The sequence below is a fragment of the Amphiura filiformis genome, chromosome 14 (genome assembly GCF_039555335.1).
Source record: "Amphiura filiformis chromosome 14, Afil_fr2py, whole genome shotgun sequence".
Lineage (NCBI taxonomy): Eukaryota > Metazoa > Echinodermata > Ophiuroidea > Amphilepidida > Amphiuridae > Amphiura > Amphiura filiformis.
The window spans coordinates 45,704,705-45,776,793 of record NC_092641.1 but is presented as its reverse complement, the minus strand read 5'-3'; the positions used below and the strand labels follow the sequence as shown (position 1 = coordinate 45,776,793).

The window sequence follows — 72,089 nt, the reverse complement described above, 5'->3', positions numbered from 1 at the left end:
ATGCCCTGGCTCGCTCCACTGACCAAAGTTATGGACAGATATGGGAGTTGTTTTTGCTGTTATTTGTAACTTACATATCAGGGAGGTACGAACATTTGCAGATGCCCCACCTACTCAGTACTGCTACTCTTCTACTGCTAGAAGCACCGCACAGCAGTCCCTCATCCAGTTGCTGAACAGGCTTTTGATGAGAACATGCATAGAAGTAGAAGTTAGCCTACATGTAATATATACATTATTCTTGATTGACATCAAGTACAGAAAATATCCGTCAAGTGGTTTAGCTTTAATGCCCTTCGGAAGAGAGCGGTCCACAAGTGAGTGATAGTCACTAAAAGTTGCATTCGATTTACACAGGGAATTTTGCAGGCCATGCGTGCCCTTTCTTACTAAATCACCAAAGTTCAAATATTTCCAAACATCTAAATTGGTAAAAATTTAGGACATGTTACAAAACTATATTTTCTAGAATTTCAGAGAGTGCAAAACATATTGGCCTGTTATTTTTTACACAGTGACGTTAACTAGGCAATGCCCTATACCTATAACATACACTGTTTGTAGAGGTCACGCGTCAATGGTGAGAGTGTTGTGTATTGTGTATAGGAAAATGAACAGTAACTGCAGTATATCAGAGCCATCACACCATTGGGATGTCACAGTGTGGAAAAGAAGTACCAGTTACTTTCCCAGGAAACACAAAAATGTTCTTAAAACCTTTATTCAAAACGTTTTAATAACATATAAATATTGGGTTATATAAAGGTCATGATAACGTAGCAAGTTAAATACGAAACCAGTGTTTTATATAATGAAGAACACATCAAAAAATCATCAAAAAATCACTGATATATGGGGGTTTGCAACAAAATCAGTTTTTGGTGGGATGCTTGTGTAGGATGAGCATCCCGCTAAAAACTGCTTTTGTTGCAAAACACCTTATATCAGTGATTATTTTGATGATTTTTGATAATTCTCAAAATTAGGCAAGTGGATGTAAGGGGTTTTGAAACAAAGCTCTTCATATGTAAAAAGGTGGGGTTTTTAACGTTATTGTAAAATATTTTGTCAACACTTAAATACCATTCTTTTTAGAATATTTTGAACGTTTTATACACGTTATATAAACCGACAAAGGTTACAAAGGTATGTTTGCAAATGTCGACTAAATATCAAGAAATTGAAAAGATCTAATTGCTCTTTATTCTCCTATGTCATTTCGAGATATGATGAAAGCAACTGTAGTTATTATTGGAAAGGATAGGTTCAAGATTACATTTAGGTAAAGATTATGATATTTCCCACGCATTAGGTTTGAAATTTCTTCATTCATTTCTTTTCCTATTGAATTGGCAAGTATCACGGTTGTCATGTCCTTGGTGAGTTCTTACTTAGGCACATTATGCCAATTAACTTCATCCCGTGAGTAGCTTTGCACCATTGCACGTTATTTATTGGTTTTCAATTGCCCATAGTGTATTAAAGAGCAGAGGGACACAGGTAGTGTGTAATATAGCGACTTCATACTTATGGTTTGAACACTCACTTATACGTGCTTTAAACTTAAAGTTATTTATAGTCTGTTCAGTAAATTGTGGAGCATGACCTGCACCACATTGCACGGATTGCACATAAATAGGGCAAAGGTAATGGTGTCAACTTATGGTAGAATATACTTTAAATGGAACATGACTTTGGAAAGGGTGTATAGGACAACAAATGGTAATAAATAAATACATACACTTTGGTATCATATAGCGCATTTTCCAAAGGATTTAAAGCGCTGTAATTTCGTATCAGATCCATCAATTAGGCCGGTTGCAGCCGACCCAACCTATCCGCACTTATATTGTAACATCCACCAATTATCTATGCAGCTCCCCAAATTCGATTGGATGAATGAAATTTTCGAATACGGTAGACACATTGGTGCTAGACATTCGAAATTAGCTTTACATTGATATAAATATTACAATCTCTGTTTCTTGTATGCACGGTAATAAACAAACTCAGTAAGGGACTAGATCAAAAGTCGACCGGCGGTTGACCGCCGGTTCCGTTCGGTTTCTATTGTTCTAAACAATGGAAATCGGACGGAACCGGGCCGCACGGTCGAGTTTTGATTTCATTCTTAACAGAGTTGAGGAATCCTTTGTTTTCTATTGTTTCCTGAGAAGTTCAATGGACCGCATCTCAAAACAAGGTCTATCGACGTTACAGCCCATTCGTGGTGGATGGTCGCATATAAAAGACCAATGCTATTTAATTTTAGTAAAATTCCCCAAATTACTCTTTTCAAACATTTTTCGCCCCTTAATGGTATTTAGCATGTTCAGATAGGGCCATGTCTTTATAGTGGGTGGTAGACCATGATGTTTAATTATACGTCATGGTAAGTTCTGGACATTGTGCTGGACATTAATCAATTGCTGGACACATTAAGACACATTAAGACAACATGGTTTAAGGCTAGGAACATTAACCGTACTGTGGTTTATAAACATTTGCTTTTTTTCGATCACATCCGAAATCATAAATTTGACTATGATTTAAGACTTTTATATTGTTAAATCTCTCTAAATGCACAAGCAAGACTAACTACCAATCTTACATTACTTTTAAGAATATCCCAGAAACCAGTTCACATAATGGTGTTCTATTTTACATGGAATGATATAGTGCATCCATCGTGAAATCATATCTTACTAAGTGGCAATCAAAGAACAAATTTGGAGACTCGAACTAGAAATTCTACCCCGAGTGTATATCGTTATTTTGATAGTTCACACAGTTTACATTACCATAATGGTATTACCTTACCGAAACCATTGAGAACACACGCAACGTTGTGTATAATATTTGATATAAGTCGCTATATTTTAACAAGATGAAAATGAATGTGTATATCTTACGGAACTAGGTGTTAAACCTCTGACTGGTGTAGATAGCTATAGTGGTTTGAATACTTAATGGGAGAACGTCATCCATATCTTATACGTGACGGGAAGGGTCCCTATGGGGATCCTGCCGTTGGCATATACGCAGAGACAACTCGAGACTAAATTAAAGTGCGTTAGGCCTCTTTCATTAATATTTCATCGTTAATCGTTCGTTACTGTTCAGAGTTAATCGTCATCACAAAATTACTGTAGTTGATTTAACACTGGACGTAAAGCCTGGAGTCCTATATCGAGAAAAATCAATGAATTATGGGCTAAACGTGGTATTTTATGTCAAACATTCGTGGCTTAATTCAGATTAATTTGACGTTTATTAGTAGTTTATGACAAATTGTCAATTTTAGTGTAGTTTCATAATGAATAATTGATCTTACATCCAGGCAGACCCTCTAAGATGTTGCAATATTTATCAGTGAATGCTTAACATAGTGACATATTTGTGACGAAATAAACGCCATCAAAAGTTTGAGGAGACGTGGATGATATACATTTGACCTATTAATGATTTATTAGGAGGTGTATTTATAATGAAGGTAATGTAATGTTAACATCCATCCTCTTTTATGACATTTTTCAGCAGATATCCACGAAATAAGATTAGTCTCAAAATTTCAGTTGATGATATTTTAACGATATCTTTGCTAATTGAATTAATCAGCAAGAAAGGTTTCGTACATAAACATTTTTGCCAGAGGTTTCCAGTGATATAAAAAAATTACCTTTTAAACGTCTTGGATTGCTTTATTATGTTAAGGGGAGCATAGATAAGCAGTTCGAATTTAGGAGTAAGTCGTAAGTATCAAACGTTTCTGTCAAACAGATTTGAAATTGATATACAAGGTAAATAAAAGACCTTGCAAGTGAAACTAGTCTTGCTATACAATCGTTTACACTGTTGATAATTTTATGCTGGAGAGCGTTATTATAAAAATCTTTCAAATATCTTAGACAAAGGATTAGATCTTTCAACGAATAATAATTATGGGTCGCGACGCTATTAATGTCCTCTTCGGTGGGCTTGGAACCAAAAAAAAAGGAAGCAATACCGTAAAAACTTGATAGTTAGCATGTGTGCTTACTATCGAGCGCTATTAAAACATGCAAACATGAAGAGCCTCATCCACAAAAGTGTAAAGGGTTTTGAGCAAATTATCAATACATATAGGTATATACGAACTAGTAAACCTGCAAATGTGTGTCTCAACCCCATTAGCTCAGTTGGTATAGCGCCGGACTTTGATACAATTTCATGTTTTCAAAAGCGTTCGATAGTAAGCACATATGCTAAGTATCGAGTTTTTACGGTATAGGATCTTGAATAAGTTCTGGTATGGTGCAGCATCCTATTTGTTGTATATAGGATATTTCTAGGGTTGAGAGCCAGAAAGCCTCAACTCACAATCACCTGCTCCCACAAAATGAGCATAAAGTCGTCAGGGCACTATAGGAGATACAGTCCTTTAATCATCACAACATTCAATAGAAAACAACAAACATTGTGGAGGAAATATTGATTTTTGAAGACCAAAGCAAGGAGCCAACTTAATGCTCATTTTGTGAGAGCTGGTCATAGTGAGTTACGGCTTTCAAGTTCGGAACCTTTGATTTGTGCTTTTAATTATCAAAACTTAGGCTACAAGTAGATTGCAAGATAATATCGCTAGTTTGATGATAAGATCAATATTCAGCGTAGAAGTGACGTAGTTAATCGGATTAACTACCATAGCAATAGAGGAATACATTATTATAACTATATCGCCCTGCACTACAATGTTCACTCGACACCTATGCATTAAACCATAGATTTCAAAGAACAGGGATAAAGACCTGTATCGTAATTTTATAGAATATGCATATTATGCTGATCACTCGCATCTGTTAGAGTACAATCTGCTTGTAGTGCAGGGCGATCTATTCAAACATTGTATTGCTCTATTGCTATGGTAGTTAATTCGATTATGACGTCACTTCAACGGCAAATTGGTCACGAATCCGTTCATTATAGACATTGGTCTACTCAATGGCAACATGGACTTGTTAAGGAAACATACCAGATAGTGAATATCAATATCATGTTAACATTTTTGTGAAAATTATAAATTAGCAATCTTACATTAGTAAGTGTAATATCTTGCTTGCTGATATTACAATATCTATATTATAATAATTAGACATAATGACAGATAAATTAATTTTGTATCTTCTCAGGTATAAGCAAGGAATTTGTTGCCACGCAAGCAACAAAGAACCAAGTCGTCGTAGGCTCAACTACTTTTACTTTAACTGAAGAAGTACAACAATGTATGGACATCATGAATAGGCAAATACCACCTGTCTCGAATCCAGGATCGTTCGTGTCAAAATGTGTCAACGATCAACGTACCACTACATCAGGTTTGTTAGGTGTGTCAAGCTGAATTTATACTAAGTGCTGAGCGATTAGCGATTAATTTTTGACCAATGGAGTAGCGCGTTTTCTGTTACGTTGGGAAGTTCTCTACGTCATCGGTCAAAGGGCAAAAGTATAAATTCAGCTTTACGCTATATTACATAATATTTTATCTTTTTCTTATATACCATGCCTCTTTTCTGGGGTGACGGTGCACACTGTCATCTACGTGGACGGTACGAACTGGAATTCGGCGAGTTAAATCCGATATTCAACCTGGATATCCGAATAGCACTATTACAGAAATACTCTCTAGAATGGTTCATTAGGAATACAAGAAAACTGTTTTTGGAAAAGAGAAATTATTTGGGTACAAGTGTAATTAAGATCCAATCTCACAAATTTGAGTAAGAACTGTAGTTTTGTTTAGAATTATATGATGATGATGATGATGATGATGACGACGACACAATAATGATGATGGCGATATTGGTGTGATGATTATGATGGCACAACGATGATGATGCTAATGTTATGATGATGATGATGACGAAAAGCAACTTCGGCTTAAGAACAGAACAGAATAGAATATATATTATAGTTTAAATTAAACCTAGTAGAGGTAACACTAGCTGCAAAATCTTTGATTTAAAAGATACTAATCAACATAATTGTTCCGATATTTTTGCAGCTCCAGGTCAACCCAGGTTTGTTGACTCTGATATCAAGAAAATCAGGGCATCAGAGGGAGACAGCGTAGTACTACCATGTGCTGTGATCGATCGGCGTAATCATTCTATTGAATGGGCTAAAACGCGGAACTGTAAGTACATACATATGACTATTCCATTGTGAAATACATACACCTGCCCCACATACATAACCTCAATCACATGAGGTGAAGATTGTAAAAGGAATCACCCATTTAGGTAACCTCATTTGATATTAACATCAACTGTGTGGAAGATTAAGGCCATGTTAACGGATCTCAACTGGAATAGCCCATTATGTGACATACTTCTCTCCAGGGTTGGTCCTGACATTCCCATTTAAAATCTAGATGACACAGAACCCAAAATTCCTGTAAAATTTCGACATATACAAGCGCCCTCTATATCAACATTACATAATGCTATTATAGATACGAACCTAGATGGTGGCGGATGCGATATCGTCGTTTTTGACAAAACACTAAAGCATGAAATCTTCACAAACAATGCTAAATGTAGTATGAAAGCAAAATTATGTGATTTCAAAACGGTGAAGGTGCGACAACTTACCCCACAGTAAGTATGTTTTTTTCACTTTGTAACTGCTAACAGTCTATTTTGAATGATGCTGCCAGCCTTGTATTTCGCCAGCCTCCTACGTCACGTATTGCGTGTCCTGTACTGTTTGTACGAACCAAATTTGATAGATACTGTAATGATTTTTCCTCAAGGGGTATTTATAAGTTGGTACGGATTCCGGTTAATAAAATAACACGTAACAACGTAAAGTGGAGCAAAAGACAAATCAAATACGGTATCACAAAGAAAGACAATTTATTCACAATATATGAAACCTATGTGACAAAAACCGCTATTATGAATTGTCATGTCATTAAAATAATGGTAAGTCGTACAGTGATGCACAGAAATAAAAGTACGTGTTCAAATGACAAGCTCCGAAACAAAAGTGATGACCGACTGTTGCTGAGGCACGTAGGCAGGCGCCAAAACATGCGAAAAAAAGTAAAGCCTGCCCTCCTCCACAACTGCTCAACAACAGTACAGCCAATCAGGGACGTCGCCACAAGAGGGCGACGCAATTTTCCATCTACAATGCCTTGCATAAATGCGTCTACCTTTCGCCGCAATAAGCGTACCAAAAAGAGAGACACATTAGCAACCATGCAGAAGGGAAATATGGGGATAATTAACATCGCAATTAGCATTAATTAATCATAAAACAAGGAATAATTTGGTTATCATTAAGATAAAATAGCCAGAAAACGCCAATTCAGGATGTGCGCCCTGTGCATACTGAAGCAATACGTCATGATCATGCCCGAGTCGATCGGTCAACAAACTCTCCAGGTCAATGTCCGTTCGTCAGTCAAAGGCGACGCATTTTTACATCGCCCAAGTCATCATTTGAAGTAAGCTTAAATATACAAGTAAAAAGGTAAAGCCTGAAAAAGATAGGGAGACACCCGTAGGCTCAGGGCATTTCACTCTCCCCACCTATAAAAAAAAGATTTGTACTCAAATCTTGTACAATAAATGATTTTAAAATAATGCGTATAATTTTGGTGACAGTAAAAGATGCATTGAAAATTTTTCCACCGAAACAAGTATTTACATTATGAAGCAATAATTTTGGTAGCTCACACAGTGGCCAAGATATAAAATTTCATTAATCAAAAATAGCGGTGGCACAAAGCCCCGCGAATTTGCATCTACTCAAATTTGCTTACTGTCAATGCATTTCAATTTTTGTACATGTAAAAACAACAAAGTGCCGAAAACAGTTCGTGAAAAATGGGCCTAAATTTGGGTGCCTACAAATTTGGAAATTTTGCTTTCATTTCAATTAAATAGATCTTAAAATTACGCCTAAACTCAACCTAAAGGCCTAACGTTGAGTTCTGTCATGTCAGCGGTGCCTAAGTTTGGGTAAATATAACTCGCTAGCTGTTGTTTACAAATTTTGATAAAACCAATGAAAACCAGAAAACCACTAGGGCCTAGAATGCTAGGGCCTAGAATAATCGATCACAATTTTTGGATACAAGGGAACATTTTAACAACAGCCGGGCCTAAAGGGAAATAGCCAAAAAGTGTCAAAAACATTCAATATACAATTTGTAACATTATCAGAAAAGGGAGCGAGTTACACTTACCCTACAATAATACAATTGATAAAATATTCATGGTTTATAAAAATCCTGGCACTGTGGTAATCTTCATGACGATGCTGCGTTTATGCCCTAGTCTTTAAAAAGACTCAGAAGGCATAAACAAATAAGTAAAAGTCACGATGAAATGAGCTGAATGATGATAATCCTCCTGCAGCAAACAAAACAGAAAACATGCAAAAAACATTTATGACGCTGGATGGAATTGGTAGCATTAAAATTGAATAATTGAAAGTTCAATTTGGCCTAGTTGTTTAAAATCCCAAACTTTTATAGTAATCGCTGGCTGGGGGATGGTATGTACGTTCCTCGCCATATCTACAGTGTGTTCCGTCGGGTAAGGTACATTCTTCCATGGTCCGGATAACTACAACTCCACTTTTCAAGTGCTCAACGCCGATCTCGCGAGCGCGTTCCTCCCCAACAAACGAGACATTTTGAGTGTTTGGTGACAGAGCTGTCCAATTGGGTGTCTGGGCGTCTGGTCGGTGTCTTGTTGCGCCAACGTTGTCATGAAGTCCAGGTCATTTGCTGTGGGTTTGGTTTTGACGATGTAGCTGGTAGAATTTGTTGTCTCAGTCGGGTTGCTGTTGAAAGTCACTGTAAGAGGCGTCATTGGAGGCTGGTCTGTCTGGTCTTCGACGTCATGGTCTGGTGTCATGGGTACAGCACTTGTTGTAGATGTGATGCCTGGCCCTGGTTCACTGGTCGTGGACTCTCCAGTTGTTGGGAGGTCTGACGGCCCAGCATACAAAGTTTCTGTTGTCAAAGTACTTGGTGCTGGTTTGGCCTTCTTGGGTATTTTATACCCATTAGGCAATGACAAGGTTGACGTGGTCTTGCCATGCCTCCTATTGCAAGCTTGGATGTGCCAGGACTGGTGCAGTTATAAGTGCATCTTTCAGCTTTTGAAAAGCTTCGTCACACTTTTGTGTCCATTTGAAAGCTACATTTTTCTCTGTTAAGGTATACAGAGGTTTAGCTATGTCTGCATAGCCCTTAATGAATCTTCGGTAGTAGGACGTGAATCCTAACCATGACCGTGTCTCTGTTAAGTTTTCTGGTTTTGGCCAGTCCTTGACTGCCTCTACCTTCTTTGGGTCTGTGCTTATACCATTTTCAGATACTTTATGCCCAAGATAGATGACGCTCTTTTGAAAGAGTTCACACTTGTCTGGCCCCAGTTTCAAGTTAGCGCCTCGAAGGCGGCTGAAAACCTCCTCAAGTCTCTGGATGGCTTGATCAAAGGTGGTAGCGTGACTGATCACGTCATCCAGATATAAGAGGCAAGTTTTCCACTGCAGACCAGCAAGTGTTTTCTCCATGAGCCTTTCAAAGCAAGCAGGAGCATTTGAGAGGCCAAAGGGTAGGACTCGCCACTGCCAGTGTCCGTTGGTTTCAGACACGAAGGCTGTAATAGGTCGGCTAGATTCAGCCACTGGAACCTGCCAATAACCACTGGCTAGGTCCAGAGTGCTGAACCATTTTGCCCCTTCAAGACAGTCCAGTGCATCGCCAATAAGAGGCAACGGATATGAATCTTTGATGGTTTTTTCATTTACACGCCTATAGTCGACGCAAAAACGCGTCGACCCGTTCTTTTTCTTGACCAACACTGTTGGTGACGCCCATGGACTCTCTGAAGGTTCTATTAACCCTCGTTTTGCTAAGTCTTCAACATGGCGCTTTTCTTCACCTCGCATGTGAATTGGTTTTCGTCTTGCGGGTTGTTTAATTGGGGTTGTGTCACTCAGATTAATTTTGTGTTCAACCAGATTAGTTAACCCAATATCATCGGGTGAGCTTGCAAACACATCACTATATTTACAGAGTAGTTGAGTAACCTTTTCGGTTTGTGTTTCATCTAACTCTGCACAACTGCGTCGCCACAGATCAAGCAGATGGTCAGGGACGCAATTTTGCACCTCCTCAGGAGTGCACTTTTGCGTCGACACATGGACGCTATTTTCTCCCGCCTTTTTATCTGTTGCAACATCGGTCACGTTTCGACAGCATGTGCTATCGGCATGATCGGAGTTGTTTTTCACAATCTCTGACACTCCATGACACGTGGCAGCTATGGTGTGTTTGTGAATTTTAATAGGCGTTGAAGTTGGATTGAGTACCCGAATCGGTATGATTTCACTTTGTGGGTTTATGAGTGTGCTGGCAATCATTACAGCGTGTTTTTTTACAAAAACTTCACGCGGCTCAATCACACCCATTTCGTCATAATCTGGTTTTGTCAATAACTTTGCTGGCACCAGTTTTTCACTGTTTGGGGGGATGATGGTTGTCTCCCTCACAGCAATACGGTGACAGACTTCTTTGGCATCTTTTGTGCTCACTGTCTGTTCAGTTTGTCCAGGGTTAGGCCTATGTACAATCAACTTTTGTGAATTTAAATTGATATCACACTTATACTTGTGTAAAAAATCATACCCCAATAGGCCTTCCTCATCTATGTCAGCGACATAGATGTTATGTTCAACATCTATGACCCCCATGTCTAGTTGAAATTTGCCAATTCCCATATTAGGAAGAGGGTGGCCATCTGCTGCTTTCAAGCCTGAGCCATCTTGCAGACGAGGTTGGGTATTTTTACACATTTGATTGTATGTTTCACAACTTAAAATTGTCGGGCGGCTTCCCGAATCAACCATAAATTTCACATCAACATTATTTACACCGGCATGGACAAATATGCCTTCATTATTTATAATCAATGAGCCTTTTTCAAATTCAGGCTTGGGCCTTTCATCACATTTATTTACATACACATCTGTCTCCACCGACCTCTGACCCTCGAGATCGGTCTCTAACGGTTTTCCGAACTATTTGATGTCATACCAGTATTAGACTGAGCGGCATTCTGGGGTAGGCCTACACCCTGTGCCCTGCAATGTCTTTGTATATGACCTGGCTGGCCACATTTATAGCATGTATAGCTTTTGCGTGTGTTGAAATTGTTGCGATATCTTTGACCGCTATTTGTACTCTCACCAGCACGTTGAGTTTGCTGAGCAGCCTTATTCTCTGATTGATTAATAGCCAACTTTTGGACCATTGTAACCAGGGTGGTTAACAGCTCTTCAGTTTGTTGGGGGTGGATGTTTCTACCGTTCCGACCGCCCTAACACGACCAAATCCTGATGCTCTTTGGTTTTCGGCCTTTTAAAGCCTCACACTCGACTGCAATTTCAAGTGCATCATCGAGGGTTTTAGGCCTTGCTTGGAAAATTTTCCAGCGAAGGTCTGTGTCTTGTAGCGCATCTAGGAACTGATCTTTGGCTAAGCTATCTTGTAATGCAAATGGTGCATCTGGATATGCATATTTTGCTATACGGCGTAAGTTCTGAGCCAGTTCTGGGAGACTCTCGTCTTTTGTTCGCATCCTATTTTTAAGGAGCGTTCTGTTGAGCTCGGCTTTGTTTTCAGAACAGAACCGTCTTTCAAGTGCACCTACTATAGCTTTATAGCAGTGTCTTGATTTTTCATCAAGATCACTTAAAACTGCTCTTGCAACTCCTCTCAAACTACTGGCCAGGTATATGGCCTTGGCATCTTGTTGCCAGTTGTTTAGTTCGGTTATTAGCTCAAACTGTGTCAAATAGTCTGGCAACGGTGTAGTGCCATCATAAGTTGATGGTTTCATCAATGGTTTTGATGACCTACACTCATTATATGGCCGCATTACCGTACTGGATCTGTACGGGCCATGTGAGGGTAAAAACCCTTCCTCTGATTCACGGGGTGACTCAGGTTGTGTGTGTTTGGGTCTTGTAGACTCCAAATCAAAGTCAAGGTAACTCGTTCCTGTAGGTCTTGGCCTACTTTTATAAGCGTTTTCGCTCATCTGTGGAACATTTCGGCTTTTTATTTCATCAAGCCTTACCTTGCTTTGTTCTAAGAACTCACGAAAATCCGTACCATTATAACCTCCGGTAGCGCCGGTAGGTTCATCCATGATTTCGGAAAAATGCATCGAAATCTCACCGCTGCTCACCAGTGTAATGATTTTTCCTCAAGGGGTATTTATAAGTTGGTACGGATTCCGGTTAATAAAATAACACGTAACAACGTAAAGTGGAGCAAAAGACAAATCAAATACGGTATCACAAAGAAAGACAATTTATTCACAATATATGAAACCTATGTGACAAAAACCGCTATTATGAATTGTCATGTCATTAAAATAATGGTAAGTCGTACAGTGATGCACAGAAATAAAAGTACGTGTTCAAATGACAAGCTCCGAAACAAAAGTGATGACCGACTGTTGCTGAGGCACGTAGGCAGGCGCCAAAACATGCGCCAAAAAGTAAAGCCTGCCCTCCTCCACAACTGCTCAACAACAGTACAGCCAATCAGGGACGTCGCCACGAGAGGGCGACGCAATTTTCCATCTACAATGCCTTGCATAAATGCGTCTACCTTTCGCCGCAATAAGCGTACCAAAAAGAGAGACACATTAGCAACCATGCAGAAGGGAAATATGGGGATAATTAACATCGCAATTAGCATTAATTAATCATAAAACAAGGAATAATTTGGTTATCATTAAGATAAAATAGCCAGAAAACGCCAATTCAGGATGTGCGCCCTGTGCATACTGAAGCAATACGTCATGATCATGCGCGAGTCGATCGGTCAACAAACTCTCCAGGTCAATGTCCGTTCGTCAGTCAAAGGCGACGCATTTTTACATCGCCCAAGTCATCATTTGAAGTAAGCTTAAATATACAAGTAAAAAGGTAAAGCCTGAAAAAGATAGGGAGACACCCGTAGGCTCAGGGCATTTCAATACTAAACACTGAGAATTATATTTATTGCTCAAAAATGGAAAAAAAAATATTGAAATAAAGTTGTTCAAGCATTCCAAGTCGAATGCTTCAAGCCATGGTCACTTTCTACAGCTTAGTACACCCAAGCGACCTTTTTGCAAAGAGTATGTCAATTACCAGGTGTTACGCAATATTGTATTGCTTAGTTTCTCACTGGTCTGGTTTCAAATAACAGCCAGAATACATGGATAGTTTTGTTTGTTAAATCAGTTATTCTGATATAAACTTAAGAAACCTATCAAAATCACTTTGATAAATTGATTAAAAGAAAGTATTTAATAAATATATCCATAGAGTCTTTAAGTCAGAAATAAAGAACTGTGGTGCTTTTATGTGAATTAGATCTTTGTCTCCCTTTTTGCTGTTTCCCAAAAATGAACCACATTCCCACAGAAAACCATTCTCATATATGATAGGTTATATTTAAACACATCACTATGTAAAGCCCCATTCTTGCGGATGGGATCATAAAGTAAGTCGTAGCTACGGTCCTGAACCAGTCCTACAAGGCTACAGAGCCAAAGCACCCATGCGTTTGATTGCTTTTGTTCTTCGACATGTTTCCATGCTTAATTTGGGAAATCGGGTTTATTTTACCTGGAAAATGAACAACAAATAAAATAAAATGGAGGCCGCGGCATAAATGAGCGGTAAAAACAATGTGTATACATTCTATCTCTCTATGGTCTAATTAATATAGATCACCATGCCCATAGTTTGTACCATTATTTTGCACGGAAATGTTTCTTAATAATCGCATTTAAGTCTTACTTTCATGTAAGTATCGTACAATTTGTATAGCCCTAACCTTACATCCGCAGTTTAGAATCGCACACATTTTAAATTTAAAGGCTTGTTCCATCAATATTTTACTTAATATGCCCTTAGAAGACCTTTATTTAGACACCATGAAACCCACCTTCCAAGTCAGCTATAAATAATAAGTGGCCTTAGGAATATTGCTTACATTTATAAAAGTTTGATTTTCTGTCTTCCAAGCCACTGAGCCCATCATTTCTAAAGACAGTGTAATACACGCTGGCTTATTATACTTGAGCTGATGCAATTTCATATTAAAGATTTAAACTTGTCAAAACGATGTAAAATCTTAAAGCTAATCATGCAAGCAATGGTCATCTTTCACTTCCACACTAAACAGGCAATTTGACAAATAAAGGGGGTGAGGTGGTGTACAAATTATGGCTATTACAGTTGAAATTCAAACATCCCAATGAGGTTAGCTGAATGAGTGACTCCATTTGGAATCTAAGGCCTCTTTATGATCTTGATTTAAACTTTTGATCCAAACACAAGGAATTAATTCCTACCTCGGAATTTTCAGATGGTATTCCATCTTTCATCAGCGAGTGAGTGACTGTATCAGGTCGTGATTTTCTTGACCTTTGACCTGATAACAGACTCGTAGACTCCTGAAATCATGATTTATACCAACACAGATGAACTTTCATGAACTAATGCCTCTTTGTTGGAGGTTAAAGACCCATTCAGTGATTTACTCATTCGAACGATCGTAAAAATAATCAAAATTCAGATTTTGCTACCTTTGTCATTGTCATAGATGTTCTAACATAGTCTGCTAGTGGTTCAGCCGAAAGCCGTATATTTACATGACTCTGTAATATAATGTATTTGAATGGGGCTCCAACTTCGTCAATACTGCTGTTTTTTGCCAAATTTTCCATTTCAAAAATACCAAATGACAATTTGAATAACTTATCCTTCAGCTCTAAGCAATTTATAAACAAATTTTTTTTTAACACTTTCGCTGGGATCACTTGGGTGGGGAGAGGTAGTAGGGTCGAAAAGTCTTGCTTAAATGCTCAACACATTGGTCATGAGGGGATTCGGACCCACGTTGTCAAGTTACCTTGCAAAATAAAGTTTAGACCACTGTGCCCGGTCCCGTCTCGCCTTGGTGCTTACGCTAATAACGTCACAGGAGAATTATTTTGAATTGTTAAACAGGAGCAAGCACTTAGGTGTAAAGAATCGTAACCTAATTGTTTTGGGGTTTTTTCAGCAGGATATATATATTTTAAGGCACAACATCTTATTTGGACCTATAGCGCTATCAGTGGCCCGATATATACCGATGGCTCTTTCTATTGTGCCCTGAACAGTCATCGGTACCTAACCGGACACCGAAAGCGCTTGAGGACCAACAAAGACGTGATGCCTAAAGGACACAGCATTATCCTTTAATATCTGAAATAACTAGTTCACTTTGTTTAAACTACCTCAATTGATCTACAAATCAGCACTTAAATTGACTAACAAAAACTCATTATAAATAACTGCATAAGCAGAATGAAACGTGAGTCAATAATGTAATTTCCATATTTCAAATATAACTTGCATGGGTTAAACCTTTTTTTGTTTTAACCTTTTCTAAAGCCTTTACTTTTGGCCAAAATAACGTTATTAACCCCCTGAGCACTACCTGACGATCTAACATTACCACTGATTGGTCAATTACATGATATTGTTACATTAATCAAAAATCGCAATTGAGCTTTGCGCAAATAATTCAACCCAATTTCTTTGTGTGGTGAAATTATTGTAACAATGTTGCTGATTCGTCCAATTGATAATGAAAACTTCTTTTTGGCTAATCGGCAGGTAGTTCTCATAGACTAATGGGGTTAACCTTGGAACCTGCGTCTATTTACAGTCAGCAAAATGAAGCAGCACCTCGGCATTATCACTAAAAAGTACCCAATTATTCGTACAAGACTTTTTCCAAACAGAAAAAACAGTATTTTAAAAGGACTATAGTTCAAGAGAACTCTACATGCAATAGCTGCCCTTTTGACATTTAGCCTATTCACCTTTGTTCCATAAAAATTAAGGTATAGGACATTTTTTGTTTTTGATATAGCCCCCGAATGAAATGTATTTAATTATGTTTGTATTCACTCAGGTAGCATTGTGTGTGAATTTTACATCCGGACTAGAGGCTATTCTTTTTTTATGGGCATTTTAGTGTCTAAAATGGCCCAAAATGAGGGTTTTTCAATATTGCCGTCCATTTCTAATCGTCATCCCCATAGGCTTTACATGTAAAATATAAAGGCTCGTAAAAATTTAATAGCCTCTAGTTCGGATGTAAAATTCACACAAAATGCTTTTTGAGTGATTACACAGATAATTAAATACTTTTCATTCCGGGGCTATGTGGAATTTTTTTTTTATGTATTCCTTGTACAATGAGATTTCACAATAAAATGTCCATAGGAAACAAAGGTGTATTCTGCAGCCTATACTATACACATATAAAAAAATTACACCAGGCAGCAATGGTAGATGGGGCATTTGTGCTCTAACCACAGGGTATTTTCCTAGGGCTGTCCATTAGTTGCGAGTGAATTCAGGTGCGATGGAGAGAACTCATTAATTCTATCCTTATCTTTCACAAGTTTGCAATGTGTCATAATGCCTTAAAATAGTGAGAAATGGTTTGACAGTCGGAAGACTTATAAATATTGGTGGTCGATCTTTGGGGAGGTGACTAGAGTTAATTTGTCACAGTTGAGAGATAATGTCAACCATTTTTGTACCGCGAATGCTGGTAGAATAATGTATTGCATAATAGTTAGTTACTTCAAGTTTTGTTTCTTTTTGTTTTTGTTTTATTTCTGTAATGCCGTCTTGTTTGAAAGCAATTTAGCTTGTTTGATTACTTTCGAAACAATATTAAAATATTGTTTGAATTTTGAAGTAAAAAATATAATCTTCGAAAGTATTGTAAAAATAATGTATTAATATTTGATACATTTTCAGTACCCAACTATAACTCACTATAAACAATATATTCAATATCGCTTCTGTTGTAAGCATCTTTTTTGTGGCATGTTTTGAATAATAGAAATTAAAGGAAGTAGGAAATATTTGGTGTCAAATGTCTTAGAAAATAAATAAATAGAACAATGTTGAATGGTGATGACGATCTATCGCATTTTTCTGAGTAAAGTATGGCTACATTTATCTTTTTTTATTCACTAATATCGTGTCAATTTAAATGCATGTAATAAAAATACGTTGAAATAGCCCTTGATACGGGGGGGGGGGGGTCTGTAAACAACTTACACTTCCAGTGAATTGCCCCTTTTCGAACTGAAAAAAGGTGGGTCTAAAAAGACCCGTTGATAGTCTAATGTCTATGTTCTAAAGGTTGGCGCCACTAATGGTAATCGCAATTGAGGCCACACAATGTAAGAAAGGGTATTCATTCAGTAACTGGAAACTCCAGATAAATATCGGTATTTTCAGCGTACCTACGAATAGCACCACTCACTTAATTACCCGTAGAGAGTCTTTCTAATTCGCCGAGCGCGGATAGCGACTATGGTCAGCTTTGCATTGTTATCGTCGTTCTCTATAACAAATAGATGGTTTATTGTTATCAGTGATTCGTCAGTATGTTAAAATTACCGTGTTTCATTATCATACACCTGTTTACATTTGAGTTATCTAGTAAACACAAAACATAAAACTATGGCTTGTGATAATACTCCTTTCCTATATCCATTGTTTCACAGCGGTAGTAAATCTGTATGACTTCGATGGCAATACTGGTAAAATAGATGACAAGACAAAAAACCGTCCGGGAGTGAAAGGTCGATTTGTGACAGAGTTCAACATATCATCAGATATATTCGATATCCGCATATTCGATGTCAGACGGGGTGACAATGGTACATATCAGTGTACTATTTATACTAGCCGTTCACCGAATTTCAGACTTATTGACCTTGAGGTACAAAGTAAGTATCAATTTCTATAATCAAATTAAGTAATTCTTGGCCAAACTGGAACACTTTGAACGCTAGTGGCTCCGCGATAAACACACGCGAATATAGCGCGGTACAGAAGAAAGTATACACGCGCCTTACACTGCGTACACGCTTAGTACACTACATGGACGCAACGCGCATGTTCCAGTTTGGCCAAGAATTTCCTTATTTGATTATAATATACCGTAGAATTCAGTCTATAAACAATGGGCTATTTTAACGTGTCTCCTGGCACGTTCGTGCAGTGAGATTAAAAATCCGTGCAGTGATAATTGAAAATCCGTGCTTAAAATATTTCTATGTCATTAAAGTTTGAACCGGTCTAATAACCAAAAAATGAAGTACTTCCACAAAGTAAGATCGCAATCCCAAAAAATGTATTCAGTAGTTTTGCTCTCAGTAAAAAATGCTCTTTCTAAAATTCAACCACAAATTGCCTTACAACGCCTCTTGTGTACAAAATTTATAGGAAAGGAAGACATGGATGGATGTGTGTTTGGCAGGGGATGCAAGTTGCTCCCTGGCTCGAAATACCTGGGCGTCCTCTTTGAAAATCCTATTTTTTAAGCCAAAAAAAGAGTAAAATTGCAACAATTACGACGGTTTCGCGCGCACGGACCCACCTAAAAACAACAACTTCACCTTCATTTTTTGCTTAATATAGTGACTGAAATTTAAATATGTCCTAGCAAAACCAGCATGTTTATGCTTCAGCCGCGACTGATGTGCAACTTCCTATTTTCCAAAAGCACCAGTTTCTCAACATGCTCAAGGTAGCCCCTTTTAAGACCACAATTATTGAAGAAGCTACACTAGCAATTTGTTCAGCACGATTCTACGGAAGTAACTAAGGGTCATGTGGTTCACTTTGTAACTCAGGAAGTCAGGATCTCGTGATCACGTGTCCTGACTTCTTGTGTTCATGACTTAGCCAGTTTGAAATAACGAAATAGTAAAGAAATGAAAATAAAGAACAACTAAGACAACTAAGGATCCCAGGAACTCATGAAATCTGTTCAATTTTCATAATTGCCCATCCACTCCAACACGCCTTAATAATTCACTAATATGTTATACAACACTCACGTTTTTGTGATTTCAAAGGAACCATACTCCGTCATCAGCGGTGTATATATTAGTTTCCCAATTGGGTTTCCTTTAATCATCATGGTTTCAATCTCACTAATTTCCATCACTTCACTTTTAAAGCTGCCACCAATAGAGAGTGCAATCCTCACAAATTGGGCTATTTAAGTTGAAACCCATACGCCTCCTAGACATTATCTTAATCTCACACACACACAGGGCACAAGGGGTGCAATTTCAAATGGAATCACCCATTCAGGTAACCCCATTTGAAATCTGATAAGAGTAACAAAACCTTTTGTCTCAATCCTGAGCTCAACTTATACTCCGTCATCAGCGGTGTTTATATTAATTTCCCAATATTATTGGGTTTTCTTTATCATCATGGTTTCAATCTTACTAATTTCCATCACATCACTGTTCAAGCTGTCACCAATATAGAGTGCAATCCTCATAAATTGGACTAATCGGGTTCACACACATTTGGCGTTATTATTTCAAATGACATCACCCATTCAGGTAACATGATTTGAGATTGACAATTTAATTGAAATTTTAGATTAAATCGATAACTGACCTGACAGCATATGAACGCTTCACCAGGCAGCCTACTGTCAATAGGTGATCAAAAGAAAGTTAGGTGAAAGCGCCTACTTGAGCGAGAGGTACCTTTTGTTCTCATACAGCCAACGGGTGTGATGAGTAGCCGCAAGCACAAAGCGCACACTAATAGTCGGCGATGTACAGTATTTACCGCCCGCCTTATTTGAGGCGCATCATTTAAATATATTAAATAGAGTTACTGATCGATTACCCGCAACAAGGGTGGGGTGGCTGCCAGGTAATAGGCCTATGCCTTTTACCAGCTAGATCTTGAAGGATTTAAAGCGCTGTAATTTCGCTGCCATGGTGAATCATCACAGTCAGATCGCATCATCTAGGCCAATTGCAGCCGAACCTGGCGTAGACCTATTCGCACCTAGATTGTAACATCCACCATTTATCTGTGCAGCTCCCCAAATTCCATTGGGTGAAGGAAGTTTTTGATAACCAAACAACTAATCACCCATTTTTTTAATGCAGTAGGAAACCGGAGATCCCGGGGAAAACCTGCGAGAGCGAGCATGGAATCGGGATAAACCAAATTCAAATACAGTCCTTGGGCACGGCCGGGGCTTGAACCCGGGACCTCAGTGATGCAAGTCTGTTTCTAATATAATATGTCTCAATCTAAGATAAAAGAAAAAAGACATGTAATATCGGACCACGCCTCTTTACTACAAGATGAAAAAAGATGCGTCAATATCATTAATCCAAAATTCCAAATTTGTATTTTTTATTCCAGTTCCTGTCAAAATCACAAGAATAGCACCTGAAACATATCCATATTTCAATATAACACGGCCTAATACACGCTTCTTCAACGAATCAACGACAGCGCATATGACATGCATAACAGACGGCACTGGCGATATTACCATTCTATGGGTTCGTGAACCAAAAGGTTGCAAAACTTGTCAGAATTGTAACATACCAAAAGATTACAAAACGGATTACGACGAATACGAACCGGAGAGGTTGATATATAATAGGTCGTTGGTGATTCCTAATATATCCCGAGATAATAGCACGTGTTTTGGGGTGAAGGCGGAAAATCTGGGTTCTCGCAATGAGTGGCGACTTATCGATGTAGTCGTTCAATGTAAGTATGATCAGTATTGATCAAAACCGCTAAGAATAACCCAAACTCTAATCCACACCTAACCCAATCCTTGGCCTAACCGTCCGTTCTGTTCTGAAAGTACCCGTTTTTCACCTATTAGGAGAAACGCCCCTTCGGAATAACGAACCAACTACAGATATAGGTTGTCAAACAAGGAAAAGAATACAAAGGTCTTCCAAGATGTCCAAAAAATATTAAATCGAGGAGATTCGTTTCCAGTGATAAGGTCATGTGGCTACAACAATACAAGAAATAGGCTGACATTGTCCTCAACGTGGTAGAAATAGCAATCATTGAATACATTATGTTTTCACCACCACATTTTCCCCTCATTTTTCAGTCAAGCCAAGAGTGATAGCTGTAAATGGTGACATTCGTGGAGGACCGGGTGGTTATTTGACTCTGATGTGTAAAATTGAAGCACTACCAGCCGCCAAAGTTATATGGAGAACTCCAAATGGAAATAGAACATATGACGAGAGTATTACAAATGGCATATCAAAGTAAGCTCTGACTTATTGTTCTTTTCTACAGACACACCACTAAGAATTGCAGTCTATTAAAACAAAATAAACAAAGCATTGACAATCTGAAGTTCAACCTACTTGCTGCGATGCTTGAACTCCAGACCTCCGCACATCATATCAAGTAAAAAGCAAATCAAATGTATTTCCTATTTCACAGGATATCAATTGCCTTCATATAAGCCATGCTCAGAATTGACCATTTCGTTAAATCCGTGACGTCAAATGACGAGTTCTCAGGTGTTCTCGCAAAGGCTTGTGGGATCTACTGAAAAGGTCAATTAGCAAAGTACTCAAGACAATTATACAGCTTACCGATTAAAGCTGTTTCAATCCGAGCTTCAATAAAGTGTTGACAATAGGCTAGTTGTGTGTGATAACCATGCTTAAATGAAGGCAGACCCGTAATGTGACAAATTGCTACTTTTAATCAGCTTATCTACCGATTCCTGTTTAATTTTCAGGTACCCATTGTCTTATTTAGAACCTAGCACCGAATATGGTAATTATACATGCGAGGCTAGTAACTTGCTTGGTAGCGCAACGAGTCAAATAGAAGTTAATGGTAAGTAGTGAGTTTAGTGATGAGAATGAAATAATCAAAATGGCCGATGAACGTTTAAACCTTAACGTCCCAGACCAGTTAATGCTTCTTTTATTAATCATTATTCCTGTGCAAGGAACTTAAGCTAACCAATAATATTCAGCCAAGCCAAGATGAAAATATCATCGTACAGGGTGTCCCAAAGAAAAGAGGCCCCTCATTGCGCCCTCTTTTTCTCGTATTTCTGAAAAGTTGATCAAATATATTTTGGTATGTAAAAAAACCTTGAGTCATTAGCTTTAATAAACCAAAACAATTGTATCAATCGGCTCAAAACTTTTGAAGATATGCTCTTTTAAAGAAATGTACCCGTTTTTCACTCTGTCCACGGAGAAGGTTTCGTTACTTCAAAGATTAAAAAGGAGTACACATGCATGAATATCAAACATTCCTCAATGATAACTTTATAAAATAACTTTATTAATGGAATGGGCTTTACCGGTGGGTTTATGTGCAATGGATATTGTTAATAGTGTCATTAATGTGTGGGTAAAATGAATGCCGAATGGGACTTCTTTTGCTTTACTTGCAATTACTTATTTTTTCTTGGTTATTTATGCCTTTTTGTTTTATTATATTTTTTACTTTCTTACTTTGTTGTTTCTTGCTTCTATTTTTTACAACATAAGTCATTTCTCTTTTTAGGATAAAAGGTAGCCCTAAAAGGCTGTTTGGTTTGTCTTTAGTTCTTCTGAAGTGAGTTTACTGTGCTGCTCTGCCCTCTACCTGGTTGCCTCCTTGGCGAATACAGGTTTCAGCCCTGGTCCTCATTACATCAATTGCGTTGCGTACCATCCTTGTGCGCCGGATACTTGTGAATGGATTTAGTAATACGTTTGCAAAGATCTTGGATTTTGCCACAAAGGAAAAAAAATCAAGTGGTGTGAGGTCTGGTGATCGTGCAGGCCACTCCACAGCATGAGCCATCCCAACCACTCTGTTTGCTATCCGTGGACAGAGTGAAAAACGGGTACTTTTATTCAAAAGGGCATATCTTCAAAAGTTCTGAGCCGATTGAAATCATTGTTTTGGTTTATTAAAGCTAACGATTAAATGTTTCTTTACATACCAAAATATATTTAATCAAATTTTCAGAAATAGGAGAAAAAGAGGACGCAATGAGGGGCCTCTTTTTTTTGGGACACCCTGTACCTCCTTTTTGATTATTATTTGACATGAACGTATTTTTGTTGTTGACCAGACTTATATTTTTTACACTTTTTTTTCCATTTTTATTCACCTGTACTTGGGCTTGGTGGAAGAAAAAAAAGAACATACAGACACTTAAACTTAACGCTGTGAGACCCGACTGTACACTGCAATAGTTACAACTATATTTCTATATTGGTTATATTGGTAACGAAAGAGTGCCTTGTTAGAATCAGAGGCTTGTGATCCGATTGTTTCGATGTTTTAAATTAACTGAAATAAAGTCAAACGGTTTGGGTATTTCAAGCAGAAACTTTTATAGCAGTTACCCATATATTTGAATTTATTTCTGCATTAATTCCTTTCCTATGTTTTGACAAATACATGTATTTATCTAAAAGGAATAATAGTGGGCTACATAACACTATATTAAACATACTCTTTAAATATCTGTCAATATTGATCGATTTTTGCTTACAGGCAGACCTATTGCACCAAACATATTAAGTCCTAGAACATCGACAAGAAAACATGCGTATACATTATGTTGGGAGCGCGGAGAACCGAAACCAGACAGCAATATAAACGAAATACCTACCACAAGATATGTGGCAGATTACCGTGGCGAATGGATTGAGGTAAGCAGTGTATATAGTGTAGGGGAACCTGGGGCAAGGTGGAACACGGGACAAAACGAAACACCTCCTACAAAGTCAGGTATATGCTGCCCTCTATTCAAGCTGATTCTTATAATTAGTTTGCTCTTTTAGGACATCAGGTGTTGGCGCAGGTCATGTGCAAAACAAACGGCCAATGGCGTAGCTAGGGGTTGTGACAAGGAAACAAGGATACAGCATGGCGCCCCACACCGATACCTGAAATAATTGCGTGCGAGTGCGGACTGCGGAGCATGTGAAAAATTGCACAAATATCAGTAATTTGTTTATATTATAATATCAATTTAATTAATAATAATAATTATTATTTATGTTAAAATGCGCGTGGAATCGATCTAAGAGGCACTGAATTGCTCAATTTGGCGCCCCAAGATGTCGCCTAGGGCACGTGCACTCATTTGCCCTCTACACTGTGACACGCCACTGCAAATAAAACGCATAGCGTGCCCGTGTTTTGGATTAGCAGACATCTCAAAGGGAAGAAAACACTCTGCTTCATATTTTCAAAAAATGGCCACACCTGTATTTTTCATACATCAATAAGTCAAACACCAAACTCAATTGAATACATAATGTTGAGGGTCAGTTACAACACTGTTGCAGTCAGTTCAGATTGGGAACACAGGCACTTTCTATTAGGACCGTCAGATGTATCGACTCTCTTTGAAATTGATCGCTAGTGACATATGTGCTAGGATCAAGCAAAATCAGTTTAAAGTCGGGCATATTCAATTTGAATTTTTCTACTTTAATATAAATTATAAAGCATTTGTAAAGCTACATTTTGCAGTAAACCTCATTGAAATTGAACAAATTGTTCCAAATATATGAGCATTGGAAGGGTTTCCAAAACAATAGGAAAGAGAAGAAATGATTTCCTTTGTTTGATTATATCTCAAAATTATATCTCACATCACATATATAGGTGTGGCTTTTTGTACATTGGACCATCATCGTCACGTTTCCTCATAAATAAAGACGGAGAACTCCCATTGGTTATATTACCAAGAAATAAATTTATACGTGAATAACATCGTGTAGGAACCAAAATGGCCGCTAATGGCGCCTATTGTCTAGACATAGGATACCAGTTCTAAATCGTGGCGTAGTTCCAGTTAACCTTCCCATAATTCAAAGTTCCCTGTCTATATTCTTTGCATTCATCAGGTTAAAAGAGACGGCACCTCAGTGTATTCCCAGGTGGTGTATTCTCATGACATCCCATTGCGTGTCTTTATACCAACACCTTATGAACAGAAGGATTACTGTGAAACCCTCAGAGATCTTCGACCAAATACCACATATACTATATGGTTATATGGAGAAAACCAATATGGAAAGGGATTTAGAACCGAGTACAAAATTCGCACAGTAAATGGTAAGTTATTAGAATATTGTAGCAAAGCCATTTTACTGGCTCACAAATCTTAAGTTTCCTATAATAATCCTGCCGTAAAGTTGTTTTGTGGATTCGATTAAAAATGGGTGACAAATTAAGGAAATGCCATAAACCAGCCTTCTTTTCAGGAACCCAACAAACATAACACATAAATGTTCTTAAAACGTTTATTCAATACGTATTAATAACAAAAATGTTGGGTTATATAAAGATCATGAATACGCTTTTAAATCGTTATTGCAGAATATTTTAGGCAATTAACCATTTGTGCAAAATATTTTGTCAACAGTTCAATGACTTTTTTTAGAATGATTTATATCTCCTTTTTATACCCTTTATATAACCGATATTTAAACCTTTTCTGCAAAACGTTGTGTGTTTAATGGAAATATCGACACAATATGAAGAAAACGGAAACTTGAGATGGGGGAAGTTCAGTTGTCATCTATCAAAAGACCCGGATGTTGATGCGAGATTTGTTTATTCATTATTATTATTATTATTATTATTATTATTATTATTATTATTATTATTATTATTATTATTATTATTATTATTATTATTATTATTATCATTGTTGTTATTATATATTACAGAGGATATACCAACCACAACTCCAATAATGACAACACCCACAACAACTAATAAGCCTGGTTAGTACAACTTTTTGTTTTGAAATTAAAAAGAAAAGCCTAGTGATTCATGCGCTACGCACAAGCACAACGCCTAGACTTTGATCCACAAGCCTCAGCATATTTTACATTAACCGAAACCCAAAGGACTAACACGTGTACAAAGTTGTGTGAGGCAGCTATTCTGAAATTTGTACAAGAATAATTTTTTATGTTAAATGCATTGTGAGATGGTAGTAGTCATATTGGTCTAGTTTCAAACATTTAACTAAAAATCCTGCTGTTCTTAATATTAATACATTGATTAGTCAAATAACACCCCTTATATTAAATAAAGCACTTTACAGTGAGATGTGAAAATTTGACTTCTGAGCTCAAAATGAAACTTATAATTTTTCACAAGGTCATATCTTATAATCCTGTCCATCAAAATGAACCAAAACTACATACAGGATTACTTCAATACTCTCCTCTAAACACATGTCAGTAACCAAGCAGTTGCCCAACTGACACAACAGCAAAATGCATTGACATGGAACAGCTTCCTGGACCATATTCACAGCCCATTAATCGGCACCCAGCACAAGAAATCTGTGGATATGTGGACTAGTGTGGAAAAAGACCTGTTTCTCGAAGAAAGTGCGTGAAAAGCAGAAAGCAGCTCATTCCACACTATTCCACTTACTAAGCATTCTCAGCCATTTTAGGATTTTAAGATATGACCTTGTGACAAATTATAAGTTTCTTTTTGAGCTCAGTTTACATTGAAATGCGTATAAGATCTACCGTATAAAACGAGATTGTGATTGGCATCTTTGATATAAACGCACGGAGTAACAACGCACGGTGGACTTTGAAATTGGCAGTTTGGTATGACGTGCACTCGGTTCATGCAAAAAAGTATCGTTTTGAAAATAAAGTCCCGAAATATGGAACATCCATCTACCGAAATATGGAACATCGCTATATGTGAGACGCCATGGAATTTAATTACGGGCTCGAGTCCCCGACCCTCCGTTACTTTTTAGAGTCCGCTTATTAATTCCAATATTTTTTTCCATTTATTTCAGGTGGATCTGCCGCGGAGCAGAAGAGTATAGCATGTATAGCATGGAGAAGTTCCACAAGTTCTTTCTGTATCTTTTTAGCACTGTTGCCAATTTTGTACTTGCACTTTCATTAGACTTAAAAAGTCACCTGAGTTCCAAAAGTTAAAATAGCGTGATAGCCGGAAGTTATATACCATAGATGGACGAAAGGAAAATCCTCCTATTATACCACTCTGGGCGAGTCAGTGACAACAACAGTTTGTTTCATGCGCGTATCTAGGCGTGCGTGTGTACGCCAGTGCTTTAAGTGAACGCCAGCGATTTAAAAGCTGGGCCTAATGAAATGCACAATTACGTAACTGGATAGCCGAGAGGAAAATGTACCCACTATATTGTTCCTTGTTCCTTGACGAACAACATCAAATCATGAATATTGTGATTAATTAAATCATGTCAACCAGAAAACTCAAGCTAGATGTTATCACCGACGTTACGACCAAAACCTTTGGCCTTCTGGTCAAATGGTCAAATGCCAAGAAAGATCCTTGATGGCCCGATCCCAACCACTGCCCTTAGACATCTGAATCGTGACCACTTGAACTGGCGCGTCTATGTTGGGACATTTGTGGGTGTGCGAAAACCTGATACTGAGAGAATGCGACCTTGGTTGACAGTAACCAAGCAATCGTTCGAATTTCCGGACTTTTTACCAGTTATTATTGCTGGAAATCCAAACTTTAAAGTGGCTAAACACGACAAAATCCAGCAAGAACATTTCACAATTGAAAATAAACAATTGTGATGATCATTTTGACAATTCCGTGAATTTGAAAAATTGTATTGCATTTCCAAGCTCTTTCCAGGAACAGTGCCAACATGAATTCCAGTTGTGCATTAATTTTTGAGAACATCCTATTATTGCTCTGAATTAAGCGGTCTTATAGCACATTTTTCAGATTAGGTCCTGTTGGAAAGTAAAGTTGACAAACTATCATTGTGTAAAGTCTAAAGTGCATCCAAAAATATTGATTTTTACCAGGAATGATGTTCCATGGGCTCCCCCGTATCGCCGATTATTTCCAACGTGTCTATAGAACGATGCCCGAGCAGGTTGCGTTGTCGTCCTACCCTGGTTTACCACCTTCCAAATGGTATAGTTATGTCGACGATACTTGGATAATTATTCAAAACATCTGAAATCGACAACTTTTTCGCGCATCTGCACGAGAGGCGGAATGATTCGCATTAAAACACATTCCTAGGATGTGTTTCAATGAGGTCTCCTTTTTGCGTGCGAAGGGCATTGCGTTATAAGCGCTTTGACACACACGTCATCGCGCGACGAGCGCCCCACAGGCAATGTAACGATCACTGTAGGCATACATAAGCGATCAATTCCTGGATGTGGATTAGAATATCGCGTAACAGGCGCGTATGCAGAACTCCAGCAACCTGGAACGTGAATTGCTTGGTGAACCAAGAAAAAAATCATATTGAAGCTGAAACGGTCAAATATGAGGTTCGTCAACATCACATGCACACAGACGTTTCTCTTCTCTTTTCTCCAATTGCTCTTTTTCATTTTGATACGGGGGGCCGTTTAAAAGAGCTGTATACGGTACTGTGTAAACACTTTCTATACGGATGCGCATTCCAGGAGATCGCATTGAAACGTTTCAATGAGGATGCAACTCTCGTCTGAACTAAGGATGTGCTTTTAAACAGTAATAAGACACTAGATACTGCGATACACTGGGAAGGGCAGTATAAAAATCCCTCTATGGTATATTCTCTTCTAAGCTGATAGTTATAAGGAAGGAGTTACAGTAAATATTTTGTACGCCTTTGTTCATTGTGCTGTTCCATTTGAGATCCCTATAGAAGACATGACCTTTATAATCATAGGGAGTGCGAAATTCAAATGGGGTTACCTGAGTGGGTGACTCCATTTGAAATCAGGTCTTGTATTCAATAGGAGGTATTTGCATTTCGACTGAAATAGCCCATTTGTATAAACATCCCAGCAAACACACTCATGATAATGTTGTAAAAACATTTTTCAAAATACGTTTATATATCCGTTTTTATAAACGCTTAAATAGCGTTGTGTTATATAAAAGTCATTAAAGCCTTTCATATACTTGTTTCAAAACTGTTTTTATAATGTTGATAAACTGTTGCAACAAATGTGGCGACTTGAAACTGTTCTGGAAACGTTTTCATAATCTTTATAATTATAACCCAACATTAAATTGTTTTGGAAATGTGGGTACACCAAGTCAAGAATGGTACGAAAAGGTTTTGTGTTGGCTGGGATGGCAATAAAGCTCTGCGTATATTTAAGAAACGTTATCAACGTAAATGACTATTGAATATTCATAAGAGATTTTGAATATTCATCAGATATATTGAATATTCATAAGAGTAGCATTACTTCGGATATCATGGTTCTGGATACTGACAATGCGCTAATCTGCATTTCTTTTTGTAAATATATATCCAATTATAGACATGAGAAACGTAGAAATATGACATATTTGTACGACATATTTGTACAAGGAAACACAATATTTAAGCACATTTTTTTGTATATTTGCCCCGATATTTGCTTTGGAACAAGCTGATAGACTACAATGCATGATGGGATAATCCTCTTCAGCAGCTGTGGTAAAGATCCGAACAAAATAATTAACATCATCTGATCATGGTGATCTTCGTATGTCACAGTAAGAGGTTTATTCCATAACGTCAGCAGCTTGTAATTAAGGTTTGTCTTAAGTCTAGATATTTATGTCTAGTTTAAAAAAAAATTAATCTAAAAAAAGAAATCGCTGAAGAATTTTTTGTTATGTGGCCTGAACGAATTTGGGTAAGAAAAAAACCACGTTTTTTGTGGGTATTTTCTCCAAAAAGGAGCATTTTTGCTCACATTTGATCTCACAGATGGATTTGGATAAAGTCTTCATCATTCTAAATGTGTTTACTTTTTTATACTTTAGATCAATAATTTATGAGGCCCAAAAGTTTCCACAATTCCAGGGTTAAGACCAACCTTAATTAGGGTGATGATTTTCAAACGCCCGCGATTTTTGTGATAACAAAGTTATGAATAACTCATCTAAAACCTTGAGGTAGCAGATACAAATTGGTGGCAAAATGAACCGTGTTCAGAAAAAAGTTATATAAATCGAAGGTCATAAAGATGTCAAACAAGATATGAGCAAATCTATCACGTGACCCCTGCATCCCATTAAACTCTTTTGAACAAGGTGCATTTTGCCACTAACGTTTTACATGTTTTTGAAAGTCAGTTTATGATATTACAACCGATTTTGGATATTAATCACAAAACTCTCACGAGGTATTTTGTTGCTGCTTGGGTCATGTAAATTTGCAGCATTGTTCTTTAATTAGATGAAAGTATCTTTACACAATAATTGAAGACCGAATTAAAATTAGTTTGTGTCTGACGTCAGAGCAAGGGCGCGACGTGATTGGTTACTGACCTGCGAAGTACAGCATTTTTGGTCCAGTTGACAGGACGGTATACATATACTAGTCTTTTTTAATTCGGTTTTCAATTATATGCTTTACATTTCCGCCATATACTCGTATTTTATATTTGAACTTTAAACTGCAACTCCTACCTTATGCTTTCACTTTGAAAAAAAAAAATGTGGTGACATTTTCCACACATTATACAGACCACCGTGCCTTGCTTTTTTCTATGCACATATCATACAGTAAGATTTATGGGCATGTAAATAATTCGGCTAAAAATACTGATATCATTTTATACTCACTTTTTGCTATTTTGTAACATATCAATGAAGATGTAAAATTGTATGTATACATACTAATATGCATAATGATGTATATATTTGCATATGTAAATATTTATATAATTATATGTATATAATTGGTCCTACTGAAATTGCTGTCACAATCAGCCGACTGGGCAAGACTTGCGCACTACTGACGAACCCACGCACGCGCTATATGAGGCAAAAGTTGCTGAAGGATTGTGGCGGTAAGTTTGTACAAATGTTGACTCGAAATCAATTTATAGTCTCGCTTCGAGGCGTTTGAGGGCGCTGCTATAATATTTTTTATTATTTATTTATTTTTTTGTTTCTAGATTTATTTTTATTCTGATCTCTGTAAGTCGTGTCCACCTACCTCTGCAGTAAATATATTGAATTACTAGCGGTCTTGCAGGTGGCCCTACTGACTTGGTTGGCATGGTTCAGAAAGCTTAGAAAACCTACCCAGCGCCCTAACGCTTCGAACCGAGGATAAATTTAAAATTCAAAGGCCTTAAACTTGCTTTGTATATATTTAAAAATGTCATGTTACGAACAATACTGTTGTTGAGTGACATATTAAATGCAGACCGTAACTTCATCAGAGGGGAATGGAATTCAATAATTGTGTATATTACTTGTATTGTAGTTAAGTTTAAACAATTTTGTACGAAGATGTACCTTTAAGCGTACAAGCATTCAAAGTCTCAGCATCACCCGATAATGAGGGCCGATTGTTCCATTATTACGGTCTATCGCGTAATCGTGAAGGCACGTATACGCGAAGGTACGCAACACCGGCATAATTGTTAGACACGGCATTATCGAACAATCGACCTTTATGAATATGCGAGAATTCACAGCATACAATGCACGGGGACTTTGACTATTGATACATGGTGTGTAGTAGTCTGTGGGACATTAAACCTGTCAGGCATCACGTGAGATATTTTTCTATGATGGAAATCATTGTGATCGGCAGAAGAATTCTCAAAAAATCGGAACGTTCATGTGTCATACACATGCATGTTCGCACAATTTTTTTGTAATTATTATTGTTGTTATGTAAACATGGTAGATTTCAATAGCAATAGGTGAAAACAATTTTGAACATATCGCGCTTCACTACAAGTAGGTTACACTAATGACCTGTGTATGTCTGTAATCGTAGACCGAATACAATACTGGCCTTTTCAAAGATACTAATTTTACAGGTGCAAGTAATCAGCATGATATGGTTCAATGCAGAGGTACCGCGTGAACGTATCAGTGCAGCGCGGTATATTCAAAAATTGTTTTCACCTATTGCTATGGTAGTTAATCCGATTATTACGTAACTTCGCCAGCGTATAGTACGTTTCATCATGCCTAACAACAAAACATCACGTCTTTTATCATTTTCTTGTTGTATGCTACGAACAAGGCATGCATGAGAAAGTTCCTGCAATCTTATTGGTTCTTAGCCGTGTAAATTCAGACGATAACAGGAATCATTGTGTGCGCGCCGATGCGATACTCTTTCGCGCTACTTGAACCAATCGGAGGCGTATAGCAACAACGGGACTGATTGAATCTAAGTCCTCTGTAATTCCTTGGAAAATGTAGGATTTATTTTGGTTAAGATTTGGTATAATATAATATTCTTTATTTGAATTGAAGTGTTTAATTATAAAAAATAAAGGTATTGGTTTTACGGAAAATAATGATGTCGCCCGTGTTATATATATGAGACGATGGATGCACGACAGTGGCTAAAAACAATACCTTTATTCTCTAATTGATGCTGTTTTTTGTCAGGGGGTGCCAAGTTGTGCTTATTACGTCCCTGGGATGAATGTAAATATATCGTCGATGGGCAGGAAATACCTCCAATATGCTGGTGGCCCTCGAACATGTTTAAAACAAAACTGTCAAGAAGGTACATAGGACGTTTTGAGTTAAACACACTCAGGGGCTAAAAACATATAGATACAGAGGACTTGAAATGTTTTTCCAACATGAAATACACATTTTTGCAGGGGCCTAATCAGTGGAGTAGCGTCAAAGGGCCACGGGGGCACGTGCCCCATTGATTTGAAAATTTAGAAACCCCATAAGAAAATGGTCGAAAAACGGATTGTGCGCCCAATCAGGCCCGTCCACCAATATAAATGGTCGGTGATCCCAATAGGATGACGCACGTTTCATCACTGGGCGTAATGATTGAATTGTTAACACACTGTTTCCAAAGAGTTATAATTACATTTTTTTTGCAAAGGAAACCAGGTTAATGATAGTACGGTGTGGCTTGCAAGATGAAAACATTATAGAAATGTTATGTGGTCGAAGAATACCGAATACATGCATACATTTAGCCGTGTTTGCAATGGCGGTGTGGCATGGATGGTTAGGTATGTGAATTATGCTACGTTAAATGCTATGCTAAATTATCAAACATGGACACCAGTATTGTGATACTGTTAAATAGACAATAGAAGATGTCCTTACAGTTTTTGAAGGCCAGAAATGTTCTCAGAATTTGTCTCAGAAGAAGAAATGGTATTATTTTTTTTTACTAAACCATATATCAGTATCAAATTTGTTCGATCTTTGGATCGACCGTTCATGCTGCTTCGATGCTATCAACTAATTAATCAGTATTATTAATGGTAAATTTGTATTGATCAATATAATTACATATAAAGATTACTATGTAATCACAATTAACAGTAGTCAAATAATTGATTTCCTAAATAATAAGGCTCGACCCTAGCATCAATAGTCGATAGAAAGATCGAACTAATTTGGTTCTGTTGCTAAATTCACAAAAACATTTATTGCTTTTGCCTAACCTTTTTCGACCACAAGAACCTCGTAACCTCTAAAAACCATGATTGTGCAAATATTCAAAATTGCAAAAGTTACGCGCCCGATCTTCGGAGATAAATATCTTTAGGGCCTAATTGTTATATATTAATTTGTTGTACAGTTTTTTTTATTATTGTGTGAATGTTACTTTTTTAATGGTAAGGCCTGGGTGCTCAATCTCGCCGATAAACTCTTCGGCGTGCCAACCCAAGCCGCAGACCCACGCCTATGCACATATGCTTAGAAATAAATTACTGTTGCGATATGTACTAACAAAGTGTGTGTCTTTTCGATGAAAAGCCATGTTCAGTCACCCGTTCATCGGCTTGATCGGCCCAACTCCTGCACTTCTCGCAACCGGCTTATAACACTTGACAACAATACCCTTACAAATTAGTGTCCTTGAGTGCGTTGATTCTTTACCGGATTATATCGGCTGATCCGCAAATTGCTCACGGTGAGTAAACTCAAGTAAGTACTACACTAAACATTAAAAGGTTTCGACTAATGAATGACAAACCGCAGAACAAGAAGATGGCAAGATGTTGATCCCCATAACTGCTCGCGATTTCGCAACCAGGGATATGGCTACACTCTATTAATTCGTCGGCGCACTGCGGCCTGAAACTACAAGCCGCAGGAGAACCATAGAAATGCTCCGAGACGCCGCAGAGTTTATCGTCGAGATTGAGCACCGGGGCCTAAATGGTAACGTAATCTTTTTATTGTCTCCAAATGACGTTTATTTCTACCCTACCTAACTCCTGCATTATTGCTGGGGGTGAGTTGCTTGAATTTTGGTCACAACGGAGTAACGAAGATTGACATCGCTCTTCAAGTACGGTATCTTTCAAGTCATGCTATGCCTGTGAAATCACACAAAAATGTGCCTCTTATCTCTGAATTATTTAAAACATGATCATTTCTCTTTTGTGGTAAAATAGGTAAAAGGATTGATTGTGACACAGTCTGGTTTAACCAGAACAAATGTCGACTGAAAATCATTAGTCGTAACCATGGTATTATTGGTGAAATCCTTATATCACCAGCATATGTGTTGGGATCAAGGAAAATCAGTCTAAAGTCGGGCATATTCAAAGGCATTTTTTAACTTGAGTGTATAAAGCATATGCAAAGCTACATTTTGCAGAAAAATCCATTGAAATTGATGAAAGTTTTCCAAAGATGTGAGCAGTTGAAGGAAAGAGAAGAAATTATTTGATAATATCACAAAATCAATATCTCCTACTTCAGACTAATTTTGCTTGATCACATCACATGTTTGATTTGATCTCAATGTTATGTATTATATTGTGTGGTTTTTTTTTGCTTCCTATATTTGCCGTATCTCAATCTTACAATAACACATTTGGTGTGATTGTATCAGACCATGTCACAATTGCATTCAAATATCACAGTTCTGGTGTCTAGTAAAACAATTTACGATACTATTTTGCGGTGTGATTCGTATACCTTTTGCAAAAAATGTTTGTTTCTTTATTTATATTAAGGTAAACTCCTGAACGAAAATTTGGAATAATTTTCAAGCATCGTTATTTCAGATTATTTGTGATAATTATGTTCATATCGTGTGGGTTATCAATGGGTAGCTACCGTAAAATGGAGTAACTTCGGTCAGCGGGGTAACTTTGGTCGGCCAAATATATTTTTTTAAATGGTCATATTTTCGTACAGCAATATTGTTTTTAGACATATTTGGTGTCATTTTGTTAAGAAATATATTTAGAAGAAATAATAATGTCCAATTTCCTCGAAGATTTTTGACCAAAAATGAGCATTTGTTTACATTTTTGTCAGAAAAATAAAAATCGATATTTGTGAGCAAGGATGTGTGCTTGATTAATTTTGCAAGGGGTCAAATGTCACAAAAAACAATAACTTGCCCATACACAGCGAAGATCAATTTTTTTGATTTTTTTCTTCATGGAATGTAATACTCTGACCAAAGTTGCCCCAAATGCGAGGTAACTTTGGTCAGGCTATTTATAACCCATAGGGCAACCTTACAAAATTATTAAAAAATCTTTTTCAACTTCATGGTGTAGAAGGGAACCCTAATATCATAAAAAAGAGATAATTAGAAATAAAATTGGTTTTGTTTGGAAGCAGTGGTTTAAAAACTCTGAAAAGTGCCCAAAGTTACCCCATTTTACGGTACTTTATTCTCTTTTACAATGACACCACACTTGAAACAATCACCTTGGTCCGAGTACACGTCTTGCGAATGTAGTGAGGTCTCAAACAGAATGTGCCAAATTTACCATGCTGTGGAGCAAGCTGCAATCCCATATCTTCACAATCTTGGAGCTAATGCAATTCTCAAAGATGACAATGCTCGCCCACAGAGCCACGGTCAACGACTACCTACAGAATAATGGAGAAGAGAAAATGGAATGGCATGCCTTCATGACCTCAACTCGATTGGACAATTGTGGGATCAGCTTGGTCTTGTTGTGTGTGCCAGAGTAGCCAATGCAACTACATTGACATTGACCATGTCGTTCATGGTGTCTTGCCATGAAAAGCAAAATACTGTAGCTATGAATTACAATGCGCTTTCGCGTAGTATCAAATTGATCAATAACTAGGTAAGGCCGGTTTCTCATCCTCGTTCATACTCATTCCACTGCAAATATAATTTTATGTAATCCAAATATTTTACAAATTTTGTATATTATATTTACAAAGAGGCCTACTGGCACTCAACTTGATGGTAGTATTAATGAAGATATAATTTAAAGATTAAATGAAGAGAGTGTATTGCAATTTCTTTATTATAGAGTAATTACCGGGTTGCCGAATCAGGCGTGGCATGACGAAGCAGTAATATAGAATTTTTTATACTTCATGTACAAAGATAAAAATATCGTGTATTAAATAATTTGAAATACCATCAGTGGCGTACCTGAGAGGGGGATGAGAGTAAATCCATGTTAAGGGACAGGGTCACTTTACTGACAAGCGAAACTGACAAGCAATACAAGCACATTACGTGGGCGGCGGCCAAAGGACCACATTTTGTCAAGTAAGCGCTCTATCCCTTGCCCACCTCATCACAGCTACCTCACTGACTACGCCACTTATGCATAGAGACGAATAACTATTAGTAATTTCGTGAAATCTAATGTTTTATCAATTGTAAATAAACAGGGAATAGGTGGCACCGCGAATGGAATGACATAGTATTAGGTTGTTTCTAGTATTCTGCATAGCAACCTCATTAAAATTCTATTGCTCTGTTTGTTCATGTTAAATCACTTTGTCGGTCAATCCCATTAGCCTTTGCGTGTAGACTTCTGATGTCATCATTTGACATCATGCTGATGAGCAAATCGTTAGCGAACATTGTTACCGCGCAATTCCAAAGCCTTAAAATGCGTAGTAACGATGTCACGCAGTCACTCATGGGTGTGACAACATTAGACAAAACACAAATGCTTAAGGGATTTACCAAAAAGTCGAATTGTATTTTAGGCATTAATTTCATTTTCTTGGCAGATTGCTTTCCCGGTTGGAAATTCGAGAATCCTTTGCAATCGATGCGGACATCCTCACGGAAATCTCTAAAATGGACCTTTTCTTTCATATCTACAAAGGGATCTTCAGACCTTGCCGGGTTCAATAGGGTTTGTCAGTCAAATATGGGATTTACAATGCAGGTATCAATTCACAAACCAAAATTATTGTATAATACAGACACTTAAAACAGCCCAATATCCGCATCATAATGCCGCTTCTCGGTATTATGTTAATTTTAGTTAGTCAATTTAACCTATTACGTTTCAAACCAATGGTTATAATCCAAGACAGAATTTGAATGACCAACTTGCGTCTGACGTCAGGGCAAATGCGCTGCGTGATTGGTTGCTGACCTGCGCAATACGGCATTTTTGGTCTGGTAGGCAAGATGTAATACGCAAACTAATTCGGTCCCATATTATAGGCTATAACATATAATTCACTTTTTGTGTAGAGCCCCCTATATCCCCCAAAGCCTTTGCAAATTTAACCAATAATACGTCATAGTTGATGCAAACATCGATTGGTCATTCACGTAGGGATGATATGCGCATCGGCGATGACGTAGATTCAATTTGAAAAGGCTTTCGGAAATAAGCCCAATCGGCATTGTAACTTCCGGTTTTTGAGAGCAGGGACACTTTGACCTCTGACATATGGGGGGAATTGCTGTAATTATTATTAATTAATTTACCATTGTTATAATGTTATCATTAAAATATCTAGATAACTAATTTTTAAAATGAACATGTTTTTTGGATTGTTTTCATTCTGGTAAAACATTTTAAATTACATTTTGTATGCACAAAAACCAATTTTTCTGAATTTTCCCGATAGGTCAGAGCCCAAAGTGTCCCTAAACTGCCACAGCTGTCCCACAATGCATTACTAATTTCAAATGCCGATTTGGATTATTACTGATTATTACAGATGAAAAATAATAAAACAAGGTAGTTATATAAAATATTTGTTTCTACGAAGAAGTCTTAACAAAATGTTAGTGGCGACGCAGTCGTCTGACATTAACAATAATGTATTTTAAATGTTGCAAGAGTGATTTTTTTGCACGTAATAAAAAGAAGTTTACTACAATATATGGAACATGGAAATGTTGTCAGAGTCCTTTTTTAGATTCTAAAAATACTGCAACAAAAAGGACAGTAATATTTAATTGTCAAATGCATATTTGGGACAGTACATCCATTAAAGAATTAAAATACACACAGAGAAGAGGCGGGATAGACGCAACAGCGTAAACGCAAAAATTCGAATATTTCACGCGAAATACAACATGGCGTTACTTACTTGAGATGAGACACATGCCATGTTAGGGTGTTTTATCAAAATTAAATGGCGACAGGTTCACTCTTTAGACTACTGCCCTCATTTGTCAACCTTCTGGATTGACGACTGAGAAAACTACGTGAAAAAAAGTGGCGGACTTTTGCAAGCAGATTCTGGTTGCACATGAATATTAAGCACGTTGCAAACTGTCACTAAAACTGCGCAGTTGTGTTCAAGACCGAGTCTGTTGTTTTTAGAACGTCAGAGCGTGATATTGTCACAATGGCGCAGTACACACGGCGCGGTACACGGGTGCCTCTAGTCAGTCGCGCTATGGCGCATTAACCAAAGTCGCAAGAGAATATTTTCATGAGTCCGCCACAATATGAACTGTAAGATAATCAGTTGTTAATTATTATGTTTACATCACCAGTGTATGACAAAAAGATCCATCGGTGCCTAACCAGACACCGACCGCGCTATAGAACCAAATAATATGAGATTGCTTAACTAATAGCACATGAGTAGAAGAGCAATTTGTCCTTACGTTGGGGTCTTTCTCTGATCTACTCTGAGAGTCTTCGAATGTCCTCGCACAGCTTTTTGTTACTAATGTGCTACTTCTAGTAGATGCTGTACACCACCCTAAGTATGTATATATATATTTAGTATATCCATTAAATTAGAATTCTGGAACAAGCCGTTTTTATTTTCTGGGAATTTAATCCACAGATTTATTCACAATATTTCGGCCCTTTTACCAAGCAGTGGACTTCGGGTATATATATAAATGCGCTTTTATAAATGCGCACGTGACATCTACAAGTCACCATACCGTGTTCAACGATGTAAGGTACCCGGATGTGCACAAATTCCACACGCAAAAGTACAGGCGAAAATGACAGGTTACATGAAAAATTGGTTTTGCAAAATAGTGGCATTGATTGCACAGGGCAAAATAATTTCTTTATTAAACATAAACTCTTTATTTGGATTTTCCATTACGAAAAAAAAAATTATGACGGAAAAGCTAGATATAGCTGATTTAAAAAGTTATATTTCATTATTTCCGTGCTAAATGGGCGTGGTAATTGATTCTTACTGGCATTAAGGTCAGAACTGGGTAGCTGCCGATGATGTTATTTGATAATGTTTGCACGTAGGGAACTTAGGTGGCTGTCATTTTCTTCAGAAGGAAGGGGTCATGGATTTATTTATTTGGGAGTCAAGATAAGTATCCCCCCGTAGTGCCGCCAATGAACATAACTCTGACCCTAATTTTAACTCTAATTATAACGTAAATTGAGGAAACTATAACTTTAGCCCTTTTCGGTATAATGACCCTCTCAAACTAATAGGCTAGATGTCCCCGCCCGACCTCCTCAACTCTGACTTACTCATTCGCTCGCAAATGGACAAAAAAAAACCAAATTCAAAATGTGTTTTTAAGCACCTTTTTGTGTCCCCCATGCTAAATCGGTAATCTGTACACCCTTTGTCACCCTTTGAAGTACAATTTAAAGTATAAACACGTAGATGACTGTACATGATCTAATCATCCCGGCTGGAAGATGTTGAGGAAGACTCGTATACTATACATCACGCTCATACATTATATGACAAAATGACGTACAATCACGTATGTGATGCATGGTTGAGGTTTATTCAGCTATTAAGTTAGATCTCGTCATACACATTATTGTCATGGTATTATATTGTAATTGTATACGTCAATTTTGTTCAGTTTGATTCAACCGGCTTATAAAGTTTTACTTTACACGGAAGGGGAAATTAATTTATGAGTGTAAAAGGGGGGGAAGGGGGGGACAAATAATATTTATAAAATTATAAGTAAGGCGGGAAAGAGAGAAACCCTGTTCTACGGGCGAACTGACCTTTCAAGTAGGGTTTGTCGGTCGGTTAGTATTTGAATTTTAAATAACCCAAAAAATCACAAAAATCTGTAAATAAAAATCAATTTGAGAAAATACAAAAAAAAAAATTGTCCTGAAATGTCCGAAATTTGGGGTCGGCATTCATTTGTACAGGAAAAATTTGTTTCCCAATTTGTTCAAAATAGAACAGGGTTTTCGTTTTTCGTCAAATAAATAAACAAGGTCACAATTGTAGCCACTCCTTCAATGGTCACCATTTCAGTGATTGACAGTGATGTAATGCAAATATGGCGCTGGCCATCTGGTCACGTGCGCATTTATAAAAGCGCATTTATATACAACCGAAGTCTACTGTCAAGTGTGCGCTGTGATCCGTGTACCTGAAAATAACCAAAGAAAAGGTTGTTGCGTGAAGCTGTGAATAAATCTGTGGATTAAATTCCCAGAAAATAAAAACGGTTTGTTCCAGAACTCTAATTTAATGGATCTCCTAAATACACTTTTCAAACCGACGCAGCCACAACTAACTATCCAATATTGTCAACAAATTATTGCAAGTAGCGGAATGTTTTAAAAGCAAAATTGTAATAATGTTGTAAAAGTTAACTTAATTGTTAAGGGTTTATGTACTTAGTTACACTATAATATTTACTTGAGAGTGTAATGTTTACATGATACATGATTCAAGCGGATCTTTATACATTCATACTACATTCATGTATACACTGCATTCTATAATGCTTGAAACTGTATATTTTATCAACTCCTGGTGTTAAACTTACGTGTGAAAATGAAGCTGCTGGTGTAAGATTTTCACAGGCTTCAACTTGGCCCATGGGCTTTTTTTGGATCAACCCTTTAGCTTTTCAAAGTAAAATAGTTCGCAAATGAAGGATTTTTTCTAACTCTCAAACGCACATAGTTGTGTTAGAATTTCCATTTTGATTTCACCATTTTTCACTCCGACTGAAATTATTTTCAAAATCAACGCGAGAAATCTGAGGCGAGCAGCATTGTGAATCGATATCCCTGAGACTACGTAAGAAAATTGTGGAAAAACTATAGTATTGACAGAACTTCAACCATGGATTTTTCATTACGAACCAACCTAGGTAAACAAACAAACAGACAGACAGACAGACAGACAGACAAAATGGACGACATTGGGAAACCATCTAATTTGCAATTGCAGGTTATCAAAGGAGCATATGTCCAAATTTCACTCAATTTTTTAAATCTCAACCATTCACCAGGGCACCCAATTGGGCTACTATATCGCTTGTTGAGTAATCCTTGCTTTCAATTCGAAAAGAACATGGGATGCCACAATGGAATTATCGATTATTTCTGCTGGTTGCTTTCGAAATAAAAGTACTGCCTTGGACGTTAATAGCAGTACGGTGGGATCAAATCGGAAATCTTCACATATACCCATACGATGTGCCTTATAGAGTTGGGGAAATCTTTCTTTAGCGAACTATATTAGTTTGAAACATCAGCTACCCCCGAAAAAAGCTCATGGGCGATGTTCAGGCCTACAGAAGTCGAAATTAAATAATTTCATGCTGAATTTTAACACTAAGGCATTATTCAAGCACTATATTTTTGTGTGGCATTACTAAAAAAATAGTGTGTTTTATTTGACCGAGAAAATTAATTGCACAGAAAAAGTATGTATCTCAGACTTTCACCACGACTATGCATAACAATAGATGATGGTAGGTAACGTTCTGAGTGTTTAATGCTCTGCCCGCTAGCCATAAGCTTCAACATAAAAAGTCCAAGTTTTGAAATATTTTCTCTAAATATCAAGAGCTATCTAAAGAACCACTGAATCAATACTAGGCTTGTTTGTACTCATTTTAATGCATATTTCATGTTGATTCCAAATATGGTAATGACAATTTACAATTCTGAAATTTGTGAAATTTGAAATTAAAAAAAATTTGTCGTCTGCAGTCGACACCCGCGGGGAGAGAGTTAACGTACTAGATACTTGGCAATGTTCGTGAACTTTTGTAGGTCAAGCCGTATAACCTTAACCATCCTACATACCTGTTAGTAATGCTAAGGCTGGGCAAACAAAAACATTTTGCGGAAGGCAGGCTTGTCAAAAATTACTCATGATTCCAGGAAAATACAGCGCTAGTAATAATTTGTTGGACGTTCTAACTGGTAAATATTAGTCTAATTTTAATGTGTTTACATTTGAGGGAAAATAGGCCAAAATATGCAATGGTTTCTTACCATTTATCATAAGCACACAGGTCTAAGACTTGGATAAGATTTAGCTCATAAGGGGCTGTGTATTAATTATGAGCCCCCGGGGGCTTAACATTTTCAAACAGCTCGCCTAAAATCGATTGCTCCCCTCCTCTCGGCAATCAGAAATTTGCATATCTAAGCGTTTCTGTACTGTTTTCCTAAGCCGTTTAGAGCGTTTTATTTAAAAGGCGCCCCATGAATGTGTGCCAAAAATCGCTTGTCCCCCTTCTTGGCTTGCCAAAAATTGCTTTCCACCCTTTCGGCTCGCCAAAAATGTCTTGCCCTCCCCCCAATTTTGGTGTGACGCGCGTTTTTCGCCTATTGGGAATAACTCCCCTCCGAAATAAAGGACCAACCACAGATATAGACGAATCCAACGAGCCAAGTCATGGTCAGGATTTGGTCGGCCATCTTTGGTTTCCCGCTAGCACCAACCTGGTGTTTCGAGCGCCCGATTGTGCAAATAAAGCCGCCTAACACCTAGAGAAGATGCAAAGACGAGGAGGGTTAATAGAATAATATATACAATAGAGGTAATCCTGTCGCATCTATTCACACATAGTCCTTTTGTTCATCCATTTGTACATCTATGAATAGATTCGACGGGATTACCTGCGGAATTATCTATTGTATTATTCTATTAACCCTCCTCGACCTTTTCTAGGTGTAAGGCGGCCTTTATTTGCACAACTGTTGGAACTGTATTGTATTGTGTTGTGAACTTCATTCTTTTGTGTACCTGTGTTTTCGCGGAAGGTGTAAAACGGGTGATGGAATGCAGTTTAAAATGTCCGCCAAGGCCGAATCATTTCACATTTTGGATGCATTCCCTCATTTCAAATATTTAGTTTTGGTTTCTCTTTGTTCAGAAACCAAAAATCAAGGGATTAAAAAGTAGAGCTGATCTGGTCTACAATCATAACACTATTATGCTGGGAGGACACAGTATAGGGTATATAACCAGAAGTATACAATAGCCTATTGTGCTAACATGATTATTATCATGATTGATATCGGAAATCTATCCCGCGGACGACAGCTGATGCTCTCTGTCGAAGGTAGGTGGCATATTACACTCACGAGTTCTAGGCCTAGAAATCATATACATGCGCGTATATTGAAGGATGGGGCGGGGTGGGGGATTTGTTTGTTTGTATGAAACATAAACGATGCATGGAGATGATTTGATTGTGAATTAGTTTATTATCCCCGGGAAGCACAACCCATACCTCTTTAAGAGGGGGCTCCCCTCCCTATATAACCACCTCTTCCCTAAATTACCCCTTTCCCCTCCTCCTCCCCTACATTCGATATCTTTATCTCGAGCTCTCCTCCCCCTTCTCTTTCACTTCCAATACTCTCTCTCATCTGTTTCTCTCTCTCCCGGCCCATACCCCCTTGCCCTCCAACCACCCCCCCCACCACCACACACACACACACCCACACACCCCCCCACCCACACAATCTCTTTTCCCCTCTATCTTCTACTTTTTGCAGTAAAAATTGCTTCAGTAAAAGTCATTAGGTTATTAGAGGTCATATAATGGCCTTCCATCGATTCTGGTACATGGGATTAAGGACATGAATCGATTTTGTTTATAGCACCTATACAATTACAATAGTGGCCCTTTTTGTAATGTCGAATGCAAATATTTCGATGGTCTATATTTTTTCACATGTGAATTAGCCTAGGCTTATTCGGTTTTGTAAACCACGTCTTTCAATGTAGATTACCATGCTCGATTTCTCTCCTCGTGAATATTGCACTGCGAAATTTAAACATTTCTTTTGTATACTTAGAGTAGGTAACTTCAAATCAAATAATTGTACGATTCACACCACTTATAAGAAACTGAAACCAAAACCGAAACTGACTGACACAAATGTTCGGTTTTAAACAAAAGGTAGAAACAATGAGTTCGATATCTTATGATTCAAGTGGTTAGGCAGGACAATAGGAAACCACGTGACCAAAACCAAAACCAAAACTAAAACTAAATATTTGAAATGAGGCATTGTAGCCGACGGGGATCAACTAAAGGTTGTTAGTCAGGTGTAGGAATGCGTGTATTTGGATTCGTCTATAGAGGAATCCAAATTCACGCATTCCTACACCTAACTAGCAGCCTTTAGGACTATGTATGAATAGATGCGGCGGGATTACCTGTGGAATTATCTCTATTGTATATATTATTCTATTAACCCTCCTCGTCTTTGCATCTTCTCTAGGTGTTAGGCGGCCTTATTTGCACAATGGCGCGCTCAAAACACCAGGTTGGTGCTAGCGGTGACCCGAAAATGGCCGACCAAATCCTGACCATGACTTGGCTCGTTGGATTCTTCTATAGGTTGTCTGATAACAAACCCAGGAAAGGAAGACAGAAGTTTTCAAAGATGTCAAAGGATTAAGAGATTTAATTCCAGTGATAAGGTCATGGCGTCGGCAGAATACATCACTAACGTAAGTGTATTTTTCTCTATTTTATAGGAGAAGCATTTTTGTGTTTTACGAGTTGGCTAACGTTTTTATCTGTAACCATTTGTCATTAAAAAAATGTAACTCACTTAGTTGCTTTCAATTATGAAATAAAATATTGTTGAAAAAAAAAAGAGTTATAAGGACAATATTGTAAGTGCATTTGGTGATTTTAGGGTGAATGCAACGCTAACGTTAGTCTTAAACTTAAACGCGATTTAAAATGCATTACCAGTGTTATTTTTTTTATATATTGATTGAATGGGTAAATAAAAAAAAAAAAAAAAAAAAAAATAAATAAATAAATAAATAAATAAATAAGACCCATTTTCTATTATTTTAGTCTTTATAATTACTATAAATTACTATAAAAATATAAAAATAGAATATTGTATGTACAGCCTGCAAATCTGCAACACCTCTGCAGCAGATTGCAACACTAACGTAAGTAGACTTACGTTTAAGTGTTGCATTTTAACATTTCAGATGCAGTTGAACAAAATGGCACTTACGTCATTTTGCACACTTAATCATCTAATGTTTAATTAATGAGGGATAGTACTTATATTTTATCTTAAAATGTGCATATTTATGTATTTGGTTTTTTTTTATGCCAAAATCACAATTTCGCCAAAAATGTCACTTACGTCAGTGTTGCATTATGCCGTATGTGGCTACCACAAAATAAATGATAAGCTGAAATTGTCACCAACGTCACGGTGGTGGAAATAGCAATCATTGAATACGTTATGTTATCACCACCATACCTTTGCCTAATTTGTTTTCAGTCAAACCAAGAGTGAGAGCTGTAAATCGTGACATTCGAGGAGGACCGGGTGCTTATTTAAATCTGATATGTAAAATTGAAGCACTACCAGCCGCCAAAGTTACATGGAGAGCTCACGATGGATATAATTATACAAGTAATGAGATAATTACAAATGGCAGATCAAGGTAAGCTGTGGCAACTGTTCTTTTTTACAAACACACTAAGAATTACACTCTACTAGAACAAAACAAGAAAAACAACATCAACAACTACAACAACAACATTAACAATAACAACAACAACAACAACAACAAAACTGTCTAATTCTGATCTGAAGGTCATTAGCCTACTTGCTGCGATGTTTGAATCATATCAAGTCAAAAGTCCACACACGCTAGACATTGTGTTTCAGCAAGTAGAAGAAGAAGACGAAGTCAAGAAGAAGAAGAAGAAGAAGAAGAAGAAGAAGTCACGAAGAAGAAGAAGAAGAAGAAGAAGATGATGAAGATGAAGATGAAGATGAAGATGAAGATGAAGATGATGATGATGATACTCAGAATTAGCATAGTACTCAGGACAATAATTGTCTCAATCCGGGTCTCAATAAAGTCTTGACAATAGGTTTGATTTGTGTGATAACTATGCTTAAATGAAGGACAGACCCTTAACATTGAGAAATTGCTACATCTAATCATTTAATATACATATTCCTGTCTTTTATTTTAATATTCAGGCTCATATTGATTTCTTTAGATCCAAGCCTAGACTATGGGAACTATACATGCGAGGCAAGTAACTTTCTTGGCAGCGTAACGACTCAAATAGAAGTTAATGGTACGTAGTATGTTCAGGGATTAGAATAAAATGATCAAAATAGCTGATACACGTTTAAACCACAAACATGCCTTGATACAGTCAAATACCATGAAATTAAGAATTCCAAAATTAGTTTTTTTATGGGAATGTCATCTTTAAATGCCTATATTTCATGTCTGGTGACCTGTCCAGGGTTTTGTTGGAGCAAAAAAACAAAAAAAACCAATCATCGATTTTACGTCAACAAACATTCGTAGAACTTAAACATTTTTGGAAATAGAATAGGAATAGATTAAATAACGTAGATATGTTACATTGAATATTCTACATCCACTCAAAAGTCTGTAGGGTCCTTTAAGGGATGGGGTATGAACGTTTGGACAGTATTCATTGTGGGACATTAGATCACATCAAACATATCGAATTGCATTCTGAATACGAAGAATGTCCTTCTGATATCAAATAATTTTGATTTTTTGAAATTTGCAATGTAATACACATTTTATGGCAAATGATTAAAATTGATATTTTGATATTTAACCGTACTCGAAGTAAACTTTATAAATCTGATAATATGTACTTAAAGTGTATGTAGGTGGGAGGAAAAGCCGACGATCAATTTTGACCTTTCGTATTGAAGATATGGATTTTTTCCCCAAAACACCAAACAAAGTTAGGTCTTTTTGGGGAAAAAATCCATATCTTCAATATGAAAGGTCAAAATTTTCAATTGATCGTCGGCTTTTCCTCCCAGCTACATACACTTTAAGAATATATCATTAGATTTATAATTTACTTCGAGGACTGTTATATATCAAAAATGTGAAAAATATCAAATTTTAATAATTTGTCATACAATTTGTATTATATCGTGAATTTCAAAAAATGAAAATTATTTGATATCAGAAAGACATTCTTCGTATTCAGAATGCAATTCGATATGTCTGATGTGCTCTCATGTTCCACAAAAAATACTGTCGAAACGCTCAAAACGCTCATTCCAGATCCCTTAAAGTGATTTTTGATTTCCTTTGTTTTGACGAATACATGTTTTTATCTAAAAGGAATAAGAGTGGGCTACATAACACTGAATTCAACATACTCTTTAAAGATCTGTCAATATTTATCGATTTTTGCTTACAGGCAGACCTATTGCGCCCAAAATATTAAGTCCTAGAACATCGACAAGAAAACATGCGTATACATTATGTTGGGAGCGCGGAAAACCAAAAGGACACAACTATATAGACGAGATACCTACCACAAGATATGTAGCAGAGTACCGTGGCGAATGGATTGAGGTAAGCAGTGTGCATGGTGCAAGGAGACCTGGAGCAAAGTGGAACACGGGCATGACGGACAAAACGAAAACCCTTTTTAGTTATGTATATATGCTGCCCTCTATTCAAGCTGATTCTTATAATTAGTTTGCTTTTTCGTTTTTCTTTAGGGCTGGTATCTAATTCTGAGATGGGATTTGTGTACACTAAAGATTAGCTAAGATTATAGCCTTCTTCTATTGGTATGAATTATTTTTTTTTTACTTCTTGTGGTGGAAATGTTTTTGATGTCTGCTAATTCGATTTGCAAGGAAAAGAAAGTATGTTTTGCCGTTTCAACGAAAGAAAACGATTGAGTAATGCCAAAGTTATGTTTGAATTAATTATGACTTAAAAAGTTATCATAGATTAGGCCTACACATATAAACATAAACTTGTTCAGCAATCAGCATATCAAAAAAATGACATGGTCAACAATTAGTAATTAGTGGGGAATGATCACTGGAACAAGGTCATATCAGTGGACTACTGAGCATAGCATGATGTTTGGTTGCCTGTGAGTGCATAATTGATATGTTGATAACAGATCTAATAATGTTGTAGAATCAAAATCTTCATTATATGGACCACATTGAAGTCAAAGTAATTATCTATCCTATCCTGTATCGTTTTATGGATAAAATTGACTCAAAATGTTATTGATGATATTATTGCTATCTTTAACATCAGTTTTGTCTTTTCAACGGGAAAAATCCGATGGAAAATAAAGTTTTTAAGGGCTAGCTATAATATTGAACAATATATCCCATATTTTGACATGCACTTATAGAAAATAAATAAATTATTGTCTTACTTTATAAATTATAAATACTGTAAAATGACACATAACTAAAGTGAGGCCACTTTCTATTTTTTTTATTTGATTCATAAAATTACATTCAACAAAATGATTGAAGACTGAGAAAACACATAGTGCAGACTATTACAGAATGGAGTAGGTAAGATGTCATGTCCATAGCTTTGCAGGAGTTTCGGACTAACAATCGACACATTCAAAAAATACAGTTTAAAAGTGAAGATTGTAGTGAATGATCAGTCCTTTATCATGTGCTTGCCACTATCTACTTTATAGTAAACTATACATTTGCGAAATAATATAAAATCATTTTAAAATAAAATGTGCATGTAAGTTGAGTTTACATAGCGAATTAACTAACAACTGCAGTGTATTTTTTGATTTTAATAATAAGCATGGGTAAAAAGCAGTAAAGACAAAATGCAGAACAATTTGGAGTAATGAATTAAAGAGTTGACAGGAGTTATAGGAGTTAATGTTTTTGCTGTTTCAGTGTGCATGTTCTCACCATTGATGGTTTGGTGAACTGTCATGTAACATGGATGTAAGCGTGATCCTAAAAATGCCTTTCACGGTGACCCAAACTATTTACAAGACCTCTTCTGCATTGAGGCTGGCCTTTCCTTTTAAAGGGAATTTTTATTAGGACTCCAAGTGTTGTTGGCGCAGGTCATGTGCAAAACAAACGGCCAATGGCGTAGCTAGGAGTTGTAACCCCCGGGAGCAAGGATACAGAATGTCGTCCCACCACAGATATTGGTCCCACCCTGATTCCTGAAGCAATTGTGCGCCGAGCACGTAGAAATTTGCACAAATACAAATGGTTATAGGCCTATCAAGTTGAATCTTGGTCTAAAACGGTCTTTAAAAAGGTTTTTTTTATTTTGAAATATCCGTGGAATACATCTAGGAGGCACTGAATTGGTCAGTTTACAACAGGCTACAACACTGTTGCAGTCATTTCAGAATGGGTTCATATGCACTTTCTATTAGAACCGTCAGATGTAACTTTCTAGTCACGTGGGTGTGGCTCCCCAGCAAACACAAACATTTGAAAAACGTTTAAACAGGTTATAATTATGTTGGGTTCTGGTGTTCGTAAAATCGTTTTAATAACTTTAAATGTCGGGTTATAGAAGGGCCATGAGAATGTTTTTAAACGTTTTGTTTTAAAATACAGTACACAAATATTTTACAAATGTTTTAAAAATGTTATTGTAAAATATTTTTGCACACATTTTTTTGCCAAATATTTTGTCAACATTTAAAATTAAATAACATGTTAGAATGTTTGCATTAAGTTATCATTAAATGTTTATGAATGTGAAAAAAATGTTTTATACCCTTTACATAACCCGACATTTAAACATTTTCTGGCAACTTTTTCTAACCTTTGCGAGTTATGTCGAAAACATTTTTAGTGTTTGCTGGGTCTTTGTGCATTGGACAATTAGCGTCACATTGCATCCTAAGGATAGAGAACTCTCATTGGTCAGTCCTGTATTCCTTATTTATAAATATATAGCAATTTATAAATTCTTGATAGATAGAACTGGAGGTTGTCATTATGGCTGGGCGCCAGTATGTCTGGAGATTTGACCTCTAGCACAGTGGGTGCCGGTGGTCTTCCTGTACTTTTCAATGGTAAGGCAGTTGACTTCAGCAACTTGTGGCTCAAAATTATGTGTGTTTGACCGAAAAAAAACCATTATAACGCTTTCGATAACTTTTCTCTTAAATTAGTTTGTCATAACATATGTAAGTTACAGGATCCCCTAATCGTCTAATCGGATTTTTGGCAGTAGTAATTTTTGTGAAAATTCATGAATACCGACATCTTGTTTTCCTATTCATTTGTATGGAGTGAATGCTTATAGGTACTCTTTGCTGATACGAGTTCTTGTAATGGCTGCGCCCATGTACCCCATGGAGAATTTATATATTACTATTTATAAATGAGGAAATACAGGACTGTTGGTTAAATTACCAAGAAATTAATTTAAGATAGGGAACTCTTGTTAGCTTCTCTGAACTTAATCATAACGTCGTAGCGGGGATGTTATGGGTTCGAGTGCCATCCACCATGATGGTGTCCGCAGCAAGTACTATACTATATTATGCATACTATAATATTCTTTGTATTCATCAGGTTAAAAGTGATTGTTATGACATCCCATTGCGTGTCGTTATACCAACACCTTCTGAGCAGAAGAAGTACTGTGAAACCCTGAGAGATCTTCGACCAAATACTACATATACTATATGGTTATATGGAGAAAACCAATATGGAAAGGGATTAAGAACCGAGTACAAAATTCGCACAGTAAATGGTAAGTATAGAATATTGTAACAAAGTCATTTTACTGACTCAAAAATCTTTTAGAATCTAAAACTTTCCTTAATAATAATCCCATCGTAAATAATTGTTCATTATGCTGAATGACGCAAGAACTGACAAGTGAATTATGCCAATCGTCTAGCGACCGTGGCTCGGAAAATAGATCAGCAATGTTGACCTCTAGTCATATAATACAGAATAGATGCAGACGAGGATGGCTTATAATAGTAGTTATAGGAGTATAACCATGGGTAATTTCCAGGCGGCGGATGACATGATCGAGCGGCAACTTGTAAAACCGCCCGGCCGTATGGCATTTTCCAATATAGTCGGTTAGTTTTGTGGGGTTCATTATCAAACACCAACATAGGCCTATTTGTTTGTGATATTTCAAACATTTTAAAATTTCAGAATAATCCCATTCAATTACACGGTTGACGATGAAAATTTACTGAATTTAGAGAATGCAATGCGGCCATCACCTGGGTAATTTCAGTATCCTGTCACATAACATAACATATATGGAGGTAGAATTTTGGATGACCTCGTACATTAACATGCATTTTATTTATCTGTACAAATAACAATATTATTATTTTATATTACAGAAGATATACCAATCACAACTCCAACAATACCAACACCCATCACAACGAATAAGCCTGGTTAGTATACCTTTTTAAAATAATTCTTTAAAAACCAGTGTCTAAAGGGCTAACACGTGTTGTGATCCGGCTATTCTGAAATTTGTGGAAAAATAATATCAAGGCGAGTGGGATGGCAGTAGTCATAGTGGTCTAGTCTTTGTCATTCAACTAAAAAACTGCACTACTTAATATTAATAGATTGATTAGTCAAATAACACCCCTACAGTGAGGCGTGAAAATTTGACTTCGTTCGTATGGACATTGAAGAGATTGCGATTGGCATCTTCGATACAAACGCACGGAGTAATACCGCTTTGTGGGTTTGAAATTGACAGTTTTGTATGGCGGGCACGCGGTTCATTGAACGTGACTAATTTTCCCTACGAATAAGTTTCATTTTGAAAATAAAGTCATGATAATCATATGAATCTACCTAAATAATTTTTGGTAAGAATAATATTCGTGAAGCACTGAAAAACATTATTTTAAGCGGCATGTTAGTTCTGGTTTAAAATCAAATTCAGATTTTTAGAGACCGCTAAGAAACCTGTATAGGCACCTTCTTGTGACGCTGGCCACATGCATTTGGAGTCACAAGAAGGCGGAACAACGTTTGCAAAATCGTTAATTGAGTATGTACAGCCTCGTGCTACACATAATACGTTATGAAAGCACGTATGAACGCACGTACCGCGTATAGAGCATCATCATCTCTCTAGTATATATGTGAGGCGCCGTGGACTTTAATTTCAGGTTCGAATCCCTGACCCTCTGGTTCTGATTGCTTTTTAGAGTCCGCTTATTAATTCCAATATTTTGTTTTCATTTATTTCAGGTGGAGCTGCGGCGGAGCAGAATAATATAGCAGGTGCAGCATGGAGAAGTTCCACAAGTTCTTTCTGTATCGTTTTAGTACTGCTACCAATTCTGTACTTGCACTTTGATTAGACTTAAAGTCACTTAAAGTAAAGTTATAATAACGTGATAGTCAGGAGTTATATATCAAAGATGGACGAAACGAAAAGCCTCCTATTATACTCACAGACTAAAATTATACCGCTATGGGCGGGTCAGTGACGTCAACGCGTTGTTTCACGCGCGTATCTATGCGTGCGTACGTAAGCGCGTTTTTTGAGTGAACGCCGGCGATTTTAAATCTGCGCCCAACGAAATGCCCACTGACGTGACTGGTTCACCAAGAGGAAAATGCACCCAATAATTTTTCCTTATTCGTTAAGAATTACATCAAATCATACATTAACATAATTTATTAATTTGCCAGGATTTTAGTTTCTATATTTTTGCACACTAGTTTTGTGGTACATGCGTGAGTGTACATCACATATATCGAATTGCATTCTGAATATGAGGAATTGCCTTTCTAATATCAAGTAATTTTGATATTGGCGATATAAAACACATCTTAAATAAAACAACTGCTTATTCCTAACATTTCAGTTAATTCCCATATCATGATTATGTGTATTATTACACTATTCCAGAGTCCATTGTGAATATAATTTCGTTCTGGTACACGAGATCATCAATCAAATTTGAAGATATTTTTGTTTAACGAATTAATCTGCATGAATTCTTTTAAACATTATGTTTCATTTTATTTCATTTCATTTCATTTCATTTCATTTCATTTCATTTCATTTCATTTCATTTCATTTCATTTCATTTCATTTCATTTCATTTCTTTTAATCAAAAAAGGCATCGTGGCCCTAAGGCCAAATTGAGCAATTTTTGCATTAATTAAAGGACATCAAAATATTACAAAATTACAAATACAAAATATATAAACAACAAATTTAAATTCAAATAATGCAAGATAAAAGATGAAAAATATTGCACATATAAAGCAAAAATGGATATTGCCACATATTAAAACATCAGCATGCAGGGGTGAGTTGGTGTGGGTGGAAAAAGGGTACACAGGTGAAGGGTGCATGAGTGCACACACCCCCATGCATTCAGATGCAGACACAACAGCATGCCCAGCACACATGGTCCCTTCACCTCTGAACACAAACAACATCCAACCACCACAGAAAACAGCCACCCACAACCCACACCTGCACAATATACTCACACACACATACCTAATTCACACCACAGCCACTGCCACACCACACATATCACTGAGCTCAAACATACTCCAAAAACACAAATACAAATAAAGAGATCATATATAAACTATATAAATGATAATGACACCTGCATACATGTAATACATCAAAACTGTTTAAAATCATTAAAAATGGCAAGTGCAAAAGGATAACTACTGATTCAATAAATTAATAGAATATGGCACTGGACTATTAGCAAACCTGGATGTTCTAACTGGAATTTTTGATATTTCATATATTAATATATGGAATTTTTGATATATGTAGTTAGAGGTTACCAGTGGAACAAAAATCTCAGCATCATTGAGAAAAGTGTGAACTGTTGATCACGAATGCCCCCTTTAACCACAAATTTCGCACTGGATATGTGTTACTGCTTGAGTAATTGCAGAATTATATGAATACCTTTACACTTAGTTTTATATACATTTCCGCCATATTACCATTTTTCACTTAAAAATATGTGGTGAAATTTTCCACACATTATACAGACCACCGTGCCTTTTTTCTATGCATATTGCATATATCATACAGTAAGATTTATTGGCATGTAAATAATTGCGCTAAAAATAGTGATATCATTTTATACTCACTTTTTGCTATTTTATGAATATGTAAAGATGAATACATAATAATATGCATAATGATATATTACACATAATATTAATACAGTAGTTGCTGATTCGCTACACTTCGCTTCCCTTTGATCAGGCGAATGATCTATCCCGCTTCTATGAGTTGTTGGGGACTGTTCACAAACACTTGTTAGGGGGTGGGGCTGAAGCAAAAAAATCATCGCGAAAATTTTTCGCCCCCCCTTTACAGACCTCAAAAATTTCAGGCCCCCCTTTTGACATTAAAATTATGGTTTCCCAGGAAAATATGTGGTAATTTTTTTCAGGGCCCCTTAGGAGGCCAAAAATTTCAGCCCCCTTTGCATCAGCCCCCCCTTTGCATCAGCCCCCAAACAAGTGTTTCTGAACGGTACTTTGATCTGTTACCATGCTCTCTTGTTTAACGATTGGTTTGCATTTTTCTTCTATGCACAAATTACGTGTGCCAGATTTACACCTAAATTTGTTCGTTTTGCGGAGTATTTCTCTGGTTGTTTCGTACTCCTCGTCGCTATCATTAAATTTTACTTTGGATGTATTGTAACAGATAATTAGCATATCTTACTCTAGAAACCAATATGACAGGACTGTATTGGTAATGTCCATGTCCCTCTAGTGAACATAATGCTAATCATGCACAGGACAATTGGGACGATGTGGAACAGATAATAGCAGTCCTTAGATTTTTGAGTTTTGAGTTATAACCCCTTAACGCCTCAAAGAGACCCGCGTCAGAAGTTTCTCGTGTATAATAACACTATGGTAAATCCGCCACATTGGTTAATCTTGCATTAAGACCAAATTAGTCTACCGCTATTATATAGTACAATATCGGACGATATTTGCGTGTTTTATTTTGGCGTGGTTAAATACAATCATAGGCGTTCTTAATTTTGTGTTATTTTTAGGTTTTATATGTGCTGATTAATATGCAAAAAAAAAAAAATAATCATATTAAAAAGAATTAAAAAAGGGGTTAAGGAGTAAGACTTTAAGCAAAATCAATTTCCCCAAATTTTACACAGATTTCAAAATCAAAATGTTATGCTTCAACTTAAAAACAGTGTATAGAGTTTCTGTTTCTATATTTATGTTGTTTTAAATTAAAAAAATGAAAAAGTAGTGTGATGGGACTACTTTTTGAAAAATATCTCAATTTGACAAATATAAGCATAATTTCCTCTTCAATTTGTGTTATACCCATTATGTAAAATCCAAGTTGATAAGAATCGCGCGCGGGATGAATTGGATGCTTGTAAATGTTGCCCATCAAAATGCATGTTGCATTTTCGGTCTGGTTTACAGGACGTAATACGCAAACTAGTTTTTTTTAAATCGGTTTCAGATTATAGGCCATATAATATATAATTCACCTTTTGTATATATCCCGAAAGTCTTTGCAAATTTAACAAATAATACGTCATAATTGATGCGCACATTGACGTAGTAATGATATATGCGCAACAACGATGACTTAATTTAAGTTAAACTTGAAAAGGTTTTCGGGAATTACAGATATAAAATAAAACAAAGTTACACGAACTATTCGTTTCAATGAAGAAGTCTTACCAAATGTCATTGGTGACGCAGTCGTCTCACATTAACAATGATGTATTTTAAATGTTGCAAGAGTGATTTGCTGCACGTAATAAAAAAAAGTTTACTACAATATATTGGACATAAAAAGGTTATCAGAGTCCTTTTTAATTGTGTCTGAAAATACTGTAACAAAACAAAAATACAAAATAGATTTTAAGGACAGTAAGATTTAATAGTCAAATGCATATTGTGACAGTACATCAATTAAACAATTACAATACACACTGAAGATAGATCTAGGCAAAAGGTTAGATAGAAAGATTAAATGAGGACACTAACATATTTGACGTCTGATCCCACTTACCCATCCCACTCACCCAATAGAACCACACTACTTCAAACATACCCACACAAATGCCTAAATCACATACAATTCTACAACAACGGATAGTTTTGTAAAATACATTCTACACCCACCAACTCACCCCAACCCACCAACCACATCCACCCACACCCACACATATAGATAATTGCTACATATAAGGGAACAATCCAAAAGATCGATGTTGTACAATAAAACGTAACTGGTTTCGTTTCTCGGCCGACCACCTCCCTCCCTGGCAGAAACGCAACCTTGAAATGTTGAAAAGTTTGGGTCGTGTATGTAAAGGTATGCTATTAATGTGGTATATAATCATAATGCTTATCCCTACTGTCGCTGTGGATGGGTAAATAAAAGTACGTCTACTCATTTTCTAACACTTTCGCAAACTTGATAACCTATATAACACTGAACAGAAACATTAAAATATAAAAGACTATACAGATTTGGGATAGTTGGATCTGCGTTCCCTTTTTCGAAATTATTTAAATAATCACAAAAAGATCCCAAAACAAGCATTCACGATACATATAGCATTTCCTTTTGGGACACCGTTTTCGAGAATACCCTATTGTGCAAATTTTGAAAACAGAGACCCATAAAACAAGGAATAGGGACCCAAAGCTACTACCCTTAATTTAGGGTTTCTGTGTTTTTTGGGTACACGTTTGTGGACACTCGGTACCCGAGGGTACACCATGCATGATCACTCACTTTTAAAATATTCCTATAAATGTAAATCAAATTATACATATATACATATATATTTATTCCTATGCCGAAGAAGGGAAATTTGAAAGAGTGTGCCAATCACCGGACGATCAGCCTGGTTTGTCATGCAAGTAAAGTGCTTCTGAAGATCATCATCAAGAGAAATGAAGAACAAAATGGAGCAAGGAATATCTGATGAGCAGACAGGATTTCGTGAAGGAAGGGGGACTAGGGACCAAATTGTCAATATCCGGAATGTGATTGAGAAATACAGAGAACATAGACTTCCTCTTTACATGTGCTTTATAGATTACAGTAAAGCTTTTGACTGTGTTAGCCACCCTCAGATGTGGGAAACTATGAAAAAGATGGGTTTCCCAAGTCATCTTGTGGATCTGATAAGCCGCTTATATGAAGACCAAGAATCGGCAGTCAGAACAAGTAGTGTGGACACAGATTGGTTCATGATTGGAAGAGGTTTATGACTTATGACAGGACTGTGTGCTATCACCAAACCTATTTAACACCTACTCTGAAGACATAATGAGAACAGCTTTGGAGGGGTTTGAATGTGTGAAGTTTGGCGATACAAGGATTACTAACCTGAGGTACGCCGATTATACAACGCCTATTTGGAGCAGCAGGGTAGAGATTATTGATCTTTTGAAGCGTATCAAAGAGGCCAGCGAAGAAAAAACCTTCTCCTGAACACAAAGAAGACAAAAATAATGGTTGTAGACAGAGAGCGGAAAAGTGATGTGAATGAAAAGTCCATGTGATAGATGGACACCAGATTGAGGAGGTGAAGCAATTTGAATACCTGGGTTCAATGATTAACAACAGCGGTGACAGCACAACTGAAATTAAGAGAAGGCTGGTTATTGCAAGGACAACTGTGCAGTGCATGTCAAGCATAATGGAAAAGCAAAGGCCTATCCATTGACCTGAAAGTACGCCTACTTCGTGCAACTGTGTTTTCCATTGCTAATTATGGATGCGAGTCTTGATTCGTTTGAGAGTTGATTCGTTTGAGATGACAAGATTGGTACAAGTCTAACCATCAGAAATCTACCTACCTAAGCATATGGATCTACTATAAGTGTAAATTGTTGTTTTAGTGTGCATTCGCATGTAACATCATTATAATGACATTTAAACTCACAATGATGCATGTTCTTGTATTGTATTCGTATTACGCGGGATTTGGATGTCGACATTTTCCCATGATGCACTCCGTGTTTTGGCCTCGACCCAGCGACCGCTGGAGGCGCATCGTATTGTGAAACGCAAAAATTCGTACGGAACTGAGTTCGTTTTGAATTTTCAACCAAAACAAATGATTATCACTCTTTAAGCGATTTGAATTAAGGTTGGTCTGAACCCTGGAATTATGGAAACTTTCGGGCCTCATAACTGCTAAATTGTTGGTGTAAAGTATCAATCAATATCAATCAATCTCAAAATCAAGCCCAAAATCCAAAAAAAAAACGGTTTTGGCCCACTTTTTTTCGTGCAACGTAAAAAAAAAATTCTTGGGCCAAAATTTTTTTTTTTTTTTAATTTTTAAAAAGTAGACAAAAATATCTAGGGACACTTTTTTATTTTTTTGAGTTTTGACCAACTTCACCAAAAATATTTGAAATTTGGGCGAAAATCGGGCTTTTTATGATTTTTTGAAAATTCAGCATTTTTGACAATTTTGGTGCAAATTTCTCGAAGTTGGTCGAAATTCAAAAAATGAAAAATGGTCCCTAGATATTTTTGTCTAGCTTTTAAAAATTGGCCCAAGAATGTTTTTTTACGTTGCACGAAAAAAAAAGTGGGCCAAAAAACCGTTTTTTGGGATTTTGGGCCAAAAATGACCATTTTGGCTCAAATTTGACCTCACAGATGAACTTATCAAGTCTTTGCCATTCTAAATATGTATACTTTTATATACTTTAGACCAACAATTTAGCAGTTATGAGGCCCGAAAGTTTCCATAATTCCAGGGTTCAGACCAACCTTAAGGACAGTTTTTTTCCGATTGAACATTCAGTAGAAGAGAGTGATATCATTGTTTTTCCATGTTTTGCCGATTGAAGTTAGAAACAGATCATTTTCAAATATTTACTAAAAAAATGGAGTTCCATTCAAACCATTTGCAACGCATCCCATTCAGTATATTATGAGTAACACTTGATTGGATGGTAAAATCAGAATACAAGAAGAGTAAGAATCAATAGAGTTTTGGAATTAAATCTAATACTGGAACTTACCTTTTGCAACTATTGCGACGTTGCGTCTGGAACCACCTGACTTCATCAGGTGGTTCCAGACGCAACGTCGCAATAGTTGCAAAAAGTAAGTTCCAGTATTAGATTTAATTCCAAAACTCTGTTTGAAACTACTGGATGACTAAGAACATTCACTCATTAGTAAGAATCAATCCAAAATCCAATTTTTCAATATATTTAGAGTCGGTCATCAACCGTTATATGAATGTTCCTCAAACACGCTACAATCGCTATTTTAACTTCCGGTTTTTGAGAGCAGTTTTGGAACACTTTGACCTCTGACATATGGGGGAAATTGCTGTAATTAATATTAATTGATTTATTTTTGTCATAACGTTATCATTAAAAATATTTAAATAATTAATTTATACAATAATACTCTGTTTGTTTACATTGTTGTAAAACATTTTAGATTATATTTTGTACCCACAAAAACCCATTTTTCTGAATTTTCCCAATAGGTCACAGGGCAAAGTGTCCCAAAACTGCAAAAAGTGTCCCACAATGCATTGCAAACTTCCAATGCCGATTTGGCTTATTCTTTTGAATGGAAAAGACTACGTTGTTTAATAAACAACAAAGACAAAATCCACACTTGTTTGTGCTAGTGGTCATAATTCTTAACATAATTAAATTAACATTTTTTACATAGATATGAAGGTGCTAAACAATTGAATATATGAATACAAAACCCGCCCAAGTCCATACTTTGGCCAAATTGAGTTAAGCATGGGAAATTGTTGCTATACATAGGCATGTCATATGTATGAAAGAACAACTCAAATTCATCCTCTGTGTCTATTGAGCATGTGAAAAATAACATTTATGAAAGAACCACCCAAGTCCATGATTTGAGTCTAGTAACACATTGATTGAAATCCAGTATGTATAAAAGTCCACTTGTAACACATTCATTGCTGGAGAGTGACTCATACCTAATACAATACAGTTTAACCCACTCATTTGCACGTAAAACTTACCATATTGACCAGGTAAATCTAACTGAAGGAATTAAAATTATACATGTGTTTTTTTCTCAAAATCCATTCTCATGGACTTGGGTGGGTTTTGAATTCATTTATTTAATTTGTTAACTTGATTTCGATACTTCACTTGTGTAACAAGAACTGCAACTCGTCCAGTAATGATTTTGTGACAATTAGTGCAATTTGAGAAGATGCCAAGTCACTAAAAAAGGAAAAAAATGTGTCTCTGAATACTGTTCACATAGCTTTTTTGAGCTTTTTAATGAATTGTAACTTTTGAACAGACCATGTGGAGTTCATATATTAGTGTGCCGTAAACATGGTAAATCTGAGTTTTATTTACTTAAGGGGTACTACACCCCTCGATAAATTTGTGTCTATTTTTGCATTTTTCTCGAAAACTAATAACACACTGGTAACAAAAGTTATGTATATTATAGGGGCAACGAATCCAATTACTATACTGGAATTTCAGTGACCAAAGACAAGCGGTTCGTTATTTATGATAAGAAATAAGGTACCGCTAGGATGTACCTCGTTTCCTATCATATATACTGAACCGCTTGTCTTGAGTCACTGAAATTTCAGTGTAGTATTGGATTCCTTGCCCCAACAATCAGGGGCTATTTTAACGTGCCTCACTGTCACGTACGTGTCGAGATAAAATATTCGTACAGTGACAATTAACAATCCGTGTAGATATGCTTTAATAGTAGACAATGGTAGAGCCTTTCTTACGGTCACATTCAGGTAAAAATGTAATTTTTTTATTTTAGAAACGCACTCTACTTCATCAACACTTTTATCTCATTGCACGAACGTGACAGTGAGGCACGTTAAAATAGCCCCTGCCAACAATATACATAACTTTTGTTACCAGTATGTTATTATTTTTTGAGAAAAATACAAAAATAGTCAAAAAATTTACCACAGGGGTGTAGTACCCCCTTAAAGTGATTCATCTATGGAAAAATAGTATACAAATACAAATGGTGTAACATTCATATCACCTTTGAAATTGTGCATTTATACTATAAAAACATGAATTACTTCAATAGATCCAGTTACTGACAAGCTATACATTGGCTCTATGCTGTTCAATTTTTAGAATTATACTTCTATATCTATACTTCCATAGTCTACAACTTATTGTAACTATCTTTTTCTTTAAACAGAATTTTGTTTATTTTGTGAAAGTTGACTTAATAATTAGAGCAAACTCACATGCTTCATTATGGCAGATAGTATCCTTCACGAACTTTATGCTTGACTAAACTTATTTCAGAATTATTGTATATGCACGATGTTTGGGTAACTCCCTGAAGATTGTGTTATTTTGGCACTTAATGTTTAAAGTATACTCAATATTTACATCAATTACTGAAAATTGAAAATATTTTTCTTTTTTCAAGTGTTATTTTGCCATATGTATATTACTTTTTTAGATAAATTTACTACTGTAGCCTGTAATATCTTGTGAAAAACAAACAAAAACTTAATTTTCTCTTACATACAAGGTTAAATACCACTAATTATGTATTACACGGGTTTCAATGGGAAAATGGCTAATTTCGGGTGGAATTTTCTCATATTCAGAACTCTCACAGTTAAATGCCACTAATATCAGGTGAAGTTATATGATTTAGATGCCAAATGATCAAAAACTCAACATAGGTTGACCTGAGACTTTTCTTGTTTTAACGCACTGAACCGTAAACACCTTAAAATGGCAGTGCGCCCTCGAAGCTAAAAGTTACAATATGGTAGGGCGAATATTTACTAAAAACCGAAGCCATTCGTATGAATTTTGGTACTATTACAACAAAAATGTCATATAATGAGAGAAAATATACCATTTTGAAGCATCGTACCCTAAAAAGTACTTTTTTGGCTATATAACTTGGTTAATTTCAGCGATTTTAATGCAGTCTTTTCAGATGCCATGCAAACAAATAGTTGTCGTATTTCCATGTATCGCCCAGGCCTATTAGTGGTATGTAACCACAAAGAGACTCCCTCTAATATAACAGGCACGTGTACTTAAAAAATTACGATATCCTTTTTGAGGTCAAGAAAAAATAGCTATAAAAGTTTCATGCTAATCACATCGAAAAGCAAAGTATTTCGCGAGGGAAAAAATAGTTTATTCGAATGTGTTGTTATAACCACATTCTCTTTTTTTCTCGATTTTCGTTTATTCAATCAAAAAGGTTGCAGTTGGGTAGAAATCATTTTGGCCTGAAAATGCAGTCACATGATTTTAATTTTCATTTTTTAATCAATCAAAGCGAGTCATTCTCACTCATGTTTCATCTAGGCAAAAAAAAATTGTTTGTTTGTCCACGTCCGACCGACCGTGTACTCTGGTCCCGACCGTGTCTTTTTTTAAATTTATTTTTTTAAATTTGTGTTGAATGTGCTAGTAAAACAGTGGTTAGTATAAATTTAAAGAAAGAAAATGTAAAGAAAATGAACAGTATAACATGCAGAACCATCTCAAGAGTTAAACCAGTAAAGTGCTGTGTGTTTTGACTTATTTACCAGTCTTCAAATTGTCAGTTTCAAATGCAATATCTGTAAAAAAAAAAAAAATCCGACCTACCGACCTAACTGTTTCATAAGCCTCTATGGACAAACAAACTTTTTTTTGGCCCTATGGTTAAATACAGTATACAAATACAAATGGTATAATATTCATATCACAGTTGAAATTGTACATTTATATTATAATTACATGAATTACTTCAATAGATCCACTTACTGACAAGCTATACATACACTGGCTGTACACTGTTCAAGTTTGTTAATTTTAGAATTGTACTTCTATATCTATATTTCCGTAGTTTACAAATTATTGCAACTACCGATACTTTTTTAAACATAATTTTGGTAATTTTGTGAAAGTTGACTTATTCATTAGAGTTAGTACACTTAAGGGATCTAAAATGAGCGTTTATTGGGTTTCGACAGTATTTTTTTGGGACATGAGAGCACCTCAGACCTATCGAATTGCATTCTGAATACGAAGCATGTCTTTCTGATATCAAATAATTTTCATTTTTGAAAATCACAATATAATACAAATTTTATGACAAATTATAAAAATTTGATATTTTTCACATTTTTGATATATAACAGTCCTCGAAGTAAATTATATAAATCTAATGATATATTTTAAAGTGTATGTAGCAGGAAGGAAAAGCCGACAGTCAATTGAAAATTTTGACCTTTCATATTAAAGATATGGATTTTTTTCCCAAAAAGACCTAATTTTTGTTGGTGTTTTGGGGAAAAAATCCATATCTTCAATACGAAAGGTCAAAATTTTCAATTGATCGTCGGCTTTTCATCCCACCTACATACACTTTAAGTATAAATCATCAGATTTATAAAGTTTACTTCAAGTACTGTTAAATATCAAAAATATCAATTTTTAATGATTTGCCATAAAATGTGTATTAAATTGCGAATTTCAAAAAATCAAAATTATTTGATATCAGAATGACATTCTTCGTATTCAGAATGCAATTCGATATGTCTGATGTGCTCTGATGTCCCAAAATAAATACTGTCCAAACGTTCATACCCCAGCCCTTAATTACACAATCATTTTTACTTAAATGTGTAATATTTACATATATACATGACTCAAACGGATCTTTATACATCCATATTACATTTATATCATTTGTGAATGTGAACGCAGCCAAACTCAAATGCTTCATTATGACAGATATTTATATCATGTGTCAATGTGAAATGTGAAGGCAGCCAAACTCACATGCTTCATTTGGGCAGATATCTGCCTTTACATGCAATATGCTATACTAAAAAGTTGTTGCCGAATGTGTTGTATTTTCAATACAGAATATATCAAACCAGCCTGTATAATATGTTAGTTTGACACACTTGAGATTTAATATTTACTCAATATTTACATCAGTTACTGAAAATATTTACAAGTAACTTCATCTATGGTTAAATAGTATACAAATACAAATGGTGTAACATTGATGTGCGAAATTGTGTATTTATACTATAATTACATGAATTACTTCAATAGATTCACTTACTGACAAGCTATACACTGGCTGTAAATTGTCACGTTTGTTAATTTTAGAATTGTACTGAAAATTTTCATTTTCTGCTGAAAATATCATTTAATATGTCTCCTCAGAGTGCATTCATTTGTTGTATATTGAGAGCAGCTGCATTGTTATTATCTTGCAAATGTCCACTTACGTTACTAATGCCAGTCTGGACACCACGGTTACTGCTAGAAGATAAGCAACGACAGCAGAGTTTTTGCAGAGTATCGCGCATTGCATGACGAAATTTTTCACAGCAGCAGACATACAGAATCGGGTTGATACAAGAGTTCAGCATAAGGAAAATATATCCTATGGCATTAGCTATTTGGCGTTGTTTTGCATTTAAAAAGTCAATGTTAGTCACCTCAAGTATTTCTTCAAATTGACGTGGCAATTCACAAAGGAAAAATACCATGCCGTTGAGAACCAATGTACGAGTAACTTGACTGTGTGCTTTCCGAATTTGTTCACTATTGCTTGCAAGTTTTCGGTTCATCAAAATTGTAACAATGTTAACAGAAATAAAGCTGTTAATCAAAAAGCAAATAAAAAATAAACAAATTGTGAATACCTTTAGAAACACAATATATGATACACAAAATGCAACATTAACTGGTAGATGTGCGAATGCTTCTTCTGAAGGCCAGATAAAACATATTTGGCGAAGTTCATATCCAGATGACTTTACAACAGTAACGGCAATACCTATCAACCATACGGCAATTATCATCTTCAATGTACGTTTTTTCCCTTTCATCAGGCTGTGTTGAATTGGAAAGCAAATGGCCAGGTACCTTTCAACAGCAATCAGTGTAACAAAACCCAATGACACAACGTAAGGGAAATACACAGATGTCGCAAGAACATAACAATCTATATTTGAATTAGTAAGATAATCACGGTAAACATCCGAGGTCAAATAATCCAAATTTGCCCACATCCATATAATTGCTAAAAAGAAAATATCTGCGATGGCCAAGTTGCTCATAAAAGCAGTCAAGCTACTCTTCATTTCTGGAATTGTCAAGACTGATATCAAGAAGGTAACATTTCCTAGTATACCAAAGACACAGTAATTATAGCTAATACTACATGGCTATCAGCATTGGCATAAATTCGTTTCATTGCTAAATTTGGATCAGTAACATTGATAATATATTCTTCACCAAAACAAATGTTCGTGTTTTGAACAGCATCCATGATTACTTAAATGTCAGCGACTATTTCTTGCACAATCAAAACAGACAATTGTGATATTGGTATTTGAACCGTTATTTTTATTTTAATGAGTTGACATAAGTGATCATGCACTTCACGGGGCTTGCTACCTATCTTTCAATCCCCAAATTACTTGCTTCAATCAGCAATTCGTTACAAAATATGGATACAATCAACTAGAAAGACCGTTGTCATACAGAAGCATCCGTATACATGTATACTGAGTTCTTTGCCCGGCGTCCTTTGCACCCAGAAGTGTGCAGTAATACCAATGCCAACCAAGCACGCTGCGTAGTCATTTCCGTGTGCTGGATCTTTGTTGCTATGCTTATTTGCCGTTGCATTGTCCGTTGTCTAATGCTCTCGATGATCCGATGAATTAGTTTTAAAACAGACGACTGGTCTATATTTATCTCACGGTTGGCATACATGAGTTGGCTTAGCCTAGCAACCTTGCATCCCGGTGGTGTTTATAGTCCAGGCCCTGTCCTACAGACCCGTATACATTTTTCAAAGAGGAAAGTTTGAAAGTTGATTCGAGTAGGGTATGCATATGTCTTCCAAATTCTACTAGGTGGAAAATTCCAATCCCGGACAAACTCTGTATATGGTCATTTTTACGTTATTGATTATTAACTTTTGTTTGTTAAAGTTACAGGTGAGTAGAGATTGACAGACACGACAGAGGAAGAAAGTACATCTCAGATAAAGGGATTAATCTCCTTATTTCCAAGCCTGCCCCTGCTCCTCCAGTCACTTCAGAGTGGTGATACTGGTAGGACTTAACAACATTTATGTCTCTAATTTTGGCAGCAATTTCTAATACGCTAATGTCTGATGAAAAACACATTTCATGTTCATTGACACAGTGACTAGGACAGAACCTTATCTTGTCAGCATAGTGGTCCACAAGGAATTTCTTAACATCTCTATTGTATATCTGTACGATATCATGCTTTCCTAAACATGCTAAACTCAACATGAAATCTCTTTATTTCAGAAATGGTAAAGCCATACCCATCTTTGATAAATGGATCTAAGTGAGACAAAGCTTCCATGAACGAATTACGTTTAAAATTAGGTTGGGAATTTTGACTTGCATCATTTTCTTTCTGATTTGATAAAGTAACATATTGTTTAAAACATTTATTATGACAATAAATGTCAACAGCATTATACATCTTCAGGAGTAGCCAAGTCTGCGCATCTAATGAAGACGTCATCTTTCCTAGATGTCATTGCTTCTAAAAACCTCAATGTAATTTCTCTATCAGAGCAACATATCGCACAGTTGGTATAAAAAGGTTTGTTTGGCTACTAGGCCCTGGACGGGGAACGGCGGTGCTGCGCGTGATAGGCATGAGGTGAGCTTAAAGACCGTCATGTACCTGAGGTTCCTCTGGTGGTATGTGGACGTTTCGTGTATTTGTATATAGGCCTACCTTTTATAACATGCAATCATGTTATGGTACTTGAATGTATAATCAGGTCCAAGAACCTTAAAGGTCCACCACCACATCTGGAATAATGAGCTATATAATTGAGTTATGTGGCCCAGGGCATATCAGTCCAGACACCATCTAAGTCCAGACAAGTATACAAGTATACAGGAGTGTGATCTACAAGGACAAGGTCGCTGGTCAGTTGACCAGGCCAACGTTTGTTCCTCTTTAAGCTATTTGTGAACATCATCATCATTGAGTTCAGCTACCTCTCGCCACTGCTCGTACACGTTTCCTACCAGTGTCACCACTCTAAAGCGACTGTGATTTCTTGCTCTTCTTTTGACAAATGATACATTTTCAGGGACTGGAGGAGCATGAGTAGGCTTGGGAATAAGGAGATTAAGTCTATCGATCTCAGATGTACTTTCTTCCTTTTCCTCTGTCATGTCTGTCAATCTCTACTCACCTGCCTGTAACATTAACAAACAAAATTAACAACCAATAACGTAACATTGGTTAAGTGGGCAATATTTCATGTACCTATATCCCGAGTCAAATCATTTGCTAGAGTTATAACTGTGGAAATATGCATGTGGTTGCTATGGGTAGCTATCTTGTATTTTAGGTGTCCAAGACCTCAGGTAACCATGGAAACTAGCCTACATAGGTTCTAATTGATGACATTTCATTTGATTTATAGTGGTTGCTATGACTGCCATATGGATTTGGTGTGACTTGATTTAGCGAAGTTACACACCTTAATTGCTCTTCTAGATTAAATAGTTACCGAGATATTGTCATTTCACCTGGTTAATGTGAATATTATATGGTTACTATGGGCGGCCATCTTGGCTTGTGGGTGTCCTAGACATCAGAGAACCACGACACCCTTTTCATTACAATTTTCAAACCAAGGGTTTGGCTATGACATACAATTTACCTTTTCTATATATCCCGAAAGCCAAGGCAAATTTACCCAATAAATATATAATACGTCATAGTTGATGCAAACATCGACTGGTTAGTCACGTAGTGATGATGGGCGCAACGGCGATGACGTAATCTAAGTTAAATTTGAAAAGGCTTTCGGGAATTACCAAAATGGTCTATCACAGGTACAAAACAAAACAAAGTAGTTACATAAACTATCTATTTCTTTGAAGAAGTCAAAACAATGTTATTGGTGACGTAGTCGTCTATTGTATTTTTAATGTTGCAAGAGTGATTTTCTGCACGTAATAAAAAGAAGTTTACTATAATACATTGGAACCTTGAAAGGTTATCAGGGTCTTTTTTAGATTGTTTCTGAAAATACTGCAACAAAACATAAAAACAAAATAAATTTTCAGGACAGCAAGATTTAATTGTCCAATGCATGTTTGGGACAGTACATCAATTAAACAATTAAAATACACGCTGAAGGTAGATCCAGGGAAAAGCGTCCTGTTTATAAGATAAATGAGAACCCTAACATATTTGACGCCTGATCTTTGTTCTGTACAAGTAGTAAGAGCAATGGCGGCGGAGCATCCATTTATTTGGTGTGGTGTGGGGTGGAGTGGGGGGGGGGGGGACTAAATCAAATATTGTTCCCGGGTTTTACTTGAAAATTTACGTGCGAGTCGCGCAAATCAGTCTCTTCAATTTCAGACTATAGACGTTTTTCCCAGACGTCACCGATTAATCTATATTGGGCCCAGCACATTCGAGTCCTCCGCACCCAAACGTAAATACCGCTCCACCGAGTGATCAACTTTGCGTGACGGTGTTTTTAGGGCAGGCGGTATAATACATGCGACACGTGACGTTCGAGACTGGCGAAAATACAAGCCTGACAGCCCCATTTAAAAGAGACGATTAGCAGTTATAAATTGAACAACAACATATTTACAGTGGTTTCAGAGTATATAACGTTGTTTTCACACCACATAACAAATTTAGAATTGTTTGTGAAGATTTCATGATTACGTGTTAATCCAATGGCGACGTCAAATATCGCAGTGGGTCTTATTCGTTTTTCTTGGTTGAAAATGACAAACGAAAAACGTTTTCCCGGTCATATACACAGACCCTAGTGTTCAGTAATGTGTGGGAGAGTTTTGAAAGGTGAGTGTATGGTGTATAGTGTGGTGTGCGATTGGTGGTTGCAAGTATGTTTGTGAATGGATGTATAATAAATAATATTATTTAGTACGTCCATGGTATGTGGAGCCGGCAAACACAAAACGTTTTTAACAGGTTATATTTCTGTTTTTGTAAAAATATTTTAATAACATTAAATGTCGGGTTACATAAAGGTCAAGAAAACGTTTTAAAACGTTTATGAAAACACATTACAAAAATATTTCAAAAATGTTTTTAAAATGTTATTGCAAAATATTTTTGGCAAACATTTTTACCAACTATTTTGACAACACTTATATAACAACATGTTAGAATATTTGCAGTAAGTAATCACAAAACGTTTTTTGAATGTGATAAAACCGTTTTATACCCTTTATGTACCCTTTTGTTCAATTTGTGTAGAAATTGGAGATTATCTATAATAATATAGATGGATAATATCCCGGGGAGTAAAATTTCTAAATGGCCTACCAAAAAAGTGCTTTTCCGCCTCACGGCCTGTCAAAAATCGCTCCATCCTCTCGGCCTACCAAAATATCTTTGCCCCCCATTAAACATGCCAAATTTTTGGGACCCCAATTTGCAAACCTTTTAAAATGGCCTATAGATATATATTGCGAGCGCAACGAGCAGGGAAATTTGCATATTAAAGCGCTTCCATTTAAGGGAAAGGGCCCTGTCATCAAAATATCACATGGCTCTTCCAGAGACGCGGATTCGGTGTTAGCGGGGAATGTAAAGTTACAGGTGATACTCTGGCCTTTTCCGAGGAAAGTCCATGTGGGAAGCTTTAAGTTCATGGGGAAAATTAACCCTGAGAAAGGGTGGACAAGCTACATATCGAGGGTTGAAGGCCAGAAAGTCTCAACTCACAATCACAAGCGCCCACAAAATGAGAATAAAGTCGCCAGGGCACTATAGAAGATACAGTCTATTAATCGTGACAAAATTATGGTTCCCATAGTATTCCTCATTCAAACCAATTCAATTCATAACCTCGGAGTTACTTGCATGACCTTGGCGGGCTGTTTTGAAACAGTCATCGTTGCACATACAGGTACTTCTTTTGAAAGTCCTAAACAAGGTATAGCAGTCTTTGATAGGATATGCAGCTTATAGAACACGGATAACCACTATTTGGTAGGAGCTGGTCATAGTGAGGTACGGCTTTCTGGTTCTGAAGCCTCGATATATGTGATGCGATCAAGTTAAATCAGTCAGAACTGAAATATTGATTTTGAGATATAGCCAAACAAAGGAAATTTTTCTTTTGTTTTTCTGTTTTGGAAACTCTTTAATTGCACATATCTTTGAACGGGTTGTTCAATTTTAATGGGATTTTCTGCAAAATCAGCTTTATAAATGCTTTTACCATTCTATAGGAAACTGAAAATTTATTATTACCGAGTTCGGAACTCGGAGATATTAAACTTTCAGTTTCTTTTAGGATAGTAAAAAACATTTATAAAGCTGGATTTTGCAGCAAACCCCATTGAAATTGAAGAACCAATTCGAAAGATACGACGGATTAAAGAGTTTCCAAAACAAGAGGAAACAAAAGGATACAGTTCCTTTGTTTGGCTATATCACAAAATCAATATTTCTGAGTTCCGACTGATTTTGCTTGATCGCGTCACATCAAACATCGGCTATTGACATTGGCTTTACTTGTTCTGGGAAGCTGTACAAATATCTTCAGGTGCTAGCAACTTGCTATCAATATCATGGCAATGGACCTGCGCGCACTATTAAGTTAAAGTGCTGGTCAATCAATTAATGAAATCAATCAGTCAATCAATCAGTTGACAACTTTTTGATTGGATATGTGGATTTGTCGCTTGGAAGAATTTACAATCAGATAGAGTTTACTTAAATTGTTTTCCAAAGCACAACTGTCTTAATGGCACTATCAGTCATGTATTTATCACCGAGAAAGCGTTTAAATATTTGACACATCGAGCAAGAGATAAAGTGAAAGATAACGCTAAATATCAAATATACAATAACATATTAAGCCGATTATCCCTTTTGTTGACTTGAAATTAAAATAAGAACCAAGTCACTTTAAAAGCCCTTTTTGTATAAGGTTATCCACCAGATTGCAATTTTTCGTGATTTTGTTTGCTTGATTAATAGTTTTTGCCGGACAATGACCCCCCACACACACACCCACACCAATCAAAATGGCAGTTAAAGCCCCATTAATACTATGCCACAATTGTTTTGCGGTGCTGTGGGTTGCCGCGTCGTATTGCAGAATACTGCATTGTGGTATAAAGTTCAATACATTTTAACTTGGAATTGTGACGAGCTGCGTTGAGTTGCGGCAAAACGTAATCGATATAACGGGAGCGCAAAGTACCACAACAAAAGTGCAGCCAGAGATATGGACTATGAGATGAGACACTTCGTACTAACGGCCTCCATTCCGAATAAAGCCATGGATAATTGATATCAAGTGCCACATTTTGTTGTACCAATTTCCAAAAACATACTACTGTCAATCATTCTTGTGAAAAAATAGCTCCGCCTATAGCTCTACGTTCACACCAGTTTAAATTCAAAATAATATTTAGCCTATATAATATATCAATACACTTAGATGCGTATTTTTTTAACTTAAATTGACAAGATTTAGTCCGATATTTCGTGTACTTTATCGTGCACGATAATTAGCTATAAATTATGCAAGAATCGCAAAATGGCGATTATTGACAATGTTGAAGCACCATTGAAATTCATGTAGCTAATTTAAATCTGTCAGTAATAAATTACACAGCTTTCGGCCGCACTATAAGCAGGCTATGTTAACACATTTATGACAATGACAAAGGTACCAAAATCTGTTTTTTGATGATTTTTACGATTATCCAGATGAGCAAATCACTGAATGGGCCTTTAACTAAATCGTTCAGAAAACGAGTTGGGCCACTTTTGCGCACTGTGATCAGACAAATAATTTTGTGTATCTGTCGACAAGATAGGAACATTATCAAATATTTACC

At 36.6% G+C, this 72,089-nt stretch overlaps 2 protein-coding genes across 3 annotated transcripts in view; both read left to right on the top strand.

Moving 5' to 3' along the window:
• LOC140170183 (neural cell adhesion molecule 1-like) overlaps positions 1 to 27,309 on the top strand; it is a 126,498-nt gene extending 99,189 nt beyond the window's left edge. The window contains exons 2-11 of one of the 2 annotated variants that reach the window (XM_072193511.1): positions 5,169 to 5,354; positions 6,041 to 6,172; positions 17,652 to 17,876; positions 20,338 to 20,694; positions 21,056 to 21,218; positions 21,704 to 21,804; positions 23,473 to 23,630; positions 24,837 to 25,047; positions 25,665 to 25,721; positions 26,771 to 27,309. In XM_072193511.1, the coding sequence (XP_072049612.1) occupies positions 5,169 to 5,354; positions 6,041 to 6,172; positions 17,652 to 17,876; positions 20,338 to 20,694; positions 21,056 to 21,218; positions 21,704 to 21,804; positions 23,473 to 23,630; positions 24,837 to 25,047; positions 25,665 to 25,721; positions 26,771 to 26,883 (1,703 nt within the window). In that variant the 3' untranslated portion in view covers positions 26,884 to 27,309. Of the gene's footprint in view, positions 1 to 5,168; positions 5,355 to 6,040; positions 6,173 to 17,651; positions 17,877 to 20,337; positions 20,695 to 21,055; positions 21,219 to 21,703; positions 21,809 to 23,472; positions 23,631 to 24,836; positions 25,048 to 25,664; positions 25,722 to 26,770 lie in introns of both variants that reach the window. The other variant, XM_072193512.1, reaches the window with a different exon arrangement.
• Positions 27,310 to 35,745: 8,436 nt separating this feature from the next.
• LOC140169456 (neural cell adhesion molecule 2-like) lies at positions 35,746 to 54,617 on the top strand. Its single transcript, XM_072192716.1, has 7 exons — positions 35,746 to 35,851; positions 45,648 to 45,813; positions 46,362 to 46,462; positions 47,588 to 47,745; positions 50,730 to 50,910; positions 51,527 to 51,583; positions 52,401 to 54,617. The coding sequence occupies exons 1-7, from the start codon at positions 35,746 to 35,748 to the stop codon at positions 52,511 to 52,513; spliced, it is 882 nt and encodes a 293-aa protein (XP_072048817.1). The 3' UTR covers positions 52,514 to 54,617.
• The last annotated feature ends 17,472 nt before the right edge of the window (positions 54,618 to 72,089 follow it).

What these genes read in the sequence shown, in the direction of transcription:
- LOC140169456 (XM_072192716.1), top strand. Translation starts at nt 35,746, where the DNA reads ATGACAATGCTCGCCCACAGAGCCACGGTCAACGACTACCTACAGAAT. An exon ending in GACTCAAATAGAAGTTAATG is followed by an intron (nt 46,463 to 47,587) that starts GTACGTAGTATG and finishes TTTTGCTTACAG; the next exon opens with GCAGACCTATTGCGCCCAAA. An exon ending in CAAAATTCGCACAGTAAATG is followed by an intron (nt 50,911 to 51,526) that starts GTAAGTATAGAA and finishes TTTATATTACAG; the next exon opens with AAGATATACCAATCACAACT.